This window comes from Alosa pseudoharengus, unplaced genomic scaffold, assembly GCF_046254945.1.
Source record: "Alosa pseudoharengus isolate Yale_2024_CS ecotype anadromous, Long Island Sound unplaced genomic scaffold, YU_APseudo_1.1 YU_APseudo_1.1_scf_8, whole genome shotgun sequence".
Classification (NCBI taxonomy): domain Eukaryota; kingdom Metazoa; phylum Chordata; class Actinopteri; order Clupeiformes; family Clupeidae; genus Alosa; species Alosa pseudoharengus.
The window spans coordinates 17,887,050-17,940,338 of NW_027468870.1; the positions used below are offsets into that span (position 1 = coordinate 17,887,050).

At 39.6% G+C, this 53,289-nt stretch overlaps 5 long non-coding RNA genes across 5 annotated transcripts in view; all 5 read left to right on the top strand.

Moving 5' to 3' along the window:
* The first annotated feature begins 6,250 nt into the window (after positions 1 to 6,250).
* Positions 6,251 to 6,849, top strand: LOC143112271 (uncharacterized). Its single transcript, XR_012984698.1, has 3 exons — positions 6,251 to 6,373; positions 6,485 to 6,578; positions 6,661 to 6,849. It is a non-coding gene; the product is annotated as an uncharacterized LOC143112271 (long non-coding RNA).
* A 17,862-nt stretch (positions 6,850 to 24,711) lies between these two features.
* Positions 24,712 to 25,285, top strand: LOC143112463 (uncharacterized). The gene is made up of 3 exons (XR_012984758.1): positions 24,712 to 24,834; positions 24,971 to 25,064; positions 25,142 to 25,285. It is a non-coding gene; the product is annotated as an uncharacterized LOC143112463 (long non-coding RNA).
* Positions 25,286 to 35,306: 10,021 nt separating this feature from the next.
* On the top strand, positions 35,307 to 35,880 carry LOC143112459 (uncharacterized). The gene is made up of 3 exons (XR_012984755.1): positions 35,307 to 35,429; positions 35,566 to 35,659; positions 35,737 to 35,880. It is a non-coding gene; the product is annotated as an uncharacterized LOC143112459 (long non-coding RNA).
* A 10,028-nt stretch (positions 35,881 to 45,908) lies between these two features.
* Positions 45,909 to 46,473, top strand: LOC143112493 (uncharacterized). The gene is made up of 3 exons (XR_012984767.1): positions 45,909 to 46,031; positions 46,168 to 46,261; positions 46,339 to 46,473. It is a non-coding gene; the product is annotated as an uncharacterized LOC143112493 (long non-coding RNA).
* A 6,529-nt stretch (positions 46,474 to 53,002) lies between these two features.
* The window catches only part of LOC143112400 (uncharacterized), a 1,341-nt gene continuing 1,054 nt past the window's right edge, over positions 53,003 to 53,289 (top strand). Inside the window, exon 1 of the long non-coding RNA XR_012984732.1 lies at positions 53,003 to 53,171. This is a non-coding gene — a long non-coding RNA (uncharacterized LOC143112400). The remainder of the gene's footprint in view (positions 53,172 to 53,289) is intronic.

Below are 53,289 nucleotides of genomic sequence, written 5' to 3' on the forward strand. Positions count from 1 at the left end.
TCACGGACGATGAGAATTACGTTGGCTGCTCAGGTTTGAACGTGTGTATGAACAATAGGGCAGACTGGTGAAGCAATAGTAATATTAAACCACAATTAATCTGACTCCATAAAATTAACAACTCTCGAATAATTACCAAATAGCAGAGTATTGGTATGGCATAGGCTACGAAAAGAGATATGTAATTGGTGGGTAAATTAACAATTTATTAAACTAAGCTTTAAGGTAAATGTAACCAATATCACTTAAGTTGAATGTAAGTAAAACTAAGTTAGGTAAACATACTGTAACAAAGTAACAAAGGAACAAAGTAAGCTTAACCAAACAATAAACTTAAACTTAACAAGTTAGAATGTCAGATACACCAGATTAAACAATTAATTAAACAAAGAAACAAACCCCAGAGAAAAGAGAGCAAGAGAAAGAGAGAAGGAAGCCAGAGAGAACAAGGCCTCCTCTAGAAGAAGTGAACAAGCAGTACAGAGCTTAGCCAGTCAAAAGGCCTTTTCACACTGCCAAAATCGCCGCGATTTTATGTACCAGAATCGCGGAACGACTGTCCCTTTCACATAGACCGAGGCAGAACGGCGGGACAAAGTGTCTCGCCAAATTTACTACCAAGCCCCCTAGACATTTTGCCGAGTTTTTTCGTTCCGGCACCAGTGTGAATGGGTCAAGGCGGAAAGGGGAATCTGGGCGGGCATTTCCATGCTATATCAAAAGCAGCAATAGCAGAGACAGCACATTATGTCAATCTTTAAATTCACAAAGTCTCCAGTCATTTAATGCCTGCTAGAGTTGACTGTAGCTCTGAACACAATCGGTTGCCATAATAGGCTATCCTAAAATCCAGCGATAAAACAAAGCATGAACTCATGAGCGTCTGTCTGCCCTATATGTATATCCTCTGATTGTAATGCGTACAGATATCTAGGCGATATTTTTAACATTTATTTTGTATTTGGTCTGTTATAAAATCATGTAGGCCTATTGAACAATTTAAACACATTTGAACCCCAAAGTTGGAGACATGCATATACATTGCTGCAAATTTAACTGACCAAGGCCACAGTAGCCTGAGAATCTCTGATTTTCAAAGGGGAATCACGGCCAACGCAGGGGAAAACTCTTCTCTTCAATTCCCCTTCCAAATTACTTTTTATTGTCTAAAGACATCTAGATAGATAGATAGATAGATATACTTTAATTATCCCACAGGGAAATTCAGTTGTTTCAGCAGCCTTAAGAACATACAGCAAGCACACACACAGGCACACATATAGTCCACATACATTACATTACAACAAGAAATTACTTTCACCCACAAGACATAGCATATGGTAGCTGTCAAGGTACCATACACATCCAAGTACCAAAGTGTAACTGCCTAATAAGACATAAATCAAGACAATTGCCTCCATATTAGATATAAAAGATTAAAAGATAAGTTGTCTCTCTCTACTCAAAGGAGAGTCGTTGTAAAGTGCTATTGCTGTGGGTAAGAAGGTTTTCTTAGGTTATCTGTCCTTACTGCAACTGAGTTGGCGAAACCGCCAACTAAAAACACTGTTGTTTTGCCAGTGTACTGTGTAGATGATGTAATGCATTGTCCATGATGTGTAACAATTTCTGCAACATCCTCCTTTCCACCACCAACTCTAGAGGCTCTAGAGTAGTCCCCAGCACAGAGCCTGCTTTCCTAATCAGCTTGTTCAGTCTGTTAGAGTCACTGGCCTTGATACAGCAAAGATGACAGCCAAGAAAATTGCACTTGCTACCACAGACTGATAAAACATTTGTAATATCTTAGTGCACACATTAAAAGACTTAAGCTTCCTCAAGAAATAGAGCCTGCTTTGACCCTTCTTGTAGACAGCCTCAGTGTTATGCTTCAAGTCCAGTTTATTGTCTATGTGAACCCCCAGATATTTATAGTTCTCCACCACCTCCACCTCTTCCCCCAGGACAGTGAGGGTGTTTGGTTTAGTCCTGTTCCTGCTAAAGTCCACCACCATCTCTTTGGTCTTGGCCACATTCAAGAGCAGGTGGTTGCTACCACACCACTCCACAAAGCGATCCATCATCCACCTATACTCTGTTTCTACCCTCTAAGTCAGAGGTGTAGAGTGTGAAAAGGAAAGGGGATAGCAAAGTCCCCTGAGGTGCTCCTGTACTACTGACCACCTTCAGACACACAGCCCCCCAGCCGAACAAACTGTGGCCTATCTGAGAGGTAGTCCATAATCCAGGAAGTGATGGTGGTGGCCAGCTGCATCTTCTGCAGTTTCTCCCCCAGCAGCCTAGGCTGGATGGTGTTAAATGCACTGGAGAAATCAAAAAACATGATTCTCACAGTGCCGTCTGCTCTATCCAGGTGAGAGTGGACTCTCTGGAGCAGGTAGATGATGGCATCCTCCACTCCCACCTTGGGACAGTAGGCAAACTGTAGGGGGTCCAGGGAGGGGGTCACCAGTGGTCTCAGATGGGCCTATCTATCGCAATAATCTAACATTCTAAGCAACAGCAAAGAAAATGCAAGCTAACAAAAGTGCAGTCGGTTCTCCGGCCATGGTTTTGGAAATCACACACCTGCTGCATCTGAAGGTCCACGCATAATAAGGCCTACGACTATCACTCTACACGACCCCTGTTGCACGTCACATTTTAATTTGCTAGCTGATCCAAAGTCCTTTTAGGCAAGTCCCTCCACTCGGCAGCCATTTGACAACGCTTTTTGGGCACTCGTCGGGCATCCATTTTGGCAGAAATGCGCGTGCGCAAGGCTTCACGACACCGATCTTGCTCCAGCGGCGAGATCATAACACATGATTGGCACAATGTCTTCACAACACACCATATGATTGGCTCAATGTATTCACATCACACCACATGATTGCCTCAATGTATTCACATGTCGACGTTTTGCAAAGGAAGGGGTGGGATATGTGTAGACAACGGCCATATTGGCGTGACAAACTAGCCACATGCATTTCTATGGAGTATTTTTTGAGTGCTGTGTCTCCACATTAGAAAGTCTCTGGCTGATCCTGCCTCCTTGCTCCCCAAAGTTGCGGCAAAAAGACGTCTCCTCTTCCCGCAAATTTAGCGTGATCTCTGTGTGAAAAGGCCTAAGGAGAGACAAAGGAAAGACAAGAGTAAAGAAGAGTCAAGAGAAGAGAAGCCGAGAGGTCAGCGTGACCTTCCCCCAACAGCCATAGCAGAAGAATAAGAGCCCTTATCTCAAAAGGCAACCCTGCTTTATCCCAAAGATTATCTGAATATGCAAGACCCTCCCAACTGGCCTGCAGTTCATTGGTCATTTGGTGTGAAAACATATTGGTTCACATACAGACTACAGTGTATTTCTTAGTCTACAACTATGCACAGATATTATATTATAATGAAACTATGATCAGACTGTTGCCCACATCACAAGTATATTTAAGACCAAACATGAATGTGTTATATATTCACAACACAGACTATTAGCGTCAGATCAGTTTGTATTCCTGACCAATAGGCTATTTGGGGAAGCTTCTTAATCTCAATTTTGAAGTGGACATCACTAAATTTACTGCTTTCTTGTACTATACAGCTAAACATGGTTTAGAGTGTGCTGCTGGACCCTTCAATGGGACCGAACAAGAGAATGGCAGATTGTTCAATGCATTGAGGAATAGGAGGTGTTCAGGAGATCACTTGATTCTACTAGATTTATCCTGCTTGTTGTCATGCATGATCTTTATGCATAATGCTTAATTTCTCATAATTGTTTACATTCTTTTTTTTTTTCAAATGTTTTTGTAAGTCACTTTGTTCCAAATTACAAAAAGCATAAAATGATTGCATTTGTGTTTACTTCCTGATAGTGTTAATAGTGTTTACCTGATACAATAGCGTTTACTTCCTGAAATTACTGCAGACTGAGTTCTCATTGTTATGCTTAAACAACATAATATATTTTTTTAGCTATACTGTAAATACTGTATATTAATAAATACATTTTGAACATATTTTCTATCTTGTTTCTATCTTGCATTTATTTCCATCAGGGGACTAGTATAAACCTCGCTATAAGTTTTCATTTTAAACCCTTCAGTTTGTTCTCTGTATGCCTATGTGAACGATTAAAATATTCCAAAAATGTTTTTAAAAAAGATTTAAACTAACCCTTTGGTCTATTTTCTTATGTGCCCTCCTGCACAGTCTCATTTCCCAAACTACTGATGTTTGCTATAGTGTTAACATGCTTTCAGGTGAAGCTAATTGCTGACAGATGTTACAATATTCTGTATATCTGTATGGATGAATGCAGTTTATCATAAAGGCAATTAATTAATTGTTAAAATTAATTAATGTTCGCTTTGTTATTGTTGTTTGACAAATCCTGTAAAATCAGATGAGGCAAAATGTGTGTGGTAACAGCATGAATGTGATTGCTGCAGATTGCTGTTTTTCACAATGTTATACTGTTTCCAAATGTAGCAGCCAATAATGCAATAACGGCCAATAATGATATAACTATAACTGACAATAACGGCTGTTTTTAATGCAATTTAATCAATAATAACTAACCAGTAATAATATGTCTGAGCCAATAGCCTAACTGAATAACTTTTTGCCAATGCTGATGAAGAATAGAAGCCCCAGGGACCACTTGACCTCATGCTCAATGCTCAGTTGACTGTGGCTGAGGACAACTGGCTGGGTGGTGAACAGTGAACAACACCAAAAGAAGATTTTGAGTGGATCAAGCCATATTACAGTTTTTCTCAGTTGCTTTGGCACATTTCTCAATTTAAATTCTCAAAACTGCTTGTTCAAACTCCAAATTATCGTATCACTTGGGCACATCATTAAAGCAGTTTCCCCATATTGAACAATTGCTTTCTCCATACATTTTCAATTGCTTATGACATGTTGGTCAAAATGTACTGGTTCCAAACTGAATAGCCCATAAAACAAATTGGCCTCATTTCATTGCTTGAGCCATACATGCAAAAGTGTTGAGCTAGCTGTCTTAACTAGTTGTCATAGTCTGTCTACATATATGTAACCTGACAGACAGGAACATTTGGATGTGTAGAAAGATAAACAGTGGTGCACAGCTAAGGGGTGTTTTACTATATATTTGTCATTTTTCATTTGCACAATGCTGTACTGTATCCATTCCAAACATACTGTATCTATTCTCTTGCAATCGACCCCTCCACACACAATAATGTGTAACATAGCTAACACAGCTTCATTACTTGAGTAAAAGTACAGATACCCTTTGCTAAATTTTACTCAAGCACAAGTAAAAGTACAGAAGTCAGATGTCTACTTAAGTAAAAGTACTGAAGTACTTGTTTTTAAAAGTACTTGAGTATCAAGAGTACAAGAGTAGCCTACATTTTCTAAATATTGCATTACTACTGCCACAGTGCTTACATTTATGTACAGAAATGTCCAACATGGAGTTATAAAAAATGTTAATGTTAATACCTTGGAGAATGTAAAAGGAATTGAAAGTGAAATCAAGTCATTTTCATCTTTTTACCATGTTGCCAGGGATGGGCAGTATTTCTAATACATGTATTTTAAATACGTATTTCAAATACAAAATACTATTTTGTAATTGAAACACTTGAAGCGAAAACTATCATTAACTTGTTCAGAAAATTGAAATAGTCTGGGACCACAGGTTGGCACATTCCCGGGATGGACCTGCTGCGTCTTCATCCATTGTTTCATCTCTTATCTCAATCTGACCATGGAGTTGACTTTGGCGGAAAGCTGAAGGTGATTGCTGATAGGCTGTCCCAATCAGTGGCGCCTGCACAATCCAATAACATTTGATAGGGAAACAACAAATTGAGGGTTTCCGAGATTTTTCTTTTTTCCTTTTTTTTTTTTTAGAAGTAGTAACGGGTACTCACGGTTATGAATAGAAATGTAGTGGAGTAATGAGTACAATATTTGCCTCTCAAATGTACTTGAGTAAAGTCATGAGTACTCCCCAAAAATGATACTCGAGGAAAGTACAGATCCCTCAAAATTGTACTCAAGTACTGTACTCAAGTAAATGTACTCCGTTACTGTCCGGCTCTGAATGTACAGTAAGCATGCTGTTGTTTGACATAGGTAAAGTACAGACTTTTGCAGCCCATTTGTTTGAGTGCTTCCTTATTGTGGATTGTGAAATCCTAGATGAGGTAACGTGTGTGTGTGGTAACAGCCTGAATGTTTCAGATAAATACAGGAGCAACCTGTGCGGAGTCAGACATTTTCCTTAACCATTACTGAATAGCATCAACACCACAAAGAGAAACCATGAGGCCAGTGATCGCGCTGTTCTTTGCACTGATGGTGATGAGTGCACTGGTGTGCAGTAAGTACAGTTTAACTTTATTATCAGTCTGTTTCCTTTTGATGGAATCACCTGGGCTCACATACACATAACACATTTTTCTGCTGTGTTGTGTATTCTTTCTCTTTCCAGATGTCTATGCTGCATGTGAGGATGGGGAGTGTGTCAAGAAATGCAAAAAAAATCAAAAAATAGACCCTAGATCATACTGTGGTGGTGGAAATGTGTAAGTTGAATTTTGTTTATTAACATCTTTGGCTATTTTACTGTGTGCAACATGTGGCATGAAATCATGTTTCTCTTCTCAGATGCTGTGTTAACAAAGGAGATGGCGGCTGGTGAGGACTATGGAAGAATGTGAACTATTAAAGGAAGACTTTGTGGATCAAGCAGCATGATTATTAACACATTGATATTGTTTCTTATCAATATTGGCCTGTTTAGAAATGACTTTGTTTAATGCAAATTTGATTAAAAAATGAACAGATTCCACAACAGCCAGTATCGTTGCATTCATTTCAAATATTTTTTATAGATTTAGAAATGTATTTATTTCACACATATAAGCTGGATTGGACTTTCCAAAACACAAAAAAATGTGGATGAAGCTACATGACTTAATTCCCAGAGGACAGGGGCAAAATTCCACTGTTCCACAGTCACTGTGGTGACTGAAAAACTCAGATATTTTTGAAAATGTGACCACCTTTAAACAGTGACGGATACAAACTGCTGGACCAACTAACACATTGACGATGACAAGGGGCATCTGTGGTCAAACTGCTGCACCAACAGCCTGCTGTATGGCCTGTTAGTGTTACATATTACAAAACGGTAGCCAAGAGAATAGGAGTAGAGTGTGTTAAACATATCAAGTATTACCACGATGTAAAGTCAGGACTCTTCACTGAAACGGTGCTGATTATCGCTAGGCAGGCTATATGTTTGATAAGCAACGGACAACTTGTGCACCAAACAATTTGTGGAGCACCCTTTTGTTGTCTGACAAATCCAGTAAAATCATATATGTATAAGTATAAGTATATATATCTTTTGATCCCGTGAGGGAAATTTGGTCTCTGCATTTATCCCAATCCGTGAATTAAACATACTCAGCACACAGTGAACACACAGTGAGGTGAAGCACACACTAATCCCGGCGCAGTGAGCTGCCTGCTACAACAGCGGCGCTCGGGGAGCAGTGAGGGGTTAGGTGCCTTGCTCAAGGGCACTTCAGCTGTTCCTACTGGTCGGGGTTCGAACCAGCAACCATCCGGTTGCAAGTCCAAAGCGCTAACCAGTAGGCCATGGCTGCCCATGAGGTAATGTGTGTGGTAACAGTTTAAGTTTTAAAGCAATTCTCTCAACAATTCTAGGACAATTTAAAAAAGGTAGAGTATAGTAAGAATAAGTGCATCAGTGAGTGCTGTTTTTAAACAGTTGAGTGTTAGTTCAAGACAGGTGGTAAGTGCTAGGATCAGCAAGACTAGTTGTAAGTAGTGCTATGAGAGGAGATGTTCTCTGAGTAGCTGGGTCTTCAGGAGTTTTTTGAAAATGGAGAGGGATGTCCCTGCCCTTGTAGAAACTGGCAGTGCGTTCCATCAACGAGGAACAACAGATGAGAAAAGTTTGGATTGGCCTAAGCGTACCGGTGGCAGAGCAAGACGTCGTTTGTCTGAGGAGCGCAACGGTCTGGATGTAGTAGCATAGCCGTGGGAAGTGGGGGTGCTGGGGGTGCGGCAGCACCCCCTGCAGGAAAGCACGCGTATTTATGTGTCATACCACTCACGATTAGAGCTTAGATCGGGCCCAAAAAATCAAGCCCGACCCTACCCGAGCCCGTGCACATTGTGCCCGAGCCCGACCCGGCCCGACACATTAACTGTAATTATGAGCCCGAGCCCGATTTAAACCCGACATTTTTTAAATACGTGGGCCATTATAACTGACGTTCTCAATTACAATTTCGAGTTGTTTGAGCTACAGAAATCCGTTTAGAATTATATTAATGAATAATGCAACAGAGGATGAAGAATGTAAACTGTTTGTTTATTCAGAATGGAATGGATCGCAAATGAATCCGAATGAAGAAACGTAAGCCACTTACAACTTAAAATTATGTCCCTGCAGCAAAACTCAACGCATTTCTCTGTGAGGGCTTGCCTCGCTCTCAGGTGTAGCCTATGCTTGGAGAAGTGACAAAAGAGGACATGGAAGGCTGGCTATCATTATTTCTGCCATGGCAAGCCTGCTTCATGTTCATCTTAAAGTCTTTTTGCTGTCATAGGTGAACATCGTTACGTAATGCACACAACAAAGCAGCCTACCTGACAAATGCATACCTCCGACTTTTCTCCAAACTTGCTCGAAGTTATTTCTCCTGTTTTCATTTTTTCTTTACATCTTCAAGCTTCACGTTGCACTTAAGCTACACAACACAGCACAGCAGGCCCGGTGTGATGCGTGCGAGTGGAGAAGCTGCGCATGACACGTGTTGCGCAGATGACATTACAAATGACATTTTGTAACTCTGAACATACAGTATAACTTTGTAGGCTACACCCTTGTTACGTAGGCCTACTTTGTTAAATATATAATATTTCTGACTATGGCATAGCTTTAGCTCTCCACCCAAGTAGGCTAATGATTTAAAAAAAAAAAAAAAAAAAAAAATTGATCAAGAACCCGGCCCGGCCCGGCCCGAGGAGGGTCAAGTTCGGGCTCGGGCAGAGAATCTAAACTCTACTCACGATCAGAAAAAGATAAACTCTCCGTCCCCCTGTCTATTATTCTATTATGCACTAAAAAAATGTTACATTAGACCTGGGAGATCTAAACAAAAACTAAACAAATTAACAAAACAAACCGGAGGGAGATATCCTATGACGCTAGCTTTATGGTAGCCCTACGACAATATGCCATATTAAGTAGCTGAATATTACCGTGAGTTCTCCAAGGAGCTGAACACGGGCCGCCTCAACCTTCAGCTTAAAATGATGCAGTGTTATCGGGGAGTCTCGGTGCACCACGGTGAAAGGTGGCATGGATATTGAGTAAGCTCCATCCACAAACAAAGCTCTCTTCAGCGAGGTAGATTAACTTATTCATCTGTGTCTGCATGCCTGTTTCAGTGGCCTCCTCAGAGCGTTCTTTCTCTTCTTTTTGAAAGTGTAGGTTAAAGGCTACACTGTGCGTTTATGATGTTAGCATTTGTTGTAGGCTATATTTGTGATATGTGGATCAATTTAATGTAGGCTAGCCTATGAATATTGCGTTGTGTAGGCCTATGTTATGCATATGTTTTGAGTCAATGTGTTCTGTCTAATAATATGCTGTGCGATAGGGTCTTTAGCCTGTTTTGACACCCATGTCAGAATTAATGTTGGTGTTCAACAGTTTTATATTTCACGTGTTCACCGTAGTTTTCGGTGCAAGGCTACAGCAACTTTGTTACCTTAAGTGTAGCGTCAGATAGCAGACGGTTACTTTGTTTGCGTTATTTCAATCTGTGGTGTCTGTCATGCAATGCCAGTATGCTGTTGTCCATTAACAGAGAAAGGCGTTTAAATAAAATACAAGAACTTTTTTACCATTTCAATAAAGCCTATTTTTCCTGGCAAACTCCCCTGGAGTTGAGCCTGCCACTTTATCAGCCAATCAAAAATAACGAGAGGGGCTACACAATAGCCAATCAGAAAATAGCACTATTGTATCTGGGTAAGATTTAACGCAACAACCAATGAAAAAACGTGTATACTGGAATTGTTGAACGTGAATTATTGAACGTGAACCTGTTACCTACTTCATCCAAGTTTCGTTCACCTTCGAGCATCAGTTCATGGTTTCAGCACAGAATAAGTCATCTTTTAATGTAACAACAAATCCACAACTTGTTTGACACAAACAATGACAACGTGACTGCTGCTAGAGAATGTTTCCCAGATAATTAGCATCAGTTGTTCATCATGACTGTCTGTAACTTAGCCAACAGTTTCACAGCCTGTTAATTGACAACACTTGCTCAGAACAAGTAGCCTATGCCTAGTCATAGCCTACTTTCGTTCACACGATGACTGACATATTGTCACATTCTAAACATCTCTCTCTCCAAATAGGCTTAATCATTTTATTAGCACTAAACAAATTAAAGTGTATTGCATAGCCTATTGTTATAGGTCACTTTTAAAATCATTTCATATTATATAATTATATCCTGGCCATGGATGCATTTATCATTGCATCTGTATTCAAAAATGTCAGGTAAAAAGCAATTAAGCATCCTCTCATTCACCCTGAGAGGAAAGCCTCCTAAAAGGTCCAGGTTAGTGGATGCTCAGAGGTGGTGAAAAGGCCCATTATTGAATTGTCAGTGCCATGTGTCAAATCTTTTCTTTTGCAAATCTGAGCAATTATAAATTATATTTTTGCCCCATTTTGACTTAGGAGGGCATTTCTCCTACATACTGTAGCCAATAATCAAATGCCTGCTCTCTTTTGGAAAGCTGAGACACTGTTGGAAAACTATTAGAATAACTGTAATGTACTGACACAAAGTTACAAAGGCTAGATTATTCTTTTCTTTTTCTACCGGATAACAAGCATCTTTGAACTGACCACATTTCAGCCCTCGACAGTAGGTCTTGACTTGATATGACTTGAGTCCTAGCATTGGGTCTTGTCATGCTGTGTGCAAAAGTAGATCAATATAGAATGACAACATGAGTACTTTAGACCATTATTTGCCAAGATATGCTCATGCATTTTGTAAAATGCCCTATGAAAACTCCCCATAGGACTTTGGGTTATCCAAAATGCATACTGGCAATCAAATGCTTACTGCATATGAACCCCTTATACGCATAATCTTGGCCTCAAATTAAAGGTAATACTCTGAAGTTTCATGCTTGCATTTGGATTGTAGGCTACTTCAGGTTCTGATATGACTACACTAAATATGGAATAATTACAAAAAATACAAATCTTTACAATTTCTATTTCAATTAAATTGGTGTGTATAAGATGGGCTATATTTCTGCACAACTAATATTGGATCAACTATTAATCGACCTGGGGCTGGTGTATGCTAGCTGGTGATGCTAGTTGCGCGTGTAAATCCTCACACCCCTAACCTTAAGAACGGCTCTAACCGCTGAGTTGGAAGCTTGGGCTTTTAGCTCAGTGGTTAGAGTGCTCGACTCCCATGCCGGTGTGTTGAGGTGGCGGGTTCGAGGGCCGTGAGCGGCGGACGAATTGACCTCTGTTACACTGGAACATCTGAAGGCAAATTAATAACAGCAACAACAAATTGTAGTATTATTAATGAAACACCCCCATTCTCGCAACCCGTCTGACCAGCCACCCCTTTAACCCTCGGAGGGGGGTTTGTCGACGGGGAATGTCACTCTTGCCTGTCCTCAAAACTTGAGAGCCCTGAAGTAACGTTAAGGAAGAGCATGGCTCAAAGTAAAGTAACTAGGGCTGAGACGACGTAATTGACTAGACTGCATAAATTCGTCAAAGTGAATCATTTGTGTCAACTCGTCACAATGTAGATTTATTAACGCACCAGTGATGATCTAGGCTACATCTCCATTTAAACCAGATGTTTTAGAGCGCACTTTGAGAGATGTATCTGGGGCAGGGCTATACCTGTTGCACGTGCCACAAAAATCATTCTGTGCGATGGATGATTTACCAACGTTACGTCTGATACAGTTTTGCCTATGGCTATACATGCGTGAGACTGAGACGCTTGTTTATTTGTTTGAAGTGCTTGTTTAGGGTGTGAGAGGTGAATCGATGTGCTTTGATTCCAGCTTGGTAGTTGTAGTCTATGCGATTAAAAAGCATGTGTGTGTGGGAAGTATCCAAACAATGATAACACTTTCATTATGGCTGCTTTAGCCACAGACCTTCAGCTACTGTACAGTGGGTCCCATTTAGTGGCCACTTCATTCGCACTTTCTGTGATTCACGCAGCTGGGTGAAATGTATTACAACTTTTCACCAAGAGGTGGCAGCTTAAGTCCGCTTGATACTGTAAGCCAGGTGTTTTCAACCAGTGGTCCGCAGCCCACTTGTGGCCCGTGAGGACATTGCTGCTGGTCCCTGACCATGGATTCAGTAGTTGCAATGTGGAAATCAGCATTTTTCCGACGAACAATAACGGACACAGCTCTTAACTTGGCCCGTTAAAATGCAAACAGTCTAGCGACGCATTTCATGAAGGCCCTTTTGGACATGTCAGTTATTTGTACCACTGGTTAGATGTACAACTGCATTTGTTTTTAGACTATTGGTATTTAATTTATGCATTGACAATAAAGTTGAATATCATATGAACTAAAGATGACTAAAATCTTGCATATGTAGAAGAAGAAACATTCACAAAAATCCATAGCATGACCTCTCTTCTTGATAGCTGTTGAAAACTGCATGGAAATGACAGGGATTGTTTTGTTTTTTAATAAATAAATAAATGTAAAACTGATGCCTTCTGCTTTCCCCAAATACAATGTAGCCTACAGGTGTACATGACCTTTCATCAGTCCAGTTGCAATGGATGAACTGTGATGAACTGCCCTACTTAATAGGCCCTACCTAAACGTGATTTTAAAGGTTTTATAACAATGCTACAATTTTTTTGTAGCCTGGCGGGCCATCCTATATCATTGAAATGTATAGTCTGGAATCGAGCCATTCACCTCGCTTAATCCAAGGGGCGGGCAGAGAATTGTCTTTCAAACTGCCCAGGCATGCAATAGGCCAGCGCTACGACCATATCCGTATCCGGTCGGCAAAACGGCAAATACATCCTTCTTCGAAAGGAATGACTTAAGTGCATTGTGTTCCTCAACTTTCAAAGAAAAGCACAAGTCCAACTCCTCCAAAGTTGACGCCAACGCCGATTCAAACAACCGCTCTTCGTTCGCCATAGCCACCTTCCTTGTTGTACACCGTCGCAGGACTGTCGTTATCCTGTTAAGCCCGCCTTAAGACTCTCTAACAAAATAGAGCGCTGTGATTGGATAACATCCACGGTGTTAGCCAATAGAAATCCCTATGGTTTGCTACTAGACGTACAGGCTGAGCAAATTCATTTGCCACCACTAGGGTGCGTCTAGATTTCTAGGCTAATTTTTTTGGCTAGTGCTACAAATCTATTCACCTTCGCAGCGCCAGTAGGCTACTTGCTGTGCGGCCCGCACACACACACACAGGCATGCCAAACAAGCATACACAAAAGTTTCAAGAGTGGGGGATGGAGTAGAAGATGGATACAAATTGATTAGTGTGATTTATGTTCGCGGAACGGATGTACAGGACTGAGCGGCGGTCATATTTTGTACCGCTATGCGGTACATCTAGTTTAACATCATTTCCCCCCCCCTTTTTAAATGTATTTTTTTTCCCTTGTTTATTTGTTTTGTTGTCTGTCTTGTATGTCTTGGTGTCACGGGTACGCTGGCAACTACGCCGCTCCGTCCGGCATCTTTTGTCCTGTGTTTGTTATTTTTTAAATGTATTTGTCATCTTGGTGTCACGGGTACGCTGGCGACTACACCGCTCCGTCTGGAATCTTTATTTTTTAAGCGACCTTTGGTGTCTTGAAGGGAGCGTACCTATGTTCCCTGGGTCCTTTGTTCCCGGAACCTATGTTCCCCACTTTGTATGAGACTGGGGAACATAGGACCCCTTTTCAAAAAAAGGGTCCTGTGTTCGCCGGGAGACCTGGGGAACATAGGACCCTTTTTTTGAAAAAAGGTCCTATGTTCCCCGGTCTGTTATTTTTTTCCACCATCAGTGCCAAATTCCACGGCAAATAGGCTACAGACCGTTTGACGCGCATGTCTAAATAGGCCTAGAGGAGGAGAGATTAGGCTGTACCAGGCTTGGAATTTCACCATTCTGGGGGCAAGGCCACTTTGCCTTCAGTTGGGCATATTTGGTGGGGGGCACAAAGGCCACATATCAGGGCACCAAGGCCAAAGTTAACTATACAGTAGTAGGCTATAAAAATGATCAAAGTTGTATTTAGCCTATTCACTGCAGTAGACCTGCATCACTGTATGAAACATTACAAAAACATGAAACATGACATATTACATAGAACTGTAAATCATCTGATCATCTAATAATTACAGATATCTAGGCTATATATAACATTTATTTTATATTTGGCCTGCTATGAAATCATGTATTGAACAATTTAAATTTAAGCACAGCTCAGCTTTAAGAAACTCAAATAGCCTAGATGCATGCTTAGCATTTTGTGATCATTAAGGCTACTTTCACAAACTCTTAGTCAGCTGTCCTCTGATTTACCAATATCTAGGCGATATTTGTAACATTTATTTTGTATTTGGCCCGTTATGAAATCATGTGGAACAATTTAAACACATTGTAAAACTTAAAGCCCAAATTTGGAGACATCCATGCATGTCGAAATTTACTGCAAATTCAAAACTGGATTACTCTGGAACGGCTAACTGTACAGGGGACTGCTTTACACCTTTGTGTTCGGTAAGGTCTGCTGTATATTCTGATATATGGTTTGTTATGTGTTAAAAAGACGGGTTCGTGAAGAATTCCACCGAGATGAATGGGTTGGGAGATCATGGACGCAAAACCTTCAGTAGAATGTATGATTTAATTGAATTATATTATTTACTTTTCTCGCGAACCGTTCAACACAGCAATTATCGGCTAACATCGTTTAAAAGCTGAGAAAAAGCTCTTTCATGTGATACTTGTGATGTCTGTGTGATGAATAGGCTACTTCGCGAGTTCAACTGAGAAGAATGGGTGAATTTGGACGCACTTTCTTTCTTGCGCTGTCACTTTCTCCAATGCGTAAAAGACTAAATTAATTTGCGCTGTGAATGCTAAGATTATTTTGACAGGCCACAGGCTAAATAAAAATCGCTATTAGTAGGACGCAAAGCAGAATATTGAAAGAAGGGGGCACCAAGGCCACCGTGGCCTGTAAAACTATGATTTTCAAAGGGGCTTCACGGCCAACGGAAGGGGCTACGACGGCCATGTCCGTCTTGGCCGCCGTGAAATTCCTACTCTGGGCTGTACATTTTGTTTTTCTTTTTGTCACGTTTGGACAGTTTAAAGGTCCTCTGTGTAATGTTTTCAGTTGTTTGTTAACACATTGTTTGTTAACACAACATTTCCCATACATAAATGTGGCCAAATTCATGTTTAATTACCACAACCACCAATTCGATGCATGCCTATTGGCTTAGAAATCCTCACTTACATCTACATAGCGCAGGGGCGACTCTCCATGTACGTGCGCCATTTTAAAATTACGGTGGCCAGCAAGGGACATATGCGAAATACAGCTCAGTCTTTGGCTTCTGGTCTGCATGCATAGAAAAAACATTTGCTTGGATTCATCGGCAGAATATCCCTACATTCAGCAATATAAGTTACGAACCCATTTTCTACAAGCCACATGTCTTCCTAACATTCTGACATTGAAATTGTATTTTCCAACAAAATAAATAAAGAGAAAAATAACTTTTTTCATGATCTGTCACTGTCTCACTTGATTTCTAGTCTCTAGACCCAGAGACAGTTGATACACTAACTTACATAGTAACATACTTTTTAACATAGTTTTGAATGAGTCTCTTTCTCTCTTGCCTGCGCTTGCGGTGCAACGCGAATGACAGTGAGAATGGTACAGTTCATTCAGAAAACCAGTTCTGGTACAGTTCTTTCAGAAAAAGGGTCTATGTTCCCTGGCAGGGTAGGAATTTCACGGCGGCCACGACGGCCATGGCCGACTTGGCTTTGTTGCTGTTGAAATTGAAAGTAGCCTACCCTTGGGTGAACTTCGTTTTTGTAATGTGGTTTGATAGTCTCTTGAACAATGTGTTTGCTCGACCGTTTTATTGTGAGCCCTGTATGTGTTTAGCTTGGTTTCTTGATGGCTAGCTCACTAGCTAGTGGGGGTTCAGTGTAGCAGTCACATGCTACCGAAGCTGCAGGGGGAGCTGTGTCGTGAAAAATGCGAGCCCAAAATTCATGTTTTATGTTTTTTAATTTTTTTTTACCATCGCCAAAATATAAACGTCGCGCACAGTGCCGGCCCGCACTGCACTGCGCGTAGGGCACCAAGTGCCTTGGGGGGCACCAAAAAATCTGGGTCGTGAAAAATCACCACAATAAGCTACTAGTATAAATAACAAATAAAATATGTCTAAAGTAGGGCTGGGTGATATGGCTGAAAACTGTATCACGATATAAGTATTTCATATCGGTCGATATCGATAATTATTGATTTTTAAAAAAAATCTATTTCAGATAAGGACCAGAAGGGGAAAAACACTTTTATTTTAAACTTAACCTTCCTCTGATTTTAATCACCTCAGTTATCAATCAAAGCAAACAGGGAAAAGAAATAGCAACACAATCACGAAAAACACTCAAATAAATGTGCACATAAGTCTGAATGAAAAGCAGCACTGGTTGAAGCCTGGAAATATTGTAAACAAAATAGCTTAATTTGCTAGTTTATCATAGTCTACTGGTTAGACTGTTCAGTTTCCCCACGTGTGTTTAAGTTTCAAATCTATACTTTTTCTCCTTGAGACAGGCCCGTTTGAGTCTTGGAAAATACTTTTCCATTTGCATCGGATTGAAATGATTAGAACTTAGATAGATAGATAGATAGATAGATAGATACTTTATTGATCCTCAAGGGGAAATTCAAGGGTCTCAGTAGCATACAGACATCACACACAACATGCACTTACAGCAGAAATGGTAAACAAGCATAGTAGCAGTCAATTTGAATGCAACAGTTTTCAACAAATTCGTGCAGCGTGCTAATAATGCTAACCGGATTTAATAGCAATTTAGCCACCGTCTTGCACGATTGTGAATGTTTTGATTACATGTGGATGAGGAGGGATGCTCCTGTTGAGAGGGAGAGAGAGAGAGCACGGGGCAAGGACTCATTGAGAGTCTGTGTTGAGGTAGGCCTACTTCTATCGCCTATTCTGGTAGAGTTGCACATAGCTACAATGCAAGATATATTTAGACTATTTATTTATGGACAACGTAAGGCGGGAGGTGTGTGTTTTAATTATTGAATGTTCTATCGAACGTATTTTTTATTGATATCGATTACAAGTCTATTGCGATACATATCGCTATCATTTTATCGCCCAGCCCTAGTCTAAAGCATGTTAATATGCAAAAGCAATACAAAGTAATATAGGCCTAGACCAAATTAGTCGAGAAAAAGGTGAATCTCCGGTGCGGCCCTCTCTCCAGTCTCCCTCTGGTGCCCCCCTCCCCCACCTCCCAGTGGTCTGTTCGATTATGTCTCAAATCTCAAATTTGGCAGACACCTTAGACATGGCCTCGAAAAGGCACTAAGAGTCGGGGGCGGAAAAAAGGAAAAAGAAGAGACAGCGGGATTATGCTCGCGTGTCACTTGCAGTTAAGACAATGTTTTAAATACATTTTAAAAAATAGTTTTGTAGCCCTTGCGTGTATGCATGTCTATGCTTATGCCAGGTACAGTCAATAAACTTTGTAACGTAAGCTCCTACTAGCCATGATCATGTTCAAGTGTTAGGCCTACGTTGCAAATGATTGATGCTGGCTAGCTAGTTATTTTACGTTGTGGATATGGATATGGATTATGGGTTATTGAATGCAATTCAACACTGCTGTTTTCTGTTAACGTTAGCAATCGATGAATAAGACTAGCAATCCTTCCTCAGGTTGCTAGCTAGCAATGCTATTTCTGATTATGCTTAAACTGGGATTGCTATTTCTTTTAGCTATCAGAGATATAGTCAGGTAACGTTAGCCTATTAGCCTAGTTTGCTTTGCATTTCAGGACGCTTTTTTGGCGTTTGTTATCAATTATGATCAAACGATCTAATTGTGTAGTGAAAAAGTAACACTACAAGTGACACTTTCACAACGTAATGAAATGATGAGTGGGAAACGGCTCTTGGTAAGGTGAACTTTGGAAAAACCCTACAACTGAACGTGATATGATTTTACCAAATTAAACAGCTTTAGATAAGTTTAGTTGTTGGCGACATCTGTTGGTAAACTGCAACTAGAATTGCGGTTCCGAGGAACTGCAAGAGTGGGTTTGATCAGGGGCATGGAACTCGGCCTCATCCAAGGATTCCAACGGTACCTCATTTATGAAAACCGGGCACACGGATCAAAAGTTATCTGCATTAACGCAACATCCAATAAGCTAAAACGCATAAATAACATGGTTGCTATGCTGGTTGCTATGGTGGTCACTAGGTTGACATTACAGGGGTGGTTTCTAGGTTGTTGCTAGGGTAATTAGTTAGTTGCTAGTAAGCCATCTTAAGCTGACGGCATAAAGTGATTATTTTAAGAGATACATTTTCAAACCAGAACTGTGTATAGGTCATGGTTAAAAACGTATCAGAATCTCAGAAAAAATCACGTAATGCACCCAGTTTAAGATTTTTTAAGAAGTCAGATTTTTTAAAGGCAATCAAATTTCTGCTGACTCTCTTCTGGCTGCGGTTAAAGGCCAGCGCCTCCTGAGAGGCCTGAAGGGTCAGTTTTGAGGTTGTTGGCTGCTGGAACCGAAAAAAGGACTGCATTTTCTTAAAAGACAATGTGACTGAAGTGCGGGCAAAGTTTGCACAGAAATGTACGATTTTTCCCACCCTCGTCGACCTTGTCATAAAACTTGTTTAAATGATCACACGACGCCTCCTTGCTGCTTTGTCGTCTACATCAGCATTTCTCAAACTTCTTTGACCTGAGGCCCAGTCAAGGCATACTTTGGGGTCATAGGGCCCACCTACATGAACCCACCCCCTCCTCCCAACCCCTATCAAATTGTAATGATATCACAATTATTTTTATACTATATTGCTATACATGCACTTCAAAACAGTCAATGTTTAAAGTGCTAAGATTGTTCACAAAAGTTTGTGAAAGCATGCACATTAGAGTACTGCTTTACTAATGTAAAATATAACTAGATGTACCGCAGAGCGGTACAAAATATGACCGCCGCCCAGTCCAGCACATTTTTTCCACAAAAAGAAATCACGCTGAAAGGCCTATATGATTCTAACTGTCTCACTAAATTGCATTATCCACACTCAATTCTCACTGGTATCTGCTAGACAACAAGTACCAAAACATGATTAGTTCATAGATTTCACATGTAAAATTCATTTTATACAACCCCACCTCCATCTTGCCTGTTTATAATTCTGAGAAATTCTTGATTGTTTGTGTTATGTTTATGTTATGTGTGTGTGTGTGTGTGTGTGAGTGTGTGTGTGTGTGTGTGTGTGTGCGTGCGTGCTTGTGTTTGTGCCTGCGTATGTGCCTGTGCATGCAAGCGTACATATGTCTACTGTGTGAGTATGTGTCATACGTATGATTACTGTGAATGTATGTGTGTGTGTGTGTGTATCTGTGCACATGTGTGCACATGAAATGGGTTAACATGACCCCTGGAGGCAAACATACAGAAAAAAATGGTCATCCTAGGCCCTACAGTTCTCAAGATATTCACAGAGAACTGTGTCTGCCCTACCCTCCTTTCGGGGGGTCCAGTCCAGCGGGGGGGCTACAGATCAAAACGAAAAATGACGGTTCCATGCTATCCATGTGGGGGTACATGCCCACCAAGTTTTGTGTACCCCGGTCTTTCAGTGTCCCGGGAATCCTTGTTGGTGTACGTCACTAAATGTACACATAAATTATTTTATTGTAAGGCCCCCCATGAACGAAAGTACACAAAACTTGGCATGCATTCGGAGGGTGTCATAATGATCCTACACTTTTAATTTCGTGCAGTTTTGACCTTGTCAGCCAGAGATATTGTGATGAAAACACCTAATTTTTTGCTTTTTCATTTTTAACTAGGTGGCACTATACATAAAATAAGTGGTAATGGGATGGGTTGACATGCCCCCTTAAGACCAACATACATAAAAAAGGTGGACCTCCTAGGCCCTACGGTTATCGAGATATTCACAGAAAACTGTCTCCGGCCACCTACAGGCCAGTTGGTGTATAGTAACATAAATGAATTTATTGTGTGGCCCCCCATGAACGGAATTCCACGAAACTTGGCGTGCATACAGAGGGTGTCATAATGATCCTACACTTCCAATTTTGTACAGTTTTGACTTTGTTAGGTCACAGATACCTTCAATTACAACACCTCATTTTTACTTTTTTGTGTTTAACTAGGTGGCGCTATACATGAAATGAGTGGTTATGGAATGGGTTGACATGGCCCCTTGAGATCAACATACAAAAAAAAATGGTCCTCCTAAACCCTACGGTTTTCGAGATATTCACAGAAAACTGTGTCTGCCCTACCCTCCTTTCGGGGGTCCAGTCCAGCGGGGGGGCTACAGATCAAAACGAAAAACGATGGTTCCATGCTATCCATGTGGGGTTACATGCCCACCAAGTTTCGTGTACCCCGGTCTTTCAGTGTCCCGGGAATCATTGACAGAAATTTGGGCATGCGAAAAAGAAAAAAAAAAAAATCTGACTAAACCTATATGACCGCCGCTTCGCTGCGCGGCGGTCATAATTAGGCCTACACTAGTTTCTTTGTTTTTGCATTGTTGCATGATGCTTGCATGAGAAATACTTCTCAAAACAACAGCAATTATATGGGTGCCGTTGTTTTGGAATGTTTCCCTCATGCAAGCATCATACACTGATAGAGTATATATATGCTATTTAATTACATTTCATTTGAATGCCTGAATGTAAGAATTCAGGAAACACAATACCAGCTTTTAACATTTCTGTTGTTTACTAGTTTATGTAAATCGCATAACACATGAACTGTTTACATACTACTGATAGCCCATTACTGTACCCAATAATACTGTGCCCATTAATTAACATATATTAATCAGGCGTCTTGTTTACACATTTAAACCATATTTGCACTTCGAATTTCGGCCTAAAGTACCTAAAATGACTCCATTCACTTCACTTCCTTTTTTCTAGCTTGCAAAATCGCGGTTGTTCTGTTTACACATTAAAACCATATTTACACTTTGAATTTCGCTTCCAAATTGTAGTAACTACATCTACGAAGTCTAAGGAAGATAACCACGTAGTCTGTTCAAGATAAGATACATTTTGAAAGAACTACAGACATCGTGAAAGTAGTACCTAAAATGACTCCATTCACTTCACTTCCTTTTTTCTAGCTAGCAAAATCGCGGTTGTTCTGTTTACACATTAAAACCATATTTACACTTCGAATTTCGCTTCCAAATTGTAGTAACTACATCTACGAAGTCTAAGGAAGATAACCATGTAGTCTGTTCAATCACATGACTATAATAAACTGTAACTTACTGAGAGCTAAGGTCATTCTGATTCAGTATGATGAATGGCCATCACGTAAAGCATATGACAACAGCAAATAGCTAACGTTTACGTTAGCCTAACTTACATATCGTTGACGTTGACCCGACACGTTCATAAGTTAGACCATAGACTGATAAGGACGTCCATCAAACTAAAAGGGTTTGTTCTTCGATGTCTTCAAATTCGTTCGAATTCCGTGTGTATCCTGTGTGTCTTTCATGCTGCTATCCTGTTGCCTCTTCCCAGGTGTTCCGGCAACAAGGTTTCACGCGAGATTTAAAGGTGCGATTTGTAGGATTGTTTACGAACGTTCTGTAGGCCAAAATCAAAACACTGGTGAACGTTCTCAAGACTACCTGACGCGAGCCTCTTCTGGGTTGCCAGATGTAATGAAGACTTAGCTAACGTTAGTTGACCTGCAGCTGCTTTAACGTTTCTCCAGCCATGACAGCTACACATTACGGAAACAGTGAAAACAAAAAATACCTCTCTAACCAATGTAACATATTTAGCTGAAGTTAGCGATGCAGATGAAGTTTAGCATAGGCTACCTGTTGTGGAGAAATATGGCCAGCTCTGCGTCAGACTTGATATTCTTAGTTTGACGAAGACGTCACCATCTCAGGAAGCTCCTCCGATGTCCACTTAATTTGTTTCTTGTTTTAATTTTGGAAATGTGCCTGCCTCTTGTAGGCGTTCATGACTACAACTGACAGCTGTTGACAGTTGGCCTTTGCTAATTTGGCAACCCAAATAGGAGGACGCGCCAGCATCCCAGAGAGTTGTGTTTTCCCAAGATGGCGCCCGTCTGTATATGTGAACGAGACGTGAACGGTACTGTTTTTCTTTTTAATAAACTGCCTGTAGACTTACACAGTTCTCAATGCTTCGGTTTACATGTAGATACCCTCATTATGCTACGGTGTAAGTGTGTTGCTATTTGGAGCCTTGGTAGCGATTTATTTTTACATCGTTGTTTGGTGGGTCAGGTGACGAGCCGTCGAATCACAGCACAGCACCCAGAATGCATTGCAACACACCGTCATGAAGGGACTCATCGTTAGGTCGGCTTTAAATAGCATACAGAACCTATAGTAATTAAACGTTGTCTGTAAGCTCCACAGATCGTGGAATTGATTGTGGACTTCTTGCCTGGCAATGATGAGTAACTTAACTTGAATAGTAGTGATGCGTGGATGTGCATAATATCTGTATGAAAGTGTATTAAATAGAAAATTTCTCAATGTAATAATCTATACAACTGTACACGTGACTAAGTTTGAATGGAGCTAGCTGGGCATAGGACTGGGCTGAATGGATTGGGAAAATACTTTATCTATTTATTTTTTTAATGACCTATATGAACATGGTTTGGCTTTATTTTACATGACCTTTACAACTGGTGCTGGCAAGGCATTGAACTGGGCTGAATGGATTTGGAAAATATATATATATATATATTTTTTTTAATGACCTGTATCAACATGGATTGGCTTTAAAAAACATTTCTCAAAACAATTAGTGCAAATTGCACCACATAATGGATTATCTGCAAAAGTGTGTATCTTGCTCAACATGCTTAGTCTATGTCTCAAAAGCAAGTATACCAATGAAACTGTCAGTGCAATCAAAATGACAAGTCCTTATGCCATTGTTTGTCAAAATAGCCAAACTGCTTTGTACTGTTGTCAATATGACAATTTACTCTGTAAGTATTTTCTGATGAAAAATGTGCAAGGCAGCACCGTTTTCTATGTGGCATAGCTATTTCAAAACTACAACGTTACACATTATTGTGTGTGTGAATGGGGTTGATTGCAAGAGAGTCAATTTGTTTACTGTTGAGAGACATTGTGGCAATATAAAGACAACAAAGGCTTTTACAGCATTGTGGAAATTAAAAATGACCAATATACAGTAAAATACCCCTTGGTCAGGGCTATGCACCACTGTACATCTGTCTGTCAGATCACAATATATATACATATGCTAGACAGACTATGACAATTTATGACAGCTGGTACAACACTTTTGCATGGAATAACTCAAGCAGTGAAATAAGGCCAATGTGGATTATTCAGCATGTAACCAGTGCATTTTGACCAGCATGACATTAGCAATTGAAAATGTAGAAAACTGAAAACATTTGTACAAAATCCACTGCATGGATGTACTAAAGCACTGCTGTTTGTTCAAGATGGAGAGAAACTGCTTTAATGATGTGCACCAGTTTTGAGAATTCCAATTCTGATCTGAGAAATGCACCAAAGTGACTGAGAAAAACTGTGCCTTTGCCCACCCCCCACCACCAAAAAAAAACTTAACAAACAATCAGAGATCTGCCTCCATGATTCACAGTAAGAAATATGACATTTTTGTTAGGCCTTGTTAATCTTCTCCAAACCTACCATTTATGGTTATGATCATAAAATTACATGTGGTCTCATCGCTCCAAACAACTTTGCTCCCGACGTTCTGAGCCCTAGGTGCTGTTTGGCATAAAAATGCTGTTTTTGGCATAGGCAAAGTAAAGGGTTTTGCAGCCCATTTTTGTTTAAGTGCCACTTTATGGTGGATCTTGAAACAGTCTTACAGTGAAGACTTTCTTACAGTGAAGCCACTGTTGGTCTGCCTGCCTTGGTATCAATCGGGCCACTAATTCGTCACTTCTTTCTATCACTATCAGGCTTTGAAGACTACCGACTGCTATTTTCAAATCATTGGATGTATGCAGTTCAACTAAAGTTTCTCACAAATTGTTTGACAGCTCTTTTAGATATTTTTGTTTTCCTTGGGAATTTCCATGTTAAATAAAGTTGTCTGCTCAAACAGACCCTGTATTTGTACACTTTGTGTTTGTTTTGTCGCTGTCGTTTGACAAATCCGGTAAAATCCTAGATGAGGCAACTTGTGTGTGGTAACAGCCTGAATGTTATCACAGAGTTCTCAGATAAATACAGGAGCAACCTGTGCGGAGTCAGACATTTTCCTTAACCATTACTGAATAGCATCAACACCACAAAGAGAAACCATGAGGCCAGTGATCGCGCTGTTCTTTGCACTGATGGTGATGAGTGCACTGGTGTGCAGTAAGTACAGTTTAACTTTACTATCAGTCTGTTTCCTTTTGATGGAGTCATCCTGTATGAACTGTGGAGTATGAATATGTCTGCTGCTTTTGACTGCCATTGAATAGTTTAATATAATATTGTGTACGCTTTACAGATGTCTACGCTGCATGTGAGAATGGGGGCTGTTACCGGAAATGCGAAAGAAATCAATATATAGACCATAGTTCATACTGTGGTGGTGGAAATGTGTAAGTTGAATTTTGTTTATTAACATCTTTGGCTACTGTGTGCAACATGTGGCATGAAATCATGTTTCTCTTCTCAGATGCTGTGTTAACAAAGGAGATGGCGGCTGGTGAGGACTATGGAAGAATGTGAACTATTAAAGGAAGACTTTGTGGATCAAGCAGCATGATTATTAACACATTGATATTGTTTCTAATCAATATTGGTCTGTTTAGAAATTACTTTGTTTGATGCAAATTTCATTAAAAAATGAATGGATTCCACATCAGTCAGTATGGTTGCATTCATTTCAAATATATTTTTAGATTAGGAAATGTATTTATTTCACACACATAAGCTGTGATTGGACTTTCCAAAACACTGAAAAATAGGATGAAGCTACATGACTTAATTCCCAGAGGACTGGGGCCAAATTCAAGCACTGTGGTGACTGACATACTCTGATATTTTTGAAAATGTGACCACCTTTAAACAGTGACAGATACAAACTGCTGGACCAACTAACACATTGACGATGACAAGGGGCATCTGTGGTCTAACTGCTGCAACAACAGCCGGCTGTATGGCCCTTTGCACATTGGATCATTCCATGTAAATTCAGACAAAATCCAGGGAAATGGTTGCTGCATATTTTGCTCAAAGTTTGTCTACAGACCTGTTTGTTTTTGTTAAATTCTAATGCTTTCATAATACAAAACTAGTGATATTGAGGGTCTTGTAAACTCTTTTTTCACATCCACATGTCAGTTGCACGGGAAGGAGGGGGAGGGAGTGCCGAGCTAGCTCTGTTTTGTTTGAACGTCAACAGAAGTGGCGTTACCGAACATCGCTTAGAGCACCTTTAATGTTGAACCAATATTTGAGGTCTCTGCCACAAATGCACATGAAGATATTAAGGATAAAATAAGGTGTGATTGCCTTTTGCAAATCTAAAAATGGCATGTAGGAAGATGAAAATCAATGTGGGAATAGCTCCGTTTACAGTCATTTTGTGTATAAAGTGCTAATGATGTACCATGTTTCATTCATACATAAATACACTTACTTGGTTAAATTTTTCATTCTCCCTCATTTTCATTCTTGTCCCTGAGGCAAAAAGAAAATGATTGAAAAATGATTTTGACTTTATTTATTTATCTATGGTACAACATTGGCACGTTGTACTAATGCCCATACACTGAGCTACTTTCACATATTTTCAAGTGCCTACTCGCTACCCCACATATAATTTTAATTCTATGAAAATGACGAAAAACACAACCTTCCCCTTCTTAAAATCCATTATATGTAGACAACTCAATTATTGCTACAACATTATGAAAGCATAGTATGAAAAGAAAAAAATAATGATTGATACCAAATGCATACAAAAACAAGTTTATACTACCCTTAAGGTCACTGGTTTTGCACTTTTTTTCTCCCAAATCTATAGCCTTGTAGAAAATCAAAGAGAATGTCTTACACACTTTTAATGATTCAGTCATACTGAAAACATTTCAGTTTTGGTGTCTTCCACCCTAAAAAAGTTTTGGCTGCCTACAAGGGCGTAGGTTTGGTCTACCATTTCAGTCAAAAAGTGTTTCACACATCTCAAATATTGGTTAATTGTCATAGTTACCTGAAAAAATACACTTGTTGAATTATTTCAATGCAACTTTAGTAAAAATGTCTGGTTTGCTGATTTAAGAGACATTCAAAAATGATGAAAGAAACCATGAGGCCAGTGATCGCGCTGTTCTTTGCACTGATGGTGATGAGTGCACTGGTGTGCAGTAAGTACAGTTTAACTTTATTATCAGTCTGTTTCCTTTTGATGGAATCATCTCAGTTACATTAACAATTATACATTTTGTCTCCTGTTTTTGACTTCCATTGAATAGAAACTGTGTGTACTCTTTCCAGATGTCTACGCTGGATGTGAGAATGGGAGGTGTTATCGGAAATGCACTAACAATGAATATATAGGCCATAGTTCATACTGTGGTGGTGGAAATGTGTAAGTTGAATAGACAGGTTTTCATACATTAACATTTTTGTCTATTTACAGTGTAAAACGTGACATAAAATCTTATTTCTCTTCTCAGATGCTGTGTTTAAGAAGGAGATTTAAAAAAGGATTTGGGCCATTGCGATCGCTGAACCGTGGTGAAAAACATTAACCTTTTAAGATGGACTTTGTGGATCAAGCAATGTGCACAATTGTTGACAATATTTTTTCAGATCAATATTAGTCTGTTCAAAGATTAACTTTTTTTGATGCCAGTTTGAATAAAATCCAATTTCATTTCAAATTATTTTTTATATTTATAAATGCATTTATTTAACATACACAAGCTGTAATGGGCCTTCCAATAACAAATGAAGACTGGAACCAAATCAAAGCACTGTGGTGACTGCAACTCTGATATTTTGAAAAATGTGACCACTTTTAAACAGAGGCAGATACAAACTGCTGGACTAACACTCTGACAATAACAAGGGGAAACTGTGGTCGAGGTGCTACACCAACAGCCAACTGCATGGCCCTTTAATACACAAGATAGAAAACAGTAGCCAAGGAAACCGCCAACAGGAGTAGAGTATTAAACATATCAAGTATTCCCATGGTGTACAGTCATGACTCGATAAAAAATGTTTACTGAAATGGTGCTGATTATTGCTGGGAGTCAGTCGTTTGAGCAGCAATGGGCAACTTGTGTACCAAACAATTAGAGCACCCCTTTGTTGTTTTACAAATCCAGTAAAATGCAAGAGGAGGTGAAGATACACACATATCAACCCAAAACCGCACCTATCATTCGGTTAGTGAGTCAATTATTAGTATAAGCCAAGCCGATCATACTCTGAGTAATATTATTTTGCTGGGTGTTGAGGTGGAAGAACTCTGGACATCATTGGCCAGTAAGCATTACCACTCACAAGCCAAGGTTCCGCAGCAGCTTTTGTTCCAGCCACGGTCCGACTGCTTGCCCCGGACGTTAGGGAGGAAAGAAGATACCACACCCTCAATTACATTCATAACATTGATTTTTAACACTCCATTACGCTCAGGCTCTGGGTCTATCAAGGAGCTGGGCTAGAGTGCAGTAGTCTGAAAGTTGTGGGTTCAATTCCTGGCTTCCACCATTGTGCCCTTGAGAAAGGCACTTAAAGCTGCTCCGGGGACAATGTAATCCCTTGTCATATAGTTGACATATATAAGCCACTTTGGACAACAGTGTCTGCTAAAGGTAATGGTAGAAAACAGCAGATACCATGTTTATACATGTAGTTCATGTCAGGCAACATGCTTTAGCCAAAAGGAAACAGAGTGACTCACAACGGCCTCATGGTTTCTCTTTGGTGTAGATCCTATCCAGTAAGGATTAAGGGACATTTCTGACTATGGTCCTGTTGTAAGCCTAATTGGGTCATTCCGTGTCAAATCAGATAAGGTTGTTGCTGAACCATCTCGGATTTTGTTTAAACCTGATCTATATCAAGAATGGGTCCCAAAACCAATGCAAGGCCTGTACAATATTTCTGTTCAAATCCTTTGTCTTAGTAGTAATAGTAATGTGAAAATCTATGTGAAAGTAGCTCAGTGGGTATTTAGTGTAGAAAGTGCCAATATAAATAAATTGAGTCAAAATCATTGTTTTGCCTCAGCAATGCTATTTCTGATTATGCTTAAACTGGGATTGCTATTTCTTTTAGCTATCAGAGATATAGTCAGGTAACGTTAGCCTATTAGCCTAGTTTGCTTTGCATTTCAGGACGCTTTTTTGGCGTTTGTTATCAATTATGATCAAACAATCTAATTGTGTAGTGAAAAAGTAACACTACAAGTGACACTTTCACAACGTAATGAAATGATGAGTGGGAAACGGCTCTTGGTAAGGTGAACTTTGGAAAAACCCTACAACTGAACGTGATATGATTTTACCAAATTAAACAGCTTTAGATAAGTTTAGTTGTTGGCGACATCTGTTGGTAAACTGCAACTAGAATTGCGGTTCCGAGGAACTGCAAGAGTGGGTTTGATCAGGGGCATGGAACTCGGCCTCATCCAAGGATTCCAACGGTACCTCATTTATGAAAATCGGGCACACGGATCAAAAGTTATCTGCATTAACGCAACATCCAATAAGCTAAAACGCATAAATAACATGGTTGCTATGCTGGTTGCTATGGTGGTCACTAGGTTGACATTACAGGGGTGGTTTCTAGGTTGTTGCTAGGGTAATTAGTTAGTTGCTAGTAAGCCATCTTAAGCTGACGGCATAAAGTGATTATTTTAAGAGATACATTTTCAAACCAGAACTGTGTATAGGTCATGGTTAAAAACGTATCAGAATCTCAGAAAAAATCACGTAATGCACCCAGTTTAAGATTTTTTAAGAAGTCAGATTTTTTAAAGGCAATCAAATTTCTGCTGACTCTCTTCTGGCTGCGGTTAAAGGCCAGCGCCTCCTGAGAGGCCTGAAGGGTCAGTTTTGAGGTTGTTGGCTGCTGGAACCGAAAAAAGGACTGCATTTTCTTAAAAGACAATGTGACTGAAGTGCGGGCAAAGTTTGCACAGAAATGTACGATTTTTCCCACCCTCGTCGACCTTGTCATAAAACTTGTTTAAATGATCACACGACGCCTCCTTGCTGCTTTGTCGTCTACATCAGCATTTCTCAAACTTCTTTGACCTGAGGCCCAGTCAAGGCATACTTTGGGGTCATAGGGCCCACCTACATGAACCCACCCCCTCCTCCCAACCCCTATCAAATTGTAATGATATCACAATTATTTTTATACTATATTGCTATACATGCACTTCAAAACAGTCAATGTTTAAAGTGCTAAGATTGTTCACAAAAGTTTGTGAAAGCATGCACATTAGAGTACTGCTTTACTAATGTAAAATATAACTAGATGTACCGCAGAGCGGTACAAAATATGACCGCCGCCCAGTCCAGCACATTTTTTCCACAAAAAGAAATCACGCTGAAAGGCCTATATGATTCTAACTGTCTCACTAAATTGCATTATCCACACTCAATTCTCACTGGTATCTGCTAGACAACAAGTACCAAAACATGATTAGTTCATAGATTTCACATGTAAAATTCATTTTATACAACCCCACCTCCATCTTGCCTGTTTATAATTCTGAGAAATTCTTGATTGTTTGTGTTATGTTTATGTTATGTGTGTGTGTGTGTGTGTGTGAGTGTGTGTGTGTGTGTGTGTGTGTGCGTGCGTGCTTGTGTTTGTGCCTGCGTATGTGCCTGTGCATGCAAGCGTACATATGTCTACTGTGTGAGTATGTGTCATACGTATGATTACTGTGAATGTATGTGTGTGTGTGTGTGTATCTGTGCACATGTGTGCACATGAAATGGGTTAACATGACCCCTGGAGGCAAACATACAGAAAAAAATGGTCATCCTAGGCCCTACAGTTCTCAAGATATTCACAGAGAACTGTGTCTGCCCTACCCTCCTTTCGGGGGGTCCAGTCCAGCGGGGGGGCTACAGATCAAAACGAAAAATGACGGTTCCATGCTATCCATGTGGGGGTACATGCCCACCAAGTTTTGTGTACCCCGGTCTTTCAGTGTCCCGGGAATCCTTGTTGGTGTACGTCACTAAATGTACACATAAATTATTTTATTGTAAGGCCCCCCATGAACGAAAGTACACAAAACTTGGCATGCATTCGGAGGGTGTCATAATGATCCTACACTTTTAATTTCGTGCAGTTTTGACCTTGTCAGCCAGAGATATTGTGATGAAAACACCTAATTTTTTGCTTTTTCATTTTTAACTAGGTGGCGCTATACATAAAATAAGTGGTAATGGGATGGGTTGACATGCCCCCTTAAGACCAACATACATAAAAAAGGTGGACCTCCTAGGCCCTACGGTTATCGAGATATTTACAGAAAACTGTCTCCGGCCACCTACAGGCCAGTTGGTGTATAGTAACATAAATGAATTTATTGTGTGGCCCCCCATGAACGGAATTCCACGAAACTTGGCGTGCATACAGAGGGTGTCATAATGATCCTACACTTCCAATTTTGTACAGTTTTGACTTTGTTAGGTCACAGATACCTTCAATTACAACACCTCATTTTTACTTTTTTGTGTTTAACTAGGTGGCGCTATACATGAAATGAGTGGTTATGGAATGGGTTGACATGGCCCCTTGAGATCAACATACAAAATAAAATGGTCCTCCTAAACCCTACGGTTTTCGAGATATTCACAGAAAACTGTGTCTGCCCTACCCTCCTTTCGTGGGGTCCAGTCCAGCGGGGGGCTACAGATCAAAACGAAAAACGATGGTTCCATGCTATCCATGTGGGGTTACACGCCCACCAAGTTTCGTGTACCCCGGTCTTTCAGTGTCCCGGGAATCATTGACAGAAATTTGGGCATGCGAAAAAGAAAAAAAAAAAAATCTGACTAAACCTATATGACCGCCGCTTCGCTGCGCGGCGGTCATAATTAGGCCTACACTAGTTTCTTTGTTTTTGCATTGTTGCATGATGCTTGCATGAGAAATACTTCTCAAAACAACAGCAATTATATGGGTGCCGTTGTTTTGGGATGTTTCCCTCATGCAAGCATCATACACTGATAGAGTATATATATGCTATTTAATTACATTTCATTTGAATGCCTGAATGTAAGAATTCAGGAAACACAATACCAGCTTTTAACATTTCTGTTGTTTACTAGTTTATGTAAATCGCATAACACATGAACTGTTTACATACTACTGATAGCCCATTACTGTACCCAATAATACTGTGCCCATTAATTAACATATATTAATCAGGCGTCTTGTTTACACATTTAAACCATATTTGCACTTCGAATTTCGACCTAAAGTACCTAAAATGACTCCATTCACTTCACTTCCTTTTTTCTAGCTTGCAAAATCGCGGTTGTTCTGTTTACACATTAAAACCATATTTACACTTCGAATTTCGCTTCCAAATTGTAGTAACTACATCTACGAAGTCTAAGGAAGATAACCACGTAGTCTGTTCAAGATAAGATAAATTTTGAAAGAACTACAGACATCGTGAAAGTAGTACCTAAAATGACTCCATTCACTTCACTTCCTTTTTTCTAGCTAGCAAAATCGCGGTTGTTCTGTTTACACATTAAAACCATATTTACACTTCGAATTTCGCTTCCAAATTGTAGTAACTACATCTACGAAGTCTAAGGAAGATAACCATGTAGTCTGTTCAATCACATGACTATAATAAACTGTAACTTACTGAGAGCTAAGGTCATTCTGATTCAGTATGATGAATGGCCATCACGTAAAGCATATGACAACAGCAAATAGCTAACGTTTACGTTAGCCTAACTTACATATCGTTGACGTTGACCCGACACGTTCATAAGTTAGACCATAGACTGATAAGGACGTCCATCAAACTAAAAGGGTTTGTTCTTCGATGTCTTCAAATTCGTTCGAATTCCGTGTGTATCCTGTGTGTCTTTCATGCTGCTATCCTGTTGCCTCTTCCCAGGTGTTCCGGCAACAAGGTTTCACGCGAGATTTAAAGGTGCGATTTGTAGGATTGTTTACGAACGTTCTGTAGGCCAAAATCAAAACACTGGTGAACGTTCTCAAGACTACCAGACGCGAGCCTCTTCTGGGTTGCCAGATGTAATGAAGACTTAGCTAACGTTAGTTGACCTGCAGCTGCTTTAACGTTTCTCCAGCCATGACAGCTACACATTACGGAAACAGTGAAAACAAAAAATACCTCTCTAACCAACGTAACATATTTAGCTGAAGTTAGCGATGCAGATGAAGTTTAGCATAGGCTACCTGTTGTGGAGAAATATGGCCAGCTCTGCATCAGACTTGATATTCTTAGTTTGACGAAGACGTCACCATCTCAGGAAGCTCCTCCGATGTCCACTTAATTTGTTTCTTGTTTTAATTTTGGAAATGTGCCTGCCTCTTGTAGGCGTTCATGACTACAACTGACAGCTGTTGACAGTTGGCCTTTGCTAATTTGGCAACCCAAATAGGAGGACGCGCCAGCATCCCAGAGAGTTGTGTTTTCCCAAGATGGCGCCCGTCTGTATATGTGAACGAGACGTGAACGGTACTGTTTTTCTTTTTAATAAACTGCCTGTAGACTTACACAGTTCTCAATGCTTCGGTTTACATGTAGATACCCTCATTATGCTACGGTGTAAGTGTGTTGCTATTTGGAGCCTTGGTAGCGATTTATTTTTACATCGTTGTTTGGTGGGTCAGGTGACGAGCCGTCGAATCACAGCACAGCACCCAGAATGCATTGCAACACACCGTCATGAAGGGACTCATCGTTAGGTCGGCTTTAAATAGCATACAGAACCTATAGTAATTAAACATTGTCTGTAAGCTCCACAGATCGTGGAATTCATTGTGGACTTCTTGCCTGGCAATGATGAGTAACTTAACTTGAATAGTAGTGATGCGTGGATGTGGATAATATCTGTATGAAAGTGTATTAAATAGAAAATTTCTCAATGTAATAATCTATACAACTGTACACGTGACTAAGTTTGAATGGAGCTAGCTGGGCATAGGACTGGGCTGAATGGATTGGGAAAATACTTTATCTATTTATTTTTTTAATGACCTATATGAACATGGTTTGGCTTTATTTTACATGACCTTTACAACTGGTGCTGGCAAGGCATTGAACTGGGCTGAATGGATTTGGAAAATATATATATATATATATTTTTTTTTAATGACCTGTATCAACATGGATTGGCTTTAAAAAACATTTCTCAAAACAATTAGTGCAAATTGCACCACATAATGGATTATCTGCAAAAGTGTGTATCTTGCTCAACATGCTTAGTCTATGTCTCAAAAGCAAGTATACCAATGAAACTGTCAGTGCAATCAAAATGACAAGTCCTTATGCCATTGTTTGTCAAAATAGCCAAACTGCTTTGTACTGTTGTCAATATGACAATTTACTCTGTAAGTATTTTCTGATGAAAAATGTGCAAGGCAGCACCGTTTTCTATGTGGCATAGCTATTTCAAAACTACAACGTTACACATTATTGTGTGTGTGAATGGGGTTGATTGCAAGAGAGTCAATTTGTTTACTGTTGAGAGACATTGTGGCAATATAAAGACAACAAAGGCTTTTACAGCATTGTGGAAATTAAAAATGACCAATATACCGTAAAATACCCCTTGGTCAGGGCTATGCACCACTGTACATCTGTCTGTCAGATCACAATATATATATATGCTAGACAGACTATGACAATTTATGACAGCTGGTACAACACTTTTGCATGGAATAACTCAAGCAGTGAAATAAGGCCAATGTGGATTATTCAGCATGTAACCAGTGCATTTTGACCAGCATGACATTAGCAATTGAAAATGTAGAAAACTGAAGACATTTGTACAAAATCCACTGCATGGATGTACTAAAGCACTGCTGTTTGTTCAATATGGAGAGAAACTGCTTTAATGATGTGCACCAGTTTTGAGAATTCCAATTCTGATCTGAGAAATGCACCAAAGTGACTGAGAAAAACTGTGCCTTTGCCCACCCCCCACCACCAAAAAAAAACTTAACAAACAATCAGAGATCTGCCTCCATGATTCACAGTAAGAAATATGACATTTTTGTTAGGCCTTGTTAATCTTCTCCAAACCTACCATTTATGGTTATGATCATAAAATGACATGTGGTCTCATCGCTCCAAACAACTTTGCTCCCGAAGTTCTGAGCCCTAGGTGCTGTTTGGCATAAAAATGCTGTTTTTGGCATAGGCAAAGTAAAGGGTTTTGCAGCCCATTTTTGTTTAAGTGCCACTTTATGGTGGATCTTGAAACAGTCTTACAGTGAAGACTTTCTTACAGTGAAGCCACTGTTGGTCTGCCTGCCTTGGTATCAATCGGGCCACTAATTCGTCACTTCTTTCTATCACTATCAGGCTTTGAAGACTACCGACTGCTATTTTCAAATCATTGGATGTATGCAGTTCAACTAAAGTTTCTCACAAATTGTTTGACAGCTCTTTTAGATATTTTTGTTTTCCTTGGGAATTTCCATGTTAAATAAAGTTGTCTGCTCAAACAGACCCTGTATTTGTACACTTTGTGTTTGTTTTGTCGCTGTCGTTTGACAAATCCGGTAAAATCCTAGATGAGGCAACTTGTGTGTGGTAACAGCCTGAATGTTATCACAGAGTTCTCAGATAAATACAGGAGCAACCTGTGCGGAGTCAGACATTTTCCTTAACCATTACTGAATAGCATCAACACCACAAAGAGAAACCATGAGGCCAGTGATCGCGCTGTTCTTTGCACTGATGGTGATGAGTGCACTGGTGTGCAGTAAGTACAGTTTAACTTTACTATCAGTCTGTTTCCTTTTGATGGAGTCATCCTGTATGAACTGTGGAGTATGAATATGTCTGCTGCTTTTGACTGCCATTGAATAGTTTAATATAATATTGTGTACGCTTTACAGATGTCTACGCTGCATGTGAGAATGGGGGCTGTTACCGGAAATGCGAAAGAAATCAATATATAGACCATAGTTCATACTGTGGTGGTGGAAATGTGTAAGTTGAATTTTGTTTATTAACATCTTTGGCTACTGTGTGCAACATGTGGCATGAAATCATGTTTCTCTTCTCAGATGCTGTGTTAACAAAGGAGATGGCGGCTGGTGAGGACTATGGAAGAATGTGAACTATTAAAGGAAGACTTTGTGGATCAAGCAGCATGATTATTAACACATTGATATTGTTTCTAATCAATATTGGTCTGTTTAGAAATTACTTTGTTTGATGCAAATTTCATTAAAAAATGAATGGATTCCACATCAGTCAGTATGGTTGCATTCATTTCAAATATATTTTTAGATTAGGAAATGTATTTATTTCACACACATAAGCTGTGATTGGACTTTCCAAAACACTGAAAAATAGGATGAAGCTACATGACTTAATTCCCAGAGGACTGGGGCCAAATTCAAGCACTGTGGTGACTGACATACTCTGATATTTTTGAAAATGTGACCACCTTTAAACAGTGACAGATACAAACTGCTGGACCAACTAACACATTGACGATGACAAGGGGCATCTGTGGTCTAACTGCTGCAACAACAGCCGGCTGTATGGCCCTTTGCACATTGGATCATTCCATGTAAATTCAGACAAAATCCAGGGAAATGGTTGCTGCATATTTTGCTCAAAGTTTGTCTACAGACCTGTTTGTTTTTGTTAAATTCTAATGCTTTCATAATACAAAACTAGTGATATTGAGGGTCTTGTAAACTCTTTTTTCACATCCACATGTCAGTTGCACGGGAAGGAGGGGGAGGGAGTGCCGAGCTAGCTCTGTTTTGTTTGAACGTCAACAGAAGTGGCGTTACCGAACATCGCTTAGAGCACCTTTAATGTTGAACCAATATTTGAGGTCTCTGCCACAAATGCACATGAAGATATTAAGGATAAAATAAGGTGTGATTGCCTTTTGCAAATCTAAAAATGGCATGTAGGAAGATGAAAATCAATGTGGGAATAGCTCCGTTTACAGTCATTTTGTGTATAAAGTGCTAATGATGTACCATGTTTCATTCATACATAAATACACTTACTTGGTTAAATTTTTCATTCTCCCTCATTTTCATTCTTGTCCCTGAGGCAAAAAGAAAATGATTGAAAAATGATTTTGACTTTATTTATTTATCTATGGTACAACATTGGCACGTTGTACTAATGCCCATACACTGAGCTACTTTCACATATTTTCAAGTGCCTACTCGCTACCCCACATATAATTTTAATTCTATGAAAATGACGAAAAACACAACCTTCCCCTTCTTAAAATCCATTATATGTAGACAACTCAATTATTGCTACAACATTATGAAAGCATAGTATGAAAAGAAAAAAATAATGATTGATACCAAATGCATACAAAAACAAGTTTATACTACCCTTAAGGTCACTGGTTTTGCACTTTTTTTCTCCCAAATCTATAGCCTTGTAGAAAATCAAAGAGAATGTCTTACACACTTTTAATGATTCAGTCATACTGAAAACATTTCAGTTTTGGTGTCTTCCACCCTAAAAAAGTTTTGGCTGCCTACAAGGGCGTAGGTTTGGTCTACCATTTCAGTCAAAAAGTGTTTCACACATCTCAAATATTGGTTAATTGTCATAGTTACCTGAAAAAATACACTTGTTGAATTATTTCAATGCAACTTTAGTAAAAATGTCTGGTTTGCTGATTTAAGAGACATTCAAAAATGATGAGAGAAACCATGAGGCCAGTGATCGCGCTGTTCTTTGCACTGATGGTGATGAGTGCACTGGTGTGCAGTAAGTACAGTTTAACTTTATTATCAGTCTGTTTCCTTTTGATGGAATCATCTCGGTTACATTAACAATTATACATTTTGTCTCCTGTTTTTGACTTCCATTGAATAGAAACTGTGTGTACTCTTTCCAGATGTCTACGCTGGATGTGAGAATGGGAGGTGTTATCGGAAATGCACTAACAATGAATATATAGGCCATAGTTCATACTGTGGTGGTGGAAATGTGTAAGTTGAATAGACAGGTTTTCATACATTAACATTTTTGTCTATTTACAGTGTAAAATGTGACATAAAATCTTATTTCTCTTCTCAGATGCTGTGTTTAAGAAGGAGATTTAAAAAAGGATTTGGGCCATTGCGATCGCTGAACCGTGGTGAAAAACATTAACCTTTTAAGATGGACTTTGTGGATCAAGCAATGTGCACAATTGTTGACAATATTTTTTCAGATCAATATTAGTCTGTTCAAAGATTAACTTTTTTTGATGCCAGTTTAAATAAAATCCAATTTCATTTCAAATTATTTTTTATATTTATAAATGCATTTATTTAACATACACAAGCTGTAATGGGCCTTCCAATAACAAATGAAGACTGGAACCAAATCAAAGCACTGTGGTGACTGCAACTCTGATATTTTGAAAAATGTGACCACTTTTAAACAGAGGCAGATACAGACTGCTGGACTAACACTCTGACAATAACAAGGGGAAACTGTGGTCGAGGTGCTACACCAACAGCCAACTGCATGGCCCTTTAATACACAAGATAGAAAACAGTAGCCAAGGAAACCGCCAACAGGAGTAGAGTATTAAACATATCAAGTATTCCCATGGTGTACAGTCATGACTCGATAAAAAATGTTTACTGAAATGGTGCTGATTATTGCTGGGAGTCAGTCGTTTGAGCAGCAATGGGCAACTTGTGTACCAAACAATTAGAGCACCCCTTTGTTGTTTTACAAATCCAGTAAAATGCAAGAGGAGGTGAAGATACACACATATCAACCCAAAACCGCACCTATCATTCGGTTAGTGAGTCAATTATTAGTATAAGCCAAGCCGATCATACTCTGAGTAATATTATTTTGCTGGGTGTTGAGGTGGAAGAACTCTGGACATCATTGGCCAGTAAGCATTACCACTCACAAGCCAAGGTTCCGCAGCAGCTTTTGTTCCAGCCACGGTCCGACTGCTTGCCCCGGACGTTAGGGAGGAAAGAAGATACCACACCCTCAATTATATTCATAACATTGATTTTTAACACTCCACTACGCTCAGGCTCTGGGTCTATCAAGGAGCTGGGCTAAAGTGCAGTAGTCTGAAAGTTGTGGGTTCAATTCCTGGCTTCCACCATTGTGCCCTTGAGAAAGGCACTTAAAGCTGCTCCGGGGACAATGTAATCCCTTGTCATATAGTTGACATATATAAGCCACTTTGGACAACAGTGTCTGCTAAAGGTAATGGTAGAAAACAGCAGATACCATGTTTATACATGTAGTTCATGTCAGGCAACATGCTTTAGCCAAAAGGAAACAGAGTGACTCACAACGGCCTCATGGTTTCTCTTTGGTGTAGATCCTATCCAGTAAGGATTAAGGGACATTTCTGACTATGGTCCTGTTGTAAGCCTAATTGGGTCATTCCGTGTCAAATCAGATAAGGTTGTTGCTGAACCATCTCGGATTTTGTTTAAACCTGATCTATATCAAGAATGGGTCCCAAAACCAATGCAAGGCCTGTACAATATTTCTGTTCAAATCCTTTGTCTTAGTAGTAATAGTAATGTGAAAATCTATGTGAAAGTAGCTCAGTGGGTATTTAGTGTAGAAAGTGCCAATATAAATAAATTGAGTCAAAATCATTGTTTTGCCTCAGCAATGCTATTTCTGATTATGCTTAAACTGGGATTGCTATTTCTTTTAGCTATCAGAGATATAGTCAGGTAACGTTAGCCTATTAGCCTAGTTTGCTTTGCATTTCAGGACGCTTTTTTGGCGTTTGTTATCAATTATGATCAAACAATCTAATTGTGTAGTGAAAAAGTAACACTACAAGTGACACTTTCACAACGTAATGAAATGATGAGTGGGAAACGGCTCTTGGTAAGGTGAACTTTGGAAAAACCCTACAACTGAACGTGATATGATTTTACCAAATTAAACAGCTTTAGATAAGTTTAGTTGTTGGCGACATCTGTTGGTAAACTGCAACTAGAATTGCGGTTCCGAGGAACTGCAAGAGTGGGTTTGATCAGGGGCATGGAACTCGGCCTCATCCAAGGATTCCAACGGTACCTCATTTATGAAAATCGGGCACACGGATCAAAAGTTTTCTGCATTAACGCAACATCCAATAAGCTAAAACGCATAAATAACATGGTTGCTATGCTGGTTGCTATGGTGGTCACTAGGTTGACATTACAGGGGTGGTTTCTAGGTTGTTGCTAGGGTAATTAGTTAGTTGCTAGTAAGCCATCTTAAGCTGACGGCATAAAGTGATTATTTTAAGAGATACATTTTCAAACCAGAACTGTGTATAGGTCATGGTTAAAAACGTATCAGAATCTCAGAAAAAATCACGTAATGCACCCAGTTTAAGATTTTTTAAGAAGTCAGATTTTTTAAAGGCAATCAAATTTCTGCTGACTCTCTTCTGGCTGCGGTTAAAGGCCAGCGCCTCCTGAGAGGCCTGAAGGGTCAGTTTTGAGGTTGTTGGCTGCTGGAACCGAAAAAAGGACTGCATTTTCTTAAAAGACAATGTGACTGAAGTGCGGGCAAAGTTTGCACAGAAATGTACGATTTTTCCCACCCTCGTCGACCTTGTCATAAAACTTGTTCAAATGATCACACGACGCCTCCTTGCTGCTTTGTCGTCTACATCAGCATTTCTCAAACTTCTTTGACCTGAGGCCCAGTCAAGGCATACTTTGGGGTCATAGGGCCCACCTACATGAACCCACCCCCTCCTCCCAACCCCTATCAAATTGTAATGATATCACAATTATTTTTATACTATATTGCTATACATGCACTTCAAAACAGTCAATGTTTAAAGTGCTAAGATTGTTCACAAAAGTTTGTGAAAGCATGCACATTAGAGTACTGCTTTACTAATGTAAAATATAACTAGATGTACCGCAGAGCGGTACAAAATATGACCGCCGCCCAGTCCAGCACATTTTTTCCACAAAAAGAAATCACGCTGAAAGGCCTATATGATTCTAACTGTCTCACTAAATTGCATTATCCACACTCAATTCTCACTGGTATCTGCTAGACAACAAGTACCAAAACATGATTAGTTCATAGATTTCACATGTAAAATTCATTTTATACAACCCCACCTCCATCTTGCCTGTTTATAATTCTGAGAAATTCTTGATTGTTTGTGTTATGTTTATGTTATGTGTGTGTGTGTGTGTGTGTGAGTGTGTGTGTGTGTGTGTGTGTGTGCGTGCGTGCTTGTGTTTGTGCCTGCGTATGTGCCTGTGCATGCAAGCGTACATATGTCTACTGTGTGAGTATGTGTCATACGTATGATTACTGTGAATGTATGTGTGTGTGTGTGTGTATCTGTGCACATGTGTGCACATGAAATGGGTTAACATGACCCCTGGAGGCAAACATACAGAAAAAAATGGTCATCCTAGGCCCTACAGTTCTCAAGATATTCACAGAGAACTGTGTCTGCCCTACCCTCCTTTCGGGGGGTCCAGTCCAGCGGGGGGGCTACAGATCAAAACGAAAAATGACGGTTCCATGCTATCCATGTGGGGGTACATGCCCACCAAGTTTTGTGTACCCCGGTCTTTCAGTGTCCCGGGAATCCTTGTTGGTGTACGTCACTAAATGTACACATAAATTATTTTATTGTAAGGCCCCCCATGAACGAAAGTACACAAAACTTGGCATGCATTCGGAGGGTGTCATAATGATCCTACACTTTTAATTTCGTGCAGTTTTGACCTTGTCAGCCAGAGATATTGTGATGAAAACACCTAATTTTTTGCTTTTTCATTTTTAACTAGGTGGCGCTATACATAAAATAAGTGGTAATGGGATGGGTTGACATGCCCCCTTAAGACCAACATACATAAAAAAGGTGGACCTCCTAGGCCCTACGGTTATCGAGATATTCACAGAAAACTGTCTCCGGCCATCTACAGGCCAGTTGGTGTATAGTAACATAAATGAATTTATTGTGTGGCCCCCCATGAACGGAATTCCACGAAACTTGGCGTGCATACAGAGGGTGTCATAATGATCCTACACTTCCAATTTTGTACAGTTTTGACTTTGTTAGGTCACAGATACCTTCAATTACAACACCTCATTTTTACTTTTTTGTGTTTAACTAGGTGGCGCTATACATGAAATGAGTGGTTATGGAATGGGTTGACATGGCCCCTTGAGATCAACATACAAAAAAAAAATGGTCCTCCTAAACCCTACGGTTTTCGAGATATTCACAGAAAACTGTGTCTGCCCTACCCTCCTTTCGGGGGGTCCAGTCCAGCGGGGGGGCTACAGATCAAAACGAAAAACGATGGTTCCATGCTATCCATGTGGGGTTACATGCCCACCAAGTTTCGTGTACCCCGGTCTTTCAGTGTCCCGGGAATCATTGACAGAAATTTGGGCATGCGAAAAAGAAAAAAAAAAAAATCTGACTAAACCTATATGACCGCCGCTTCGCTGCGCGGCGGTCATAATTAGGCCTACACTAGTTTCTTTGTTTTTGCATTGTTGCATGATGCTTGCATGAGAAATACTTCTCAAAACAACAGCAATTATATGGGTGCCGTTGTTTTGGGATGTTTCCCTCATGCAAGCATCATACACTGATAGAGTATATATATGCTATTTAATTACATTTCATTTGAATGCCTGAATGTAAGAATTCAGGAAACACAATACCAGCTTTTAACATTTCTGTTGTTTACTAGTTTATGTAAATCGCATAACACATGAACTGTTTACATACTACTGATAGCCCATTACTGTACCCAATAATACTGTGCCCATTAATTAACATATATTAATCAGGCGTCTTGTTTACACATTTAAACCATATTTGCACTTCGAATTTCGACCTAAAGTACCTAAAATGACTCCATTCACTTCACTTCCTTTTTTCTAGCTTGCAAAATCGCGGTTGTTCTGTTTACACATTAAAACCATATTTACACTTCGAATTTCGCTTCCAAATTGTAGTAACTACATCTACGAAGTCTAAGGAAGATAACCACGTAGTCTGTTCAAGATAAGATACATTTTGAAAGAACTACAGACATCGTGAAAGTAGTACCTAAAATGACTCCATTCACTTCACTTCCTTTTTTCTAGCTAGCAAAATCGCGGTTGTTCTGTTTACACATTAAAACCATATTTACACTTCGAATTTCGCTTCCAAATTGTAGTAACTACATCTACGAAGTCTAAGGAAGATAACCATGTAGTCTGTTCAATCACATGACTATAATAAACTGTAACTTACTGAGAGCTAAGGTCATTCTGATTCAGTATGATGAATGGCCATCACGTAAAGCATATGACAACAGCAAATAGCTAACGTTTACGTTAGCCTAACTTACATATCGTTGACGTTGACCCGACACGTTCATAAGTTAGACCATAGACTGATAAGGACGTCCATCAAACTAAAAGGGTTTGTTCTTCGATGTCTTCAAATTCGTTCGAATTCCGTGTGTATCCTGTGTGTCTTTCATGCTGCTATCCTGTTGCCTCTTCCCAGGTGTTCCGGCAACAAGGTTTCACACGAGATTTAAAGGTGCGATTTGTAGGATTGTTTACGAACGTTCTGTAGGCCAAAATCAAAACACTGGTGAACGTTCTCAAGACTACCAGACGCGAGCCTCTTCTGGGTTGCCAGATGTAATGAAGACTTAGCTAACGTTAGTTGACCTGCAGCTGCTTTAACGTTTCTCCAGCCATGACAGCTACACATTACGGAAACAGTGAAAACAAAAAATCCCTCTCTAACCAACGTAACATATTTAGCTGAAGTTAGCGATGCAGATGAAGTTTAGCATAGGCTACCTGTTGTGGAGAAATATGGCCAGCTCTGCGTCAGACTTGATATTCTTAGTTTGACGAAGACGTCACCATCTCAGGAAGCTCCTCCGATGTCCACTTAATTTGTTTCTTGTTTTAATTTTGGAAATGTGCCTGCCTCTTGTAGGCGTTCATGACTACAACTGACAGCTGTTGACAGTTGGCCTTTGCTAATTTGGCAACCCAAATAGGAGGACGCGCCAGCATCCCAGAGAGTTGTGTTTTCCCAAGATGGCGCCCGTCTGTATATGTGAACGAGACGTGAACGGTACTGTTTTTCTTTTTAATAAACTGCCTGTAGACTTACACAGTTCTCAATGCTTCGGTTTACATGTAGATACCCTCATTATGCTACGGTGTAAGTGTGTTGCTATTTGGAGCCTTGGTAGCGATTTATTTTTACATCGTTGTTTGGTGGGTCAGGTGACGAGCCGTCGAATCACAGCACAGCACCCAGAATGCATTGCAACACACCGTCATGAAGGGACTCATCGTTAGGTCGGCTTTAAATAGCATACAGAACCTATAGTAATTAAACGTTGTCTGTAAGCTCCACAGATCGTGGAATTGATTGTGGACTTCTTGCCTGGCAATGATGAGTAACTTAACTTGAATAGTAGTGATGCGTGGATGTGCATAATATCTGTATGAAAGTGTATTAAATAGAAAATTTCTCAATGTAATAATCTATACAACTGTACACGTGACTAAGTTTGAATGGAGCTAGCTGGGCATAGGACTGGGCTGAATGGATTGGGAAAATACTTTATCTGTTTATTTTTTTAATGACCTATATGAACATGGTTTGGCTTTATTTTACATGACCTTTACAACTGGTGCTGGCAAGGCATTGAACTGGGCTGAATGGATTTGGAAAATATATATATATATATATATATATATTTTAATGACCTGTATCAACATGGATTGGCTTTAAAAAACATTTCTCAAAACAATTAGTGCAAATTGCACCACATAATGGATTATCTGCAAAAGTGTGTATCTTGCTCAACATGCTTAGTCTATGTCTCAAAAGCAAGTATACCAATGAAACTGTCAGTGCAATCAAAATGACAAGTCCTTATGCCATTGTTTGTCAAAATAGCCAAACTGCTTTGTACTGTTGTCAATATGACAATTTACTCTGTAAGTATTTTCTGATGAAAAATGTGCAAGGCAGCACCGTTTTCTATGTGGCATAGCTATTTCAAAACTACAACGTTACACATTATTGTGTGTGTGAATGGGGTTGATTGCAAGAGAGTCAATTTGTTTACTGTTGAGAGACATTGTGGCAATATAAAGACAACAAAGGCTTTTACAGCATTGTGGAAATTAAAAATGACCAATATACAGTAAAATACCCCTTGGTCAGGGCTATGCACCACTGTACATCTGTCTGTCAGATCACAATATATATACATATGCTAGACAGACTATGACAATTTATGACAGCTGGTACAACACTTTTGCATGGAATAACTCAAGCAGTGAAATAAGGCCAATGTGGATTATTCAGCATGTAACCAGTGCATTTTGACCAGCATGACATTAGCAATTGAAAATGTAGAAAACTGAAAACATTTGTACAAAATCCACTGCATGGATGTACTAAAGCACTGCTGTTTGTTCAAGATGGAGAGAAACTGCTTTAATGATGTGCACCAGTTTTGAGAATTCCAATTCTGATCTGAGAAATGCACCAAAGTGACTGAGAAAAACTGTGCCTTTGCCCACCCCCCACCACCAAAAAAAAACTTAACAAACAATCAGAGATCTGCCTCCATGATTCACAGTAAGAAATATGACATTTTTGTTAGGCCTTGTTAATCTTCTCCAAACCTACCATTTATGGTTATGATCATAAAATTACATGTGGTCTCATCGCTCCAAACAACTTTGCTCCCGACGTTCTGAGCCCTAGGTGCTGTTTGGCATAAAAATGCTGTTTTTGGCATAGGCAAAGTAAAGGGTTTTGCAGCCCATTTTTGTTTAAGTGCCACTTTATGGTGGATCTTGAAACAGTCTTACAGTGAAGACTTTCTTACAGTGAAGCCACTGTTGGTCTGCCTGCCTTGGTATCAATCGGGCCACTAATTCGTCACTTCTTTCTATCACTATCAGGCTTTGAAGACTACCGACTGCTATTTTCAAATCATTGGATGTATGCAGTTCAACTAAAGTTTCTCACAAATTGTTTGACAGCTCTTTTAGATATTTTTGTTTTCCTTGGGAATTTCCATGTTAAATAAAGTTGTCTGCTCAAACAGACCCTGTATTTGTACACTTTGTGTTTGTTTTGTCGCTGTCGTTTGACAAATCCGGTAAAATCCTAGATGAGGCAACTTGTGTGTGGTAACAGCCTGAATGTTATCACAGAGTTCTCAGATAAATACAGGAGCAACCTGTGCGGAGTCAGACATTTTCCTTAACCATTACTGAATAGCATCAACACCACAAAGAGAAACCATGAGGCCAGTGATCGCGCTGTTCTTTGCACTGATGGTGATGAGTGCACTGGTGTGCAGTAAGTACAGTTTAACTTTACTATCAGTCTGTTTCCTTTTGATGGAGTCATCCTGTATGAACTGTGGAGTATGAATATGTCTGCTGCTTTTGACTGCCATTGAATAGTTTAATATAATATTGTGTACGCTTTACAGATGTCTACGCTGCATGTGAGAATGGGGGCTGTTACCGGAAATGCGAAAGAAATCAATATATAGACCATAGTTCATACTGTGGTGGTGGAAATGTGTAAGTTGAATTTTGTTTATTAACATCTTTGGCTACTGTGTGCAACATGTGGCATGAAATCATGTTTCTCTTCTCAGATGCTGTGTTAACAAAGGAGATGGCGGCTGGTGAGGACTATGGAAGAATGTGAACTATTAAAGGAAGACTTTGTGGATCAAGCAGCATGATTATTAACACATTGATATTGATTCTAATCAATATTGGTCTGTTTAGAAATTACTTTGTTTGATGCAAATTTCATTAAAAAACGAATGGATTCCACATCAGTCAGTATGGTTGCATTCATTTCAAATATATTTTTAGATTAGGAAATGTATTTATTTCACACACATAAGCTGTGATTGGACTTTCCAAAACACTGAAAAATAGGATGAAGCTACATGACTTAATTCCCAGAGGACTGGGGCCAAATTCAAGCACTGTGGTGACTGACATACTCTGATATTTTTGAAAATGTGACCACCTTTAAACAGTGACAGATACAAACTGCTGGACCAACTAACACATTGACGATGACAAGGGGCATCTGTGGTCTAACTGCTGCAACAACAGCCGGCTGTATGGCCCTTTGCACATTGGATCATTCCATGTAAATTCAGACAAAATCCAGGGAAATGGTTGCTGCATATTTTGCTCAAAGTTTGTCTACAGACCTGTTAAATGTTTTTGTTAAATTCTAATGCTTTCATAATACAAAACTAGTGATATTGAGGGTCTTGTAAACTCTTTTTTCACATCCACATGTCAGTTGCACGGGAAGGAGGGGGAGGGAGTGCCGAGCTAGCTCTGTTTTGTTTGAACGTCAACAGAAGTGGCGTTACCGAACATCGCTTAGAGCACCTTTAATGTTGAACCAATATTTGAGGTCTCTGCCACAAATGCACATGAAGATATTAAGGATAAAATAAGGTGTGATTGCCTTTTGCAAATCTAAAAATGGCATGTAGGAAGATGAAAATCAATGTGGGAATAGCTCCGTTTACAGTCATTTTGTGTATAAAGTGCTAATGATGTACCATGTTTCATTCATACATAAATACACTTACTTGGTTAAATTTTTCATTCTCCCTCATTTTCATTCTTGTCCCTGAGGCAAAAAGAAAATGATTGAAAAATGATTTTGACTTTATTTATTTATCTATGGTACAACATTGGCACGTTGTACTAATGCCCATACACTGAGCTACTTTCACATATTTTCAAGTGCCTACTCGCTACCCCACATATAATTTTAATTCTATGAAAATGACGAAAAACACAATCTTCCCCTTCTTAAAATCCATTATATGTAGACAACTCAATTATTGCTACAACATTATGAAAGCATAGTATGAAAAGAAAAAAATAATGATTGATACCAAATGCATACAAAAACAAGTTTATACTACCCTTAAGGTCAAATCAAAGAGAATGTCTTACACACTTTTAATGATTCAGTCATACTGAAAACATTTCAGTTTTGGTGTCTTCCACCCTAAAAAAGTTTTGGCTGCCTACAAGGGCGTATGTTTGGTCTACCATTTCAGTCAAAAAGTGTTTCACACATCTCAAATATTGGTTAATTGTCATAGTTACCTGAAAAAATACACTTGTTGAATTATTTCAATGCAACTTTAGTAAAAATGTCTGGTTTGCTGATTTAAGAGACATTCAAAAATGATGAGAGAAACCATGAGGCCAGTGATCGCGCTGTTCTTTGCACTGATGGTGATGAGTGCACTGGTGTGCAGTAAGTACAGTTTAACTTTATTATCAGTCTGTTTCCTTTTGATGGAATCATCTCGGTTACATTAACAATTATACATTTTGTCTCCTGTTTTTGACTTCCATTGAATAGAAACTGTGTGTACTCTTTCCAGATGTCTACGCTGGATGTGAGAATGGGAGGTGTTATCGGAAATGCACTAACAATGAATATATAGGCCATAGTTCATACTGTGGTGGTGGAAATGTGTAAGTTGAATAGACAGGTTTTCATACATTAACATTTTTGTCTATTTACAGTGTAAAACGTGACATAAAATCTTATTTCTCTTCTCAGATGCTGTGTTTAAGAAGGAGATTTAAAAAAGGATTTGGGCCATTGCGATCGCTGAACCGTGGTGAAAAACATTAACCTTTTAAGATGGACTTTGTGGATCAAGCAATGTGCACAATTGTTGACAATATTTTTTCAGATCAATATTAGTCTGTTCAAAGATTAACTTTTTTTGATGCCAGTTTGAATAAAATCCAATTTCATTTCAAATTATTTTTTATATTTATAAATGCATTTATTTAACATACACAAGCTGTAATGGGCCTTCCAATAACAAATGAAGACTGGAACCAAATCAAAGCACTGTGGTGACTGCAACTCTGATATTTTGAAAAATGTGACCACTTTTAAACAGAGGCAGATACAGACTGCTGGACTAACACTCTGACAATAACAAGGGGAAACTGTGGTCGAGGTGCTACACCAACAGCCAACTGCATGGCCCTTTAATACACAAGATAGAAAACAGTAGCCAAGGAAACCGCCAACAGGAGTAGAGTATTAAACATATCAAGTATTCCCATGGTGTACAGTCATGACTCGATAAAAAATGTTTACTGAAATGGTGCTGATTATTGCTGGGAGTCAGTCGTTTGAGCAGCAATGGGCAACTTGTGTACCAAACAATTAGAGCACCCCTTTGTTGTTTTACAAATCCAGTAAAATGCAAGAGGAGGTGAAGATACACACATATCAACCCAAAACCGCACCTATCATTCGGTTAGTGAGTCAATTATTAGTATAAGCCAAGCCGATCATACTCTGAGTAATATTATTTTGCTGGGTGTTGAGGTGGAAGAACTCTGGACATCATTGGCCAGTAAGCATTACCACTCACAAGCCAAGGTTCCGCAGCAGCTTTTGTTCCAGCCACGGTCCGACTGCTTGCCCCGGACGTTAGGGAGGAAAGAAGATACCACACCCTCAATTACATTCATAACATTGATTTTTAACACTCCACTACGCTCAGGCTCTGGGTCTATCAAGGAGCTGGGCTAAAGTGCAGTAGTCTGAAAGTTGTGGGTTCAATTCCTGGCTTCCACCATTGTGCCCTTGAGAAAGGCACTTAAAGCTGCTCCGGGGACAATGTAATCCCTTGTCATATAGTTGACATATATAAGCCACTTTGGACAACAGTGTCTGCTAAAGGTGGTAGAAATGGTAGAAAACAGCAGATACCATGTTTATACATGTAGTTCATGTCAGGCAACATGCTTTAGCCAAAAGGAAACAGAGTGACTCACAACGGCCTCATGGTTTCTCTTTGGTGTAGATCCTATCCAGTAAGGATTAAGGGACATTTCTGACTATGGTCCTGTTGTAAGCCTAATTGGGTCATTCCGTGTCAAATCAGATAAGGTTGTTGCTGAACCATCTCGGATTTTGTTTAAACCTGATCTATATCAAGAATGGGTCCCAAAACCAATGCAAGGCCTGTACAATATTTCTGTTCAAATCCTTTGTCTTAGTAGTAATAGTAACTTGAAAATCTATGTGAAAGTAGCTCAGTGTATGGGTATTTAGTGTAGAAAGTGCCAATATAAATAAATTGAGTCAAAATCATTGTTTTGCCTCAGGGTCAAAAATGAAAACCCATAGGTATATGTAATGTAACCAAGTAAGTGTATCTATGAATGAAACATGGTACATCTTTGGAACTTTGTACATGAAATGAGTATAAACTGAGCTATTCCCTAATCGATTTTGTGCTCCTACTAGCTACCCCACATACCATTTTAGTCCTATAAACATTGCCAAAAAAAGCAATCACACCTTGTTTAATCCTTAATATCTCATGTGGATTTGTTGCAGAGACTTCAAATATTGGCTCAACATTAATAAAGCATTTGCATACAAAATAATTATTGGTGCCATGTGGATACAAAAAAAAAATTAGTTAACAAGACCCTCGATATCAATTTTGCAATTTATACATGGCCTTATTTAAAACTAATTGGCATGCAGTACAACCTTTGAACTGACTAATCATAACGAGAACATGTCTGTCTTCCACCCTACAAAGTTTGGCTAGGAATAATATTTTTCAAGATATTAATGCCCATAACCCCAAGATAAGGCATTTCTGAGAGTGTAAACATTACACAAAATATAGGGTGAAAAAATGTATGAAAATATTGGAATTTAACAAAAAAATATTTTGCATGTCTCAAATCTTGAGCAAAATCTGAGACGGTGCAGCAACCATTTTCCTGGATTTGGTCTGATTTGACATGGCATGGCCCAACTTCTTTTATGGTTACACCTGCTTTTATATACAAGAAAGAAATCTGCAGCAAACACCCCCATACCACCATGTTACAATGTTACTGCTACCCCCAACATCTCGGATTTTATACTGGCCAGACAACAGAGATAAACGTTCAAGCACATCCTCTCAGCTGACAAAATTGTTTTATCTAAGAATTTACAATAAGTTGGCTACATCACTGAACAAAGCTGTGTTATTTAGACTAGAGTATGGGAGTTCAATTCATGCTTGAGTGTAGGCCTATCTAGCCTACATGTGTTTTTATGCTGGTGGTGAGTTTCAAGAGAAACGTGTCTGTGTCTGTCTTGCAATTCAGAAATTGTGAAAAAGAAAATAACACCACTCACAGTGGACTGCCTGAAAGGAATGCCTGGGGAATTGGTAATGAGTCCTTGACATAAATCTTGTTTGCAATCATGATCTCAGAGGAAATGTAGCCTACCTGCTCACATGCAATAACACAATGGTCAATTTAGTAGGCCCAGATCATCTTTGCTATTTATTTTTCTCTTTTAATTAAATTGGTCAGGGCTATGCACCACTGTACATCTGTCTGTCAGATCACAATATATATACATATGCTAGACAGACTATGACAATTTATGACAGCTGGTACAACACTTTTGCATGGAATAACTCAAGCAGTGAAATAAGGCCAATGTGGATTATTCAGCATGTAACCAGTGCATTTTGACCAGCATGACATTAGCAATTGAAAATGTAGAAAACTGAAGACATTTGTACAAAATGCATGGATGTACTAAAGCACTGCTGTTTGTTCAAGATGGAGAGAAACTGCTTTAATGATGTGCACCAGTTTTGAGAATTCCAATTCTGATCTGAGAAATGCACCAAAGTGACTGAGAAAAACTGTGCCTTTGCCCACCCCCCACCACCAAAAAAAAACTTAACAAACAATCAGAGATCTGCCTCCATGATTCACAGTAAGAAATATGACATTTTTGTTAGGCCTTGTTAATCTTCTCCAAACCTACCATTTATGGTTATGATCATAAAATGACATGTGGTCTCATCGCTCCAAACAACTTTGCTCCCGAAGTTCTGAGCCCTAGGTGCTGTTTGGCATAAAAATGCTGTTTTTGGCATAGGCAAAGTAAAGGGTTTTGCAGCCCATTTTTGTTTAAGTGCCACTTTATGGTGGATCTTGAAACAGTCTTACAGTGAAGACTTTCTTACAGTGAAGCCACTGTTGGTCTGCCTGCCCAACCCGTTCTCATCTCAGGGCGTCATATAAGGCCGTTTTGTCACGTCCTTCGGCGTTTTCTGTCCACGCATATAGCACCCTTTCGCGTGTAGGTGCACGCTCATGGCTTTCAACCAACTTCAGCGTAAAACCACCAGCGATGTTATTAGACGCTCTGGGCTCATGGCTTTCTCCAATGCAACCCACGGGCGTTTCACAGGACGCATTCGGATTTGGCCAAATTGCAATACAAGGGCGACATATCCGACGCTTTCAGCAACAGTGCGGACAATTTGGTTTTGTTTTAAATTATCCATTAGCCTAACCTTATTTTAAACCTGGACGTGTGCTTGGTAGGTCTAACAAAAAAAAACACAATAACAGGTGAAATGCCCGTGCCATCTATTGGCCGCATAGAGGAGTATATTGGTCGTTTTCAATACCTTTACCGTGCGAGAGAGAGATGGCTTTCTCCAATGCAACCCACGTTTCACAGGACGCTTTCGGATTTGGCCTTCAATCCAAGGGCGACATATCTGGCGCTTTCAGTAAAAGCGCGGACAATTTGGTCTTGTTTCAAATTATCCAGTAACCTTAATTTAAACATGAAAGTGTGCTTGTTAGGCTTAGCCAAAAAACACAATAATATGTGACATGCCCATGCCATCTATTGCCTGCATAGAGGATTTGATTGGCCGTTTTCAACACATTATCGTGCGAGAGAGACGCTCATGGCTTTATTCAATAAAACCCACATATGCGTTTCACAGGACGCATTCGGATTTGGCCTTTCTAAGAGCGACATATCGGACGCTTTCAGTAACAGTGCGGGCAATTTGCTTTTATTTTAAATGATCCATAATCTTAATTCAAATATAAATGTGCGCTTGGTAGGCCTAACCAAAAAAGTCAATAATATGTGACATGCCCATCTAATGCCAGCTTAGAGGAGTTGCCGTTTTCAACACCTGTATCGTGCGAGAGGGACAATGCAACCCACACAGGCGTTTCACATGACGCATTGGGTACGCATTCGCGGCAAAGCCCACCGCGCCGCACATAGCCCATTGGTTTCCTATGGAGAGCGCAAGGTGTAGTTAACGCGTCCGCTATGCATCTCGGGAAGGCGGCGCGGCGGTGCGTCGAGAGGTTAACGCTAGGCGGTTAGCCAATGAAAGTACATCTTCGGTACACAAGTTCTCTCTTTTGCTCTAGTCTTCCGGTCCGCCTGCCAGAAATATTTGTTCCGCCGCGTGTTAGTTTAGTGAAAATATATTAAGCTATGGTGGCGAAGCCATTAAGTTTAGAACAAGTTCGCCACTGCACCCTATCAAAAAGACCTTGTTTGCGACTTGAACCAAGACAGAAGGTGCTTTGGAGGAACATGTCAGTGATATGTGTGAGTGTTTCAATAAAAGATGTTAAAATTCCTTGCATTGGTTAACAGTATTACGTACAGCTGCAGGCCAGTTTCATATTATTTTAGGGTCTTCGTGTAGCCAGTACAATTACATTTC